Here is a 71,624-nt window from a genome sequence, read left to right as displayed (position 1 = left end):
CACAATGACATTGCATGATGTCACATTGACGTCGCATGATGTCACATTGACGTCGCAATGGTATCTCATTGATGTCACATGTCACAATTACATCGCATGTCACATTGATTTTACAATGGCATCACAATGTCATAATATCACATTGATGTCACAATGAATGCATGATATCACAATGACATCGCATATCACAATGACATCAAACTGATGTCACAATGACATCACACTTATGTCACAATGACATCACATGCGATCGCAATTACGTCACATGATGTCACAATTACATTGCGTGATATCACAATGATGTCACAATATCACATTGATGTCACAATGTCCCATAATGTCACACAGATGTCAAAATATCACAATGATGTCACAATGTCATGATATCAGAGTGATGGCACAATGATGTCTCATGACATCCCACAACGTCACATCGGTGTCACAATGATATCACAATGATGTCACATTCATGTCACATTCATGTCACATTCATGTCACAATGTCATGATATCACATTGATGTCCCATGACATCCCATAATGTCACATTGATGTCACAATATCACAATGATGTCACATTCATGTCACAATGTCATGATTTCACATTCATGTTACAATGACGTCCCATGACATGCCATAATGTCACATGATGTCACAATGTCAGGATATCACATTGATGTCACAATGATGTCCCATGACATCCCACAATGTCACATTGATGTCACAATGATGTCCCATGACATCCCATAAAGTCACATTGATGTCACAATGACATCACAATGATGTCCCATTCATGTCACAATGTCATGATATCACAATGATGTCACAATGATGTCACATGACATTCCATAATGTCACATGATGTCACAATGTCATATCACATTGATGTCACAATGATGTCCCATGACATCCCATAATGTCACAATGATGTCACAATGTCATGATATCACATTGATGTCACAATGATGTCACATGACATTCCATAATGTCACATGATGTCACAATGTCATATCACATTGATGTCACAATGATGTCCCATGACATCCCATAATGTCACATTGATGTCACAATGATATCACATTGGTTTCACATTCATGTCACAATGTCATGATATCACATTGATGTCACAATGATGTCCCATGACATCCCATAATGTCACAATGATATCACAATTATGCCACATTCATGTCACAATGTCATGATGTCACAATGATGTCCCATGACATCCCATAATGTCACAATGATATCACAATTATGCCGCATTCATGTCACAATGTCATGATATCACAATGATGTCCCATGACATCCCATAATGTCATATTGATGTCACAATGATATCACAATTATGTCACATTCTTGTCACAATGTCATGATATCACAATGATGTCCCATAACATCCCATAATGTCACATTCATGTCACAATCATATCACAATGATTTCACATTCATGTCACAATGTCATGATATCACATTGATGTCACAATGATGTCCCATGACATCCCATAATGTCACAATTATGCCACATTAATGTCATGATATCACAATGATGTCCATGGCATCCCATATTGTCACATTGATGTCACAATGATATCCCAATGATGTCACATTCATGTCACAATGTCATGATATCGCAATGATGTCCCAAGACATCCCATAATGTCACAATGATATCCCAATGATGTCACATTCATGTCACAATGTCATGATATCGCAATGATGTCCCAAGACATCCCATAATGTCACAATGATATCACAATGATGTCACATTCATGTCACAATGTCATGATATCACATTGATGTCACAATGACGTCCCATGATGTCAGATGACGTCACATGATATCGCAGCAACACTTCCTGTTCTGAGATGGTTCTCCTTCCCTCACACAGACTCCAGAACAGCTACACGGCGTCTCAGCGGGCCAATCAGGACTTGGAGGAGAAGCTTCACGCTCTGGTAAATGTCTGACTCCTACTCTTCTGGGGCGTGCAGGTGGACAAGAGTCCTTGCCAGCCAATCAGCTTGTCTCGTTCCAACCCCCCACCCACCTCCCCCCCTAAAACTCTTTGCTCGATGTAATTCATTTTTTTCCCCTCTCCTTCACTTGGATGAAACTCGTAACTATGGCAACCTCAGACTGTCTCCATAACAACAGCTGCCACTGTAGCATTTGTCGCCGGCTCCTGATTGGTGGACAGCCGCAGAAAGTGTGTGTGTGTGTGTGTGTGTGTGTGTGTGTGTGTGTGTGTGTGTGTGTGTGTGTGTGTGTGTGTGTGTGTGTGTGTGTGTGCTGATTGATCAGTCGGCCAATAAGCAATCAATGACTGATCGCAGACAAGCAGTTAATGACTTCCTTCATGACCTAATGGCGGAAAAGGAAGCGGACGGTTGCCAGGGGCAACAGTGTGCAGGCAGGGCTAAGGGGCTTGCGGGGTTGCCACGGTTACGAAAGCATTCTGATCAATACACTGCTGTTGTCCCGCACAACTTTTGACATGTAGCCTCGACTGTCAATCAATCAATCGATGGATTTGATCACGTTTTGTTTTTCCACTCTCATCTTCATCCTCTTTCACGCTGCTCCGTGGCGGACTCCTCATCGTCATCTTCGCCCCTCATCAGGCTGCTGTCAGCCAGACCTGGGTCCATGCAGTTGGGTTTACCTTTATCTTCCTCCTCCTCATTTCACACTCATCCTCCTCACCAGCTCGTTTTAGCGCCGTCTGGCTAGTTAGCTTAGCAAGCTAATGTGTTTGCCTTGTATTTGTTCAGTCTAGTCGTGTGGATACAAACACTAGGGCTGCACGATTTGGAGAAAAAAACCTCATTGCCATTTTTCTCTCCAAAATTGCGATTCGATTTGCGATTTTTATATTTAATACATAAAAATGCACAAACATGCATAAAACCGCACATTACAATGATATGCAATAATTTACTTACAACAAAAGTTGACTCAGAGGTTTTGTCTACATCAGGGGTGTACAAAGAGCGACCCGGGGGCCATTTGCGGCGCCTTAGCAGCTCATTTTTTGACGGCCTGTGACACATCCTAAAAGCATTACCAAAAAAACATTAAAAAGTGGCATGAAAGAGCAGGTGAAATGTTGCAATATTGACACTAATAACACAAAGCTTTTACTTTAAAATTGTCAATGCTCAAAAAATAATACATCAATATCCTTTATTTAACCAGGTGAAATCTCATTGAGAGGAGAACAAAAAACAAAAAAAGAGCGGTAAATTAAAATAATTATTATTGATGTATATTTACATAAAAACATGTGATGGGTCAAAACAATATATAAAATGTTTCAGTAAAAACAACTTAAAAACAAGTGCAATTTCCATTAAAAAGACTTGAAATTAATTATAAATAATATAATATATAAATTATAATAAATTAATAATAAAAAAACTTATAATCGATGGATAGATTTGAAGTATATCTAGACATTTAAAAATAAAATATGTGGATATGTGACTTATTTTTAACACTTTTATGAGTGGGGGCCTTTTGGATCCCCGAGACATTTAGTCTGATTTTTTTTTAACTGTCAAAAAATGATAATGAACCAAAATCTATATTGTTATGAGTAATTCTCCCATTTAAGGATCTGATTATTTCACATCAAATATACCATTTTACCAATTTTGGGGGGAAATAAATTGCATATTTTTGTGTTTTTCCTATTTAAAAAAGGCATAAAAACATAAAAAAGACAATTAAAACTTATAGATGGACGGATCTGAAGCTGAGCTATAGATATTTAAGTGTTTAAAGTAAAAATAATAATAATAATATATATATATATATATATATATATATATATATATATATATATATATATATGACTTATTTTTTAAACCTAATGACTAAGTCCCTTTTGGGTGCCCAAAATCGAGGGAAGTGCTAAAGGTTTTAATTTATTATGTATTGGTTTTGAAAGTGACAAATATCACATTGCTATCATTTTTCAGTGTGCAGCCCTCAGGGGAAAAAGTTTGGACATCCCTAGTCTACATCAATTGAAGAACTAACCGATAAAAACTACATAGTGATTGTAATGTAATCATAATATATAATAATAATAATGCAAGTAACCATTTCAAAGGATATAAACTCTTATTTCTCATTGCTGTAGAATTGTTTACCATTGTACTGTAATTGGAAGGTTTATTATCCTAAATAAATAAACAAAAAATAAAATGGACTAACTTCTGTAAGCAGAACTTTAACTTAAATAAGTATTGAACATCTTAAAGTGATTTTTGCCCCAGTTGGACAAACTTTTTTTTTTTGTCATCAAGGCATTCTTGCTTAGACGTCTGTGTTGATGGGCTCATATTGCCCATGTGATTTGAAGCAGAAATATTCCCACAACGGGACATTTTGGCTTTGTCATCATATTTTTTTCCCTCCTAATTTTTCTTACTTTGCGGAACTTCTCACTCACGAGACAAAGGTTGCGAATGACCGGAAAAAAGAGGGCTCCCTGCGTTCAGTTAATCCTGCTGTTAAATAAACGCACTCGGGTGCTGAGAGCGATACACAGAGAGAGACCTCTTTCTCCCTGTTTGGAGCGAGAGACGAAGACACGCGAGGCTCAACAATTCTTCTTGGCGAACGTGTCTGTCACTCAAATGGCGGGGAAAAAAAACTTGACGTCGATGAATCGTGCAGCCCTGATAAAAAACTACAACTATGGTAATCCGTTTGAAAGTCCCTCTGAAACCTGACGCCGTTGCTTCTCCCACAGCTGCGCAAGGTGGAGCGGGACAAGAAGACGATGGACCAGGAGATCGTGGAGCTCACCAACAAGTTGCTGGAGGCCAAGAACACCATCGACCGCCTGGAGGAGCTAAACGTGAGGACACGCCCCCTTTTTGCCTTGCGAACGAGATACAAACTCACAGAGTTTTGGGCCGTTTTGAGAGTCGATGCTAACTTTGTTAGCATTAGCGCTGGAGGGGAAACCTAACATGAAAACAAGAGACATTGACGTATATCCCCATTAGGAAAGTACATACCCCAATTTAAACGCAACTACGATATTTAATAGTGTGCATTGAAAATATACATCTCTTAGAACAGAGCGATCGTTTTGTACTCTGAGGAATACGAGACAGAGGTGTTTTTGCGGTGCGTTCAAGGACAGCTGAACAGAGTACGACTCGCGCCAGCTCGCTAGCTTAAATGCTAACATGAAAACAAGAGAAATTGACGTACTGTATGTCCCCATTAGGAAAGTACATACCCCAATTTAAACGCAACTACGCTATTTAAAGGGGAACATTATCACCAGACCTATGTAAGCGTCAATATATACCTTGATGTTGCAGAAAAAAGACCATATATTTTTTAAACCGATTTCCGAACTCTAAATGGGTGAATTTTGGCGAATTAAACACCTTTCTAATATTCGCTCTCGGAGCGATGACGTCACAACGTGGCGTCACATCGGGAAGCAATCCGCCATTTTCTCAAACACCGAGTCAAATCAGCTCTGTTATTTTCCGTTTTTTCGACTGTTTTCCGTACCTTGGAGACATCATGCCTCGTCGGTGTGTTGTCGGAGGGTGTAACAACACGAACAGGGACGGATTCGAGTTGCACCAGTGGCCCAAAGATGCGAAAGTGGCAAGAAATTGGACGTTTGTTCCGCACACTTTACCGACGAAAGCTATGCTACGACAGAGATGGCAAGAATGTGTGGATATCCTGCGACACTCAAAGCAGATGCATTTCCAACGATAAAGTCAAAGAAATCTGCCGCCAGACCCCCATTGAATCTGCCGGAGTGTGTGAGCAATTCAGGGACAAAGGACCTCGGTAGCACGGCAAGCAATGGCGGCAGTTTGTTCCCGCAGTCGAGCGAGCTAAACCCCCTATCGACCCTAGCTTCCCTGGCCTGCTGACATCAACTCCAAAACTGGACAGATCAGCTTTCAGGAAAAGAGCGCGGATGAGGGTATGTCTACAGAATATATTAATTGATGAAAATTGGGCTGTCTGCACTCTCAAAGTGCATGTTGTTGCCAAATGTATTTCATATGCTGTAAACCTAGTTCATAGTTGTTAGTTTCCTTTAATGCCAAACAAACACATACCAATCGTTGGTTAGAATGCGATCGCCGAATTCGTCCTCGCTTTCTCCCGTGTCGCTGGCTGTCGTGTCGTTTTTGTCGGTTTCGCTTGCATACGGTTCAAACCGATATGGCTCAATAGCTTCAGTTTCTTCTTCAATTTCGTTTTCGCTACCTGCCTCCACACTACAACCATCCGTTTCAATACATTCGTAATATGTTGAATCGCTTAAGCCGCTGAAATCCGAGTCTGAATCCGAGCTAATGTCGCTATAGCTTGCTGTTCTTTCGGCCATGTTTTTTTGTGTTGGCTTCACTATGTGACGTCACAGGAAAATGGAGGGGTGTTTATAACGATGGTTAAAATCAGGCACTTTGAAGCTTTCTTTAGGGATATTGCGTGATGGGTAAAATTTTGAAAAAAACTTCGAAAAATATAATAAGCCACTGGGAACTGATTTTTAATGGTTTTAACCCTTCTGAAATTGTGATAATGTTCCCCTTCAATAGTGTACATTAAAAATATAAATCTCTTAGAACAGAGCGATCGTTTTGTACTCTGAAGAATACGAGACAGGTGTTTTTACGGGGTAGCCGGGCATCACAACAAATCTAGGCATAATAATGTGTTAATTCCACGACTGTATATATCGGTATCGGTTGATATCGGAATCGGTAATTAAGAATTGGACAATATCGGAATATCGGATATCGGCAAAAAAGCCATCATCGGACATCTCTACCTGAAACAGAAAAAATTGTGCTCTGGTTCAGACTTAGCGGAGTGGAATTGCCGTGAACACACCAACGTGTACCAGGTGATGGCGTTAAAAGTCATGTTTGTTGTTTTGTACGGCTGATGTATTCCAAACTTTCACTAACCGACTTCCTTAGCTTTCAATCGCGCTGGAGATGAGGCAAATCTCACCAAATCTTTCCCCCGTTTTCACTGAAATTTTGTGGCACTTATTGATGACGCACATTCGCGACATATTTGGAATTTTTAAAGAAAATTCTACAACTTTAGGACACTGCATGCAACCCAATGCAAAGATGCGATTCCGATGCAGTAAGACCCATGATGCATTGCGTTTCCATGTCACAATTTCGAACAAATAATAACACTACATTTCATTTGTCGCGCACTTTTTATTGAAATAAATTAGAGATGTCCGATAATGGCTTTTTTGCCGATATCCGTTATTCCGATATTGTCCAACTTTTAATTACCGATTCCGATGTCAACCGATACCGATATATACAGTCGTAGAATTAACACATTGTTATGCCAAATTTTGTTGTGATGCCCCGCTGGATGCATTAAACAATGTAACAAGGTTTTCCAAAATAAATCAACTCAAGTTATGGAAAAAAATGCCAAACATGGCACTGCCATATTTATTATTGAAGTCACAAAGTGCATTATTTTCTTTAACATGCCTCAAAACAGCAGCTTGGAATTTTGGACATGCTCTCCCTGAGAGAGAATGAGGAGGTTGGGGTGGGCGGGGTTGAGGTGTGTGTGTGTGGGGGGGAGTAGGGGCTAGCGGGGGGTGTATTTTGTAGCGTCCCGGAAGAGTTAGTGCTGCAAGGGGTTCTGGGTATTTGTTCTGTTGTGTTTATGTTGTGTTACGGTGCGGATGTTCTCCCGGAATGTGTTTGTCATTCTTGTTTGGTGTGAGTTCACAGTGTGGCGCATATTTGTAACAGTGTTAAAGTCGTTTATACGGCCACCCTCAGTGTGACCTGTATGGCTGTTGACCAAGTATGATTTGCATTCACTTGTGTGTGTCAAAAGCCGTAGGTATTATGTGATTGGGCCGGCACGCAAAGGCAGTGCCTTTAAGGTTCATTGGCGCTCTGTACTTCTCCCTACGTCCGTGCACCACTCCGTACAGCGGCGTTTCAAAAAGTCATACATTTTACTTTTTGAAACCGATACCGATAATTTACGAACCGATACCGATAATTTCCGATATTACATTTCAAAGCAGCCCGTTATTATCGGACATCTCTAAAATAAATCTTACAGTGCTGCAGTACAAAGCAATATTTAAAACAATAAGAGCTTATCCATTAAAACAGATGAAATACTCAAACTGCGTTGAGGACCCGGTAATTCACCGGGCAGTGATGAAATGTGTCATCAACGTGAAATATCACGACATGACAGTATTAAAAGCTCTATCGCCTGCAACATTTATATCATTTATATCGCGCAACCCTAGTGTGCAGTGATGTACACTTCCCACCCTCAATGGCCGCCATCTTAGCTACTGACAGAAGTATTCCATTTGAGACACAGCCGCTACGCCAAAATGCTGGCGTGCGGCGTGACATGTAGCGCCGCTGTTAGCTTAGCATTAGCCGCTACTGGCCTCCTGCAGCCTCTGGCTAAGCGTTGTCTTGTCCAATCAGGAACGCTACCGACAGGACTGCAACCTCGCCGTGCAGCTGCTCAAGTGCAACAAGTCCCATTTTAGGAATCACAAGTTTGCTGACGTAAGTATCCTGTGTGTGTGTGTGTAAGTGTTTTCATGTGTGTGTCTGTGTGGCCAATACCTGTGTGAAGTTGGCCCCCTCACCTTCATAACTAGACCCCTAGCTATGTCAAAATCTCCTCAAACTTGTCCCAACAGATTGTTCTGCAATAATCTTTGGTGTAATTATTATACTTTTTAAGTTATTAACGTTTTATGTTGTTAACATGTAATTAACGTGTTATGAATCATAACTGGACCAGGCCCCCATCTATGACAAAATCTCCACAAACTGCAAAATATTTGGTCTATTATAGTTTTTCAATTATTAACTTGTCCCATTCGTTTGCGCTGCACATTTTTTTGTGTATCATAGTTTTTAAGTTATTAACATTTTAAGGTTTTATGTCATACTTGCCAACCTTGAGACCTCCGATTTCGGGAGGTGGGGGGTGGGGGGCGTGGTCGGGGGTGGGGCGTGGGGCGTGGTTAAGAGATATATATATATATATATATATATATATATATATATATATATATATATATATATATAAATAAAAGAAATACTTGAATTTCAGTGTTCATTTATTTACACATATACACACATAACACTCCTCTACTCATTGTTGAGTTAAGGGTTGAATTGTCCATCCTTGTTCTATTCTCTGTCACTATTTCAGAACACACACATTATACAAATATACATTATAAAATCAATAAGAAAACGGGAGCTCTAATTTGGGAGTCTGAATTAGGATCAGAAGTTCCTATATAAACATTGCGTACTCACTTCGCCATTTTGTATTGATTACTGCAGCTGTACACTGGATACTACAAATACAAACTACCTACAACTCACAAACACTTTAGAGTTAGGCTCCACCATCAGAATGTGTACTTAAACTTATAAAGATCACATGGATATTATTCAGTGAGTTGATTCACCAAAACTAACCTGTTATACAGGAGGAAAAAGCACACAGGACGTTTCAATTGTTCACAGACTGGTCGCTCTCATCAGAATGACAAGACACTTCCGGTCTGCAGGTGATAGCATTCAATTGGGAAGAAACGCCCTACTGCCCCCTACTTACCAATGTGAATACTGATAAATGTGTAATGACAGCTCCAAAAACGAATTCAAACCACAAAATAAACTAAATAAATCAACACAAAAATGTGACACATTATGGGTGGGTCACATGTGCATGTACAACAGGCTGTCAACACGTCACTCAGGTCCTCATGGAGCTGGAGGGGGCGTGGCCTCCAGCTCCGCCTGAATTTCGGGAGATTTTCGGGACAAAATTTGTCCCGGGAGGTTTTCGGGAGAGGCGCTGAATTTCGGGAGTTTCCCGGAAAATCCGGGAGGGTTGGCAAGTATGTTTTATGTTAACTTGTAATAAAACTTGTAATAAACAAATCGATTCATAACTAGACCCCCAACAATGTCAAACCCCCTTCAAACCAGTCCCAATTGTTTGTGCTGCAAAAATCTTTGGTCTAACTATTAACTTTTTATATTATACATGTAAGCAATGTGTTATAAAGTCACCAACTATGTCAAAATCTCCAGAAACTTGTCCCATCCGTTTGTGTTGAAAACATTTTTAGTTTAACTATTATAGTTTTTATGTTATCGTTTTACGGTTTTATGTTAACATGTAATGAACGTGTTATTAATCATAACAAGACCCCAACTGTGTCAAAATCTCCCCAAACGTTTTCCCAATCATTTTTGTCCAACTATTACAGTTTTTATTTGAGTTTTTAAGTTAACGTTTCAATATACATAACCAGTCCTTCAACCATGACAAACCCTCCCCACACTTGTCCCATTCGCTTGTGCTGCAATTTTTTTTGTCTATTATAGTTTTTAACCTTTTATGGTTATTAACATGTAATTAACGTGTTATTATTCAAAACTAGACCCCCCCCCCCACCCCTCATGTCAAAATTTCCCTCAATTTGTCCCAATCGTTTGCGCTGCAAAAATATTTGGTTCAACTATTATAGTTTTTGTTAACGTTTTATGTTATTAACATGTGTTATTATTCATAACTAAACTCCCCCAAACCTTTCCTAATCGTTTTTGCTACGTATGTGCTGCAAACATATTTGATCCAACTATTGTAGTTAAGTTATTAAAATTGTATTTTGTTAGCATGTAATTCATGTGTCATTAAGTCACCAACTTGTCCCATCCGTTTGTGCTGTAAACATTTTTGGTTGAACTATTATAGTTTTAATGTTATTAACGTTTTATGGTTTTATGTTATAAAAATGTTATTATTCAAATCTCTCGAAACTGTTTCCCAATCGTTTGTACTGCAAATATTTTTGTCTAACTATTATAGTTTTTAAGTTATTAATTTTTATGGTTTTACATTAACCCGTTAACGTGTTATCAATCATAACTAGTCCCCAACTATGTCAAAATCTCCACAAACGTGTCCCCTTTGTTTGTACTGCAAAATATTTGGTCTATTTTTCAGTTATTAACTTTTCATGGTTTTATGTTATTAGCATGTAATTAAAGATTTATGATTCATAACCAGTTGCCCCCAACTATGTCAAAATCCCCCAAAACTTGTCCCAAACGTTTGTGCTATGTGTGTGTTGTTATATTATAGTTTTTTAATTGTTAACGTTTTATGTTAACAAGTAATTAACAATATTTTATAAACGTATTATTCAAAACTAGACCCTAACTATGTCAAAATCTCCCCAAATTTGTCCCATTTGTCTGTGCTGCAAAAATGTTTTAGGTTAACTATTATAGTTTTTGTTAAGTTTTTGTTATTAACATGTAATTAACATATTATTCATAACTAGACCCTAACTATGTCAAAATCTCCCCAAACATGTCCCATTTGTTTGTGCTGCAAAAATGTTTTAGGTTAACTATTATCGTTTTTGCTACGTCTTTGTTGCAAAAATATTTGATATAACTATTGTAGTTTTTAAGTTAACATTTTATGTTAACGTACAATTAACGCGTTATTAATCATGACTAGTCCCCAACTATGACAACATCTTCACAAACTTGTCCCAAACACTTGTGCTACCTTTGTGTTGTTATATTTGGCCTAACTATTATAGTTTTTAATTACGTTTTGTGTTATTAACATGAAATTAACATATTATTTTTCATAACCAGTTTTCCCCCACCTTGTCAAAATGTTCCCAAACGTGTCCCGATCGTTTGTGCTACAAACATATTTGGTATAACTATCATATTTTTTATGTTATTAAAACTTGTCCCAATGGTTTGTGCTGCAAAAGTTTTTGGTCTAACTATTACCGTTTTTAAGTTAAAGTTGTATGTTGTTAACGCATACTTGCCAACCCTCCCGGATTTTCCGGGAGACTCCCGAAATTCAGCGCCTCTCCCGAATACCTCCCGGGACAAATGTTCTCCCGAAAATCTCCCGAAATTCAGGCGGAGCTGGAAGCCACGCCCCCTCCAGCTCCATGCGGACCTGAGTGACGTGTCAACAGCCTGTATTCACGTCCGCTTTCCCACAACACACGTTATGACTGTAGAATGATGGAGGGCGAGTTCTTGGTTTCTTATGTGGGTTTATTGTTAGGCAGTTTCATTAACGTCCTCCCAGCGCGGTAACAACACACAACAACAGCAGTCATGTTTTATTCCACAGTAAAGCAGTTCGTCTGCCGTAAACAGCAATGTTGTTGTAATATATTGAGTTGGAGGCAATAACCAGGCGAGGTGATGAAGTACGTCTCTTTACTGTAGACTTCAGAACAGACTCACACACTTGACGTCAGGTGCGCAACACCACGTAAATCGTTGGCCAACCAAAAAGTAACCCCAGTACGCTATAGCCAACATTCACCAGGAGATGGCAACAGACAAACATAGATCACTCTATAACATTCCTCCCCTTTTAGAAATGGGGAAGTTCCTCAAAATAAATAAACAACCCAACCAAAAAAATGCAGCAGCTCAATTAAAAAACTGTACTTAAGCCACATTCTTTATTTTTTTTTTTTAGTACTGAACTCTTAACCCTCATTTGTAAACAATAACATGCTTATTACACAAACAGTATTTGTACATCTTTAACCCAGATTTTTATACTGTCTTCAGAGATTCAGTTTTTTTGGTGGTACTCGAAACCTTTCTGGGTACCTGCGAAAGGGTGTTCAGCATGGTTAGAAAAATAGTGACAGAGAATAGAACAAGGATGGACAATTCAACCCTTAACTCAACAATGAGTAGATGAGTGTTATGTGTGTGTATCTGTGTAAATAAATGAACACTGAAATTCAAGTATTTATTTTTATTTATGTATATATATATATATATATATATATATATATATATATATATATATATAATAAAATAATTATATATATATGTATGTATATATATATATATATATATATATATATATATATATATATATATATATATATATATATATATATATATATATATATATATATGAAATACTTGACTTGGTGAATTCTAGCTGTAAATATACTCCTCCCCTCTTAGCCACGCCCCAACCACGCCCCCGCCCCACCCCCCACCTCCCGAAATCAGAGGTCTCAAGGTTGGCAAGTATGTGTTAACGTGTAATTAGCATGTTATTGACCATAACTAGACCACCACCCCCCCCAACTATGTCAACATTTCCCCAAACTTGTCCCAAACGTTGGTGCTGCAAAATCTTTGGTCTAACTATTATGTTTTTTAAGTTATAAACGTATTATGTTGTTAATGTGTAATTAGCCTGTTATTGATCATAACTAGACCAGAAGTGTCAAAAGATGGAGCTAACTGTTTTAATGACATTCCCACTTTACTTCAATCTCCTCACCTGTGGCTCAATAATGCAACATCAACGCCGGAAATGTGTACCGTGAAAAAAACGCCCGACCGGAACCCTCTAATAACTAAAGTTCTGTGGGTGAATAATGTAAACCCACTACAATTTTTAGCGCTTTGATAGCTAGTCTACTGACAGATATAAGTAAGAACTTTACACTACTTTATGTTAAAAATGACAACAACGGAAGATGAATGTCCCATAACAAGAAGGTAGAGAAAAAGAAGAAGCTTATCAACTACGGTGTCAGCACGGACTACAATGGCGGACCCACGCAAATTGTCAGTACTTATGCAGATCCCAAATACACATCAGCAGGTACCAGAAGGTAAGAAAAGTTGGATTTGCATAAATAGTTTGAAACAAAACGCCAGATAATATATGCTAATAAATGCCATTTTGCGGTCCTTATACACACACTATAGTAATACTCGTATGTTTAATGCGCCGACAATCCATCAAGTGGTGCGGCTTCATAGCTTACCGAAGTCGTACTAAAAACATTTTGACAGATTTTTGAGCGCCGTGTGTAATGTTCTATATTCTCAATGGAACATTTAAAGTTTTGTTGGTGTTTACTGGCATCATCTTGCAGTTTACATCTATCTGTTATGTTTGACTGCCATCTGCTGGTCACACTTATCGTTACACCATGTACCAAATAAAATAGCTTCGAGATCAGTACATTAGACCAGTGTTTTTCAACCTTTTTTGAGCCAAGGCACATTTTTAGTGTTCAAAAAATCCGGAGGCACACCACCAGCAGAAATCATTAAAAAACAGTTGACAGTAAAAAGTTGTTGGATATGACTTTAAACCATAACCAACCATGCACCAATATAACTCTTGTCTCAAAGTAGGTGTACTGTCACCACCTGTCACATCACACCCTGACTTATTTTGACTTTTTTTGCTGTTTTCCTGTGTGTAGTGTTTTAGTTCTTATCTTGCGCTCCTATTTTGGTGGCGTTTTCTCTTTTTTTGGTATTTTCCTGTAGCAGTTTCATGTCTTCTTTTGAGTGATATTTCCCGCATCTACTTTGTTTTAGCAATCAAGATAATTTCTGTTGTTTTTAATCCTTCTTTGTGGGTACATTGTTGATTGTCATGTCATGTTGGGATGTACATTGTCTTTGCTCCACAGTAAGTCTTTGCTGTCATCCAGCATTCTGTTTTTGTTTACTTTGTAGCCAGTTCAGTCTTAGTTTCGTTCTGCATAGCCTTCCCTAAGCTTCAATGCCTTTTCTTAGGGGCACTCACCTTTTGTTTATTTTTGGTTTAAGCATTAGACACCTTTTTTACCTGCACCCTGCCTCCCGCTGTTTCCGACATCTACAAAGCACCTACTGATATGGAAGAGTATTACACGGTTACTCTGCCGAGCTCTAGACAGCACCGACACTCAACAACAACACATCATTTGCAGACTATAATTACTGGTTTGCAAAAAATATTTTTAACCCAAATAGGTGTAATTAGATAATCTCCCACGGCACACCAGACTGTATCTCACGGCACACTAGTGTGCCGCGGCACAGTGGTTGAAAAACACTGCATTAGACCAGTGTTTTTCAACCACTGTGCCGTGGCACACTAGTGTGCTGTGAGATATTGTCTGGTGTGCCGTGGGAAATTTTGCAACTTCACCTAATTGGTCCAAAAAATATTTTTTGCAATTTAATAATTATAGTCTGCAAATAATGTGCCGTTGTCGAGTGTCTGTATAGAGCTCGGCAGGTTAACCATGTAATATTCCTTATCAGTAGTTCATTGCTTTGTAGAAGTCGGAATGCGTCGAGGATGGTTTGTCGTGATCCCAATATGCAGAGCACAGCGGGAGACGGCGTGCAGGTAAAATGGTATGCAATGATTAAACCAAAAATGAACAAAAAGGAAAGGAAAAGGCACTGAAGCTTAGGGATGGCTATGCAAAACGAAGGCAAAACTGAACTTGCTACAAGGTAAACAAAAACAGAATGCTGGACGACAGCAAAGACTTACAGCGTGTGGAGCAGAGATGGCGTCCACAAAGTACATCCGTACATGACACGACAATCAACAATGTCCCCACAAAGAAGGATAGCGTACGCACAACTTAAATAGTCTCGATTGCTAACACAAAGCAGGTCAGGCAATTGCACTCAAAGGAAGGCGTGAAGCTGCTACAGGAAAACACCAACAAAACAGGAAGGAAGGGTCCTCCAAAATAACAGCGCAAGACAGGAACTAAAGCACTACACACAGGAAAACAACAACAAACTCAAAATAAGGCACGACAACCTAGTGGAGTTTAATTTTTTGACCTTTTCTGCTGGTGGTGTGCCTCCGTATTTTCTTTATTAAAAAAATGTGCCTTAGCTCAAAAAAGGGTTGAAAAACAGTGCATTAGACGCACCGGGTTATAAGGTCGATTTTTGAGAAAATGAAAGGATTTTAAGTGCGCCTTATAGTCCGAAAAATACGGTACATACAAACTATAATAGTTAGACCAAAACAGTTTGCAGCACTAACGAATGTGACAAGGTGGGGGCGGGGCCAACTTGACACAGGTGCGATAACCGCAGGTGAGCAAGTGTCCTTACTGAGCGTTGTTGTGGTCCTCCAGCTGCCGTCGGAGCTGCAGGACATGTTGAGCAAGCACATGAAGAGCAGCTTGCCAGAGCGAAGCCCCGCCCCCTCCGGCCAGGACCCCGACACGCTGAGCTTGACGCCGTCCGACGTGGTCCCAACCTCCGTCATCGCTCGCGTCCTGGAAAAACCCGAGCCCCTGCTCCTGAACTCGGCCCAGTCCAGCAGCTGCGGCTGGCCCGTGGCCGAGGACGTCTTCGTGCACGTGGACATGACGGGGGGCTCGCAGGCGACGCCCGCCGAAGAGCGAGGACGCGACGAGGACGGCGCCGAGGACGTGGCCACGCTCAACGGCTCGTGCCGGAGCCAGAGCAGCCTGGACGCCGGCGAGGAGACGGGGGGCCGCGCGCCGTCTTTCGACAAGCTCAATCCGTACCCTCCCCCGCCGCCGCCCAACCCGCTGTACCCGGGGCGCAAGGTCATCGAATTCTCCTCCGACGACAAAGTGAAGATCCCCAAGAACAGCCCGCTGCCCAACTGCACGTACGCCACCCGCCAGGCCATCTCGCTCAGCCTGGTGCAGAACGACGAGCCGCCTCCCGGCAGCCCCGCCCTCTTACGCGGCGGTGCGGGGATCCACCCCCTGCGGCAGGACGCCGGCGTGGAGTTGACGTCCAATCAGTCCAGCCCTTTCAGCAGCCCCCCGCAGGTGAGTAAAGCCAACTATCGTATTTTCCGGACTACAGAGAGCACCGCTATATAAGCCCCACCCACAAAATTTTAGAAGATAAAATATTTTTCCATATATTAGCAGCTGAACTGGACTATAAGCCGTAGCTATATACGTTGTTAAATAAATATTTTGTAAATATTTATTTACATACCTTAATTGCTTCTAAACAGTGTCTGTAACACGGCAGTAAAACGGCTGATCAAACAAAACAGAAGTCATCGTCATGCACCCACTAGCTGCGCAAGCGAGCTCTCAAATCAGCTAAACAGACTCAATAACTCCACGGTGACGTTTTGCTGAATTTACTGAGGAATTTGTGAAACTGAAACAATACAAAAAGAATGCCATTGTAAGTTATTAATGCTAACACAGACACTCGTAAGCGTGTCAACATATAAGCTAATGCTAACGATGCCAGCTAGATTTCATTACAATAGCACGTGCAAATATGCATGAAAACACTCCTACAGACATCACACATGGGACACTTTAGTATGAATTGTTTTAGTTATATTGTAAAACTTACAACCGTTGCTTGGAGTGATAAATGTAGAATCCATATGAGTAGAAACCCAATGAATGATTAGAAGGCCGAACGGTAGTGAAGTGCGGATCGATACTAAAATATTGATACCACCGATACCAGATCTTTATGCGCTTATATGGATTCTCAAATCAAAGTATCGATACTTTTGATACTTTAGTCCAGGAGTCTAAACTTTTTCCCCCAGTATTGCTATTTTTTTATTTTTTTAAAATGCTAAAAACAGATATTTTAAATATATTTAGAGACAGAACTTTTATCCCCTTTGTTTTATAGTTTTTTGCTCTTTTTTTCTTACATTTTTACAGTTTTTTTACCTAAGAGTAGAATGAAAATAATAATAATAATAATAATAATAATAATGCGATTGTATAACTGCATAACCTAGTGTGTCAAAAAAATTCTGCTTTTACAAAAATATTAATGTTCAGTTACACATGTAAGTGTTTATTATTGTTGGTTTCACTTTTAAAATGAATAAGAGTGAAATATTTTTTTTTAATAAGCTTTGTTTATATTTAAGTATATTTTATTCTTATTTTGAGAGCTTCTATTATTTTAGATCAGAGGTGTTTTCCACCCAAGTCAAGTATGGGAGGCCATTTTTGATTTTTTTTTTTAATCTTTAAAAAATGCTAAAAACAGATATTTTAAATATATTTAAAGACAGAACTTTGTGTCCCCTTTGTTTTATAGTTTTTTTGCTCTTTTTTTCTTACATTAAAAAAAAAAAATTCCCCAAGAGTACAATGAAAATAATAATAATAATAATTATTATAATAATAATAATAATAATAATAATAATGCGATTGTATAACTGCATTACCTAGTGTGTCAAAAATGTTTTGGCCTGTACGAAAATATTAATGTTCAGTTATACATGTAAGTGTTTGTTATTGTTGGTTTCACTTTTCAAATTAATTAATAAGATAGTAATATTTAATTTTTTAATAAACTTTGTTTATATTTAAGTATATTTAATTTTAAATTTTTAGAGCTTCTTATATTTTAGATCAGAGATGTTTTCCACCCAAGTCAAGGGTTTTATCTTTAAAAAAAAAAGAGCTAAAAACAGATATATATATTTAAAGACAAAACGTTGTGTTATAAGTGACTAAGTATATTAATAATTATTATTTGTTTAAAAATGTCAGATTTTTGTCATTACATTCCGATGTTTTGCTTTTTTGCTTACATTTTTACTGTTGTTTTTTTAGATAGCTATGTTACTATTTGAATTTTATCAGACACACTAGCGATATTTGTTATCGGATCGGCATCGCCGATACCACCCTGCATTTTACTCGGGATCAGAAAGAAAGTCAGTGGTATCACAAATCACTACTGAACGGCACTTCTACTTCCGGTTGAAAGCGCTAAATGGAAGGAAAGTGCAGCACCTGCACTGAGTGAGCTTGTCCAAAAGATGGCGCCATAGCACAAACAATGACACACCTTTTTAGTGTGTTTGCTTGGGTTTTTTTGAAAACTATGTGCATAATGGTCGTCGGCGAAGAAGAACCTGTAAATTAGCAACACTGTTTTATAAGCCGCAGGGTTCAAAGTGTAGGAAAAAAGTAACGGGTTATGGTCCAGAATTTAAGGTAGTGTTATAGCTGATGATTTTTATCAGCGAGTGTCTTAAACTCCGCCCACAGGCGCCAAGCGTGCTCACCAGCTCCGGCAGCTCCGAGGAGGACCTTCTGGCCAACTGGCAGCGCATGTTCGTGGACAAGATGGCCGCTCCGCCGCAGCAGCAGGCAGCGGGCGGAGGGTCCTCGTCGGAGCGCCACCGAGCGGCGTACTCCGACGGCGAGGAGGGCTCGTCGGCACACAGCTGGACTCCGAGCCGCGGCTCCAGTCTGGACACGGACACCGACACGGAGCCACGCCCCTACGGCGCGGGCCAATACGGAGGCAGCGGCGACTCGGTGGGCGCCGGTGAGCGACTGCTGATGAAGCTGGACGAAGACGGCGGCAGCGGGGACACGGCGCTCACCATGACAACGTGCCACGCCGACGCTCCCGGGGAGGAGGAGGATGAGGAGGAGCAGGAAGTCCCGCCCTGCCTCCTTGACTTTGACCCCACCTTCGCTGCGGCGGCGCTGCCGCGACCTCACAGGAGCCCCAAGAGGATGGGCGTACACCACCTGCACCGCAAAGATGGCCTGAGCCACCCCCACCAGCACCTGATGGACTGAAACCCCGCCCACCCAGGTCTGACACCACACCCACCCAGGATACAGCCATACACGCGCTTTCCGTGCCTAACATCTGCGCTATGACGTCAGGTCAAAGGTCAGACAGAATCATCATCCACACTGGGGGCGGGGCTATCGTTTTTTATTCAATTGCTTTTTTTGGGGGAGGAAAAGCAACTTTGGAATGTGGATGCATCGTTTTTAGTTTTACTCCTGTCAGGTGAAAATGTGCATTAGCAGGTTAGCACGCTAGCAGCTGCGGGGGTGGATCTTTGGGGCAACTAACGATTCTATCCGATTCTTAGGTAGACGATTCCGTTCAGAATCGATTCAAACAATGTGTTTTTCTGGGGTGTCCAAACTACGGCCCGCCTTTGTGTTCATTTTGGCCCGTGATACGTCTCACCTTTATTTAAGAATCTGGCCCGTGGGCTGCCTCCAACTTCATTTCAAATATCTGACAATATAATTGCTGCAACTTTGCCGCCATCTTGTAGACTATGTGAGTAGCTCATGTTAATGGCCATGAATTGCACTCTGAAGTGTAGACAGCACAGCATTTTTATATATGACCCAATCCAAACGACCATTCCCACTAACGATGCAACAAGTCAACAAACATGGTCGCACACAACACAACCTGCTCACTGAACTTTGTGGATATTATAAAAAATGTCCACGTACACCACATAATTCAAAATTATACCAATTTTAATCCACTGCAATGCATGATGGGAAAATGCAAAACACACTCCACACTTATCCATGTTTGGCGCATTTTAGCTGCTTGATATTTTTGATTGATTATAAAACTTTAAGAAGGTCGTCACGGAAGTAAACAAGGTAGCAGTCAAACTTTCACATACTCTTAATATCCAATTATATTATTAATTATATATCCATCATATTAATATAATGTGTTTATATATATATATATATATATATAGTTGCATGAATATATGTATGTATATGTACGTATGTATGTATATATGTATGCATCACGTATATATTTACGTATATATGTGTATGTGTGTATATATATATATATATATATATATATTTCTATGTATATATGCGCCTATATATGTATGTATGTGTACGTATATATTTACGTGTATATATGTATGTTTGTGTGTATATACTGTATATGTGTATATATGTACTGTATGCATGTATATATGTATGTATGTATGTATATGTTTGTATGTATATATATATATGTATGTGTGTATATATTATATATTTATATAGTACATATATATATGTATGTGTATATATATTATATATGTATATAGTACATATATATATTTAAATAGTATATATATATATGTATATAGTGTATATATATGTATATAGTACATATATAAATATGTATACACACATATATATATATATATAAATACATATACAAATATATATACATATATATACATATATATTATATATGTATACTATATACATATATATACACACTATATGCATATATATATACAGTATATGTGTGTATATATATATATATATATGTATATGTGTGTATATATATGTATATATGTGTGTGTATATATATATATATATATATGTATATATATGTATGTATATGTGTGTGTGTGTATATATATATATATATATATATATATATATATATATGTATATATATGTATGTATGTATATGTATGTATGTATGTATGTATGTATGTATGTATGTATGTATGTATGTATGTATGTATGTATGTGTGTGTGTGTGTGTGTGTGTGTGTGTGTGTGTGTGTGTGTGTGTGTGTGTGTGTGTATATATATATATATATATATATATATATATATATATATATCTTGCTCCTGATGGGTGCTGGTTAGCGCCTTGCATGGCAGCTCCCTCCATCAGTGTGTGAATGTGTGTGTGAATGGGTAAATGTGGAAGTAGTGTCAAAGCGCTTTGAGTACCTTGAAGGTAGAAAAGCGCTATACAAGTACAACCCATATATATATATATGTTGCATCTGACCAGTCTTCCTCTCAGGGAATTAAGGTCACTGGTCAATCCCAAATTCTTTCAGATGACATATATGTTGAGTAAGAAGGACCATCAAGACAGAATAGGAATATCATCAAGATTTACTAAAGCTTTAAGAGACCACCCTTACAATGCGGTAATACCAGCATCCAGAAGCGGTCTGAAAATCAAACGGGAAGAGACAACTTATTAAGTACGAAAACAGCCCCCACCATGCCCAGAAAGGAATACAGCCTCATTGTTCTAATACAGATAAGATAAGAAGGGAGTACTCCAACTCCCACATTCCAACCCCTTCGAGGTAAAGCACAGAGTTTACTTGCGGACATAAGATACAAGCAAAAAGAGTACACATGGGAAAATATTAGCTGATTTAAACATGACTATGGATAAAGAAAGAACTCTTAAAAATATATGCATTCTCCACAATATATATATATATATATATATATATTGGCCAATTTTTATTTTTATTTTTTTTAGCCCAATGCGGCCCCCAAATCAAAACGTTTGGACACCCCTGTATTATTTGGTGTAATAATTATAATGAAACATTTTTAAAACAGGTTCCATTTTATAAAAGCTCATTCTGCTTGCATGGTGATGTCCTAAAAACATACTTTTCAAAATTGATTCCAACATTTTTTTTTATGTTGCCTTTTGAAAACAAAGAATCGATTTAGAACTGGGATGAATAAGAATCGCGATTCGGATGCAAATCTTTTTTCTTTTTTTTTCCAGCACCCCTACTAGCAACGCGATGCTAGCACGTTAGCGCTAGTTTCTTCTTCCAGATGATTGTCTCTTATTGTTGTTGGCGAAAGTAACAATGAGAATGTGACCAGCGCTGAATGACGCTCACCGAGGACACCGATTGATTGACACCATGTCTGTCTTATTCGTCCAGTATTGATCACCTCTGATGTCCAGTATTGATCACTTTCGATGTCTAGTATTGATCACCTCTGATTATTCAGTCAAATCAGAATCAGGTCAAATTCAGCTGATAGGGACGATCACATGAATGCGTTTATGGAAAAAAAAAATTCTTGTTAGATGATGGGGCCCCTGACTGAGCGGCTGTTGCATTGTGGGACGACGTGCACTTTGGTTGCGTCAGCCGTGTTCATTGCAAAGATTTTCAAGTTGGAAAAAGGGCTGCTAACAAAATAAAAGCCTCCCTGGCTGCTTGCTGCAAGAGCGCCCAAAGGCAGCGCAGTCTTCCTCGCCTTCATCATTTCAATATTTCAGATGAAGCAGTCGGAGTAAAAATAGATTTTACCTTCTGCATCTTTAATGAGTCATCACCTCTCATCCTCTTTTATCTTTTCTCTCAGGGCGCTTCTTGTCTTCGTCGCTACTTTTTCTTAAATGCCCTAAAAGCATTTTTAAAAATCCATTGACTAATCAATATTTTTCATTAAGAACTTTCATTTTGAAGTTGCCTGCCATGTCCCACAATGCATCAGGACAGCTGCACACAGGAAGCGCTTGTCACCGTTTTGTTTACACAAGAAGGTAATCATTAAAAGTCAGTGTTTTACTTTTTGCTCGCGTATCTTCACCTCGTTTTCAGAATCCAAGCTAGCTGCTAATTAGCGTCTGTTGTGTTTACTTAGCAAACTTGTGCTAGCATGTGTTAGCCGGCGTGACAACACGACACACGATGGCTGCCAGGGGAGCGCAGTTAAGTGACTGAAAGGAACTTTAATGCAACGCCGCCTCCTCGTCAACCGGTGCTTGCATGGATGCTGACCTTTGACCCCAGCCAAGCACTGCAAGCTCTCTCGACTGAACTCTTCCCGTAGTTTGATTTCCTTGTCTTTGTTTGACGAAAGTGCTTAAAATGATTTTATTTTCTCAATTTGTAAACTGATGTATATTTTAAAATTAAAAACGTAAACACCTGTAGTGTCTTGCTCGACTGTCAGTGGTCACATGACGGCGTTAGACCATTCACTTCCTGTGCGAGACAGAAAACGGATTTGGCTCCATCATTTTTAAATCTGAAGTTAATTTTAAAATTTAAAAAGTTTTTCTTTATTCAATTATTTTAAATTTTTTTATTCACATAGAACTTTATTTACAAACTGATTTGACTCCATCAGTTTTAAACATTTTTATTAAGTTTTGTATTCATTTTGTATTTTTTTACTTGTTTAAAACATGCTAATATATATTTTTTTAATTTTTTTTTTTTTTTTACCTGCAAATTGTTTTTATTTGAAGGAAACATTTTTTGGGGGGGAGGAGTGAATTTTTTTTTATTTTTTTTAACAAAACTATGTACAAACTGCTTTGAGTACATCAATTTTGAATTTCAGTTATTTTTGGAAGTTTTTTATTTGTTAAAATTTTGATTTATTTACAAACTGCTTTGACTCCTTAGAATTTCAAAATTAATTCATTTGGAAGTTGTTTTTTTTAAACAAGGAACTTTATTTACAAACCGCTTTGACGCAATTGATTTTAAAGGTTTTTTTAATTTATATTTTCCACTTTTTTTTTAAACAAATAACTTTATAAACAGACATGGCATGACAATTTTCTAAAGAAAAATAACAAGCAAGAAAGATTTTCAACTTAAGTTTATTGCGATAGTGGCCAGGAAGTCAGTTACTCGAACAGTAGGAGTGACCTTCAAAATAAAAGACTTAAGCAGGAGGTAGAATTCAGAGTTGTTAGACTGGCTTTGTTTCAAAAAACTGGTCTAGAATCTGGTCCAGGTGCTCCTCATCGTAGTCTCGCACCATCATCAGCTCGCCATTGTCCGCCCCTCGGATCATGGCTGACAACGCTGTAACAGGAAGTCACATGTCATGTGAGGAAAACACCAAATTGGTTAGTTGGCTGTGAAGGCATATTGTTGATACACATCTGCGCTCAAACGAGTGCTCACTGCGTCCTGATGAAGGTCGGAAGAGACACAAGATCCTCTTCCTCGTGATGTATGCGTGGCCAAGCTCGTAGCCCACGCCCAGCGACGGCTGCGTCACCTCGGCGACGACCACTGTGGACAAACAGTAGCAATTAGCATTCAGATGGAGTGAAATTAAACTAAACTACACAAACACACACATTAAGTAAATAAATAGTTTCAAGTCAGAAAAACTATTTTCTTCAGATTAAACGATTTGCAGGTGGAACTATTTTCTTGAAGTTAAAACTATTGGCAGTATTATTCCACCTGTGTGACACCTGAACTTGGAGCACCTGTAATTCACAAAGTGCAACAACAGGTGGTGCTGCTGAGTCAATTTAAGGCCGTCAGAGCTACTTTTATTTGCGCATTGTGCCGTCCGCCAAAAATAAGAAAAAAACAGGGTGGGGAGTAATGTAATATGGCGGACAGAAGAGTGGAAACAAGCTCAACCTGTAAGTTTCCCCTCTCTTCTTTCCGCCATTTTATTCCCCACCCTGCTTCCTCTTCTTTCTTTTTTTAAGCGGAACATTACTGCCAAAAGTTCAACGTGAAGAAAATTGTTTTTATACTTGCGTATCGTTTTTCTTCATTGTAGAAATTTGTTTATTTTATTTGGAAATCGTTTTTTTTTTATTTAAGAAATGATTTTCATACTTACGAATCATTTTTGTATTTGCATAAAATTGTTTTTATACTGGGGAATTGTTTATTGAAGACATTTTTTAAATTTTTTTTACTTACAAACTGTTTTTAACTTGCGAATCATTTTAAGAAATAAGAAAATATTTTTTTTCTCATACTGGCGAAATAATTTTAATTGCAAAACTGTTTTTTTTACTTGGAAATAATTTTTATAATTGACTAAAACAGTTTTTGTTTTGTTTTTTTTACTTGCGAATGTTTTTTTTAATTGCAGAAAACGTTTTTTTAATTGGCAAATTGTTTTGTTTTACTTACAAATCGTTTTTGCAATTTAATAAAATGTGTGGTTTTTTTTTTACATGCGAATCGTTTTTTTAATTGCAGAAATTTTTTAATTTATTTTTACTTGCAAATCGTTTTCATAATTGAAGAAATTAGTTTTTTGTTGCTTGCAAATCGTTTTTCTTAATTGAGGAAAAACATTTTTTTACTTGGCGTATACTTTTTGAAATTGAAACATTTTTCTTTTATTACTTGCGGATGTTTTTTTTAACTGCAGAAAACGTTTTATTTTATTGGCAAATTGTTTTGTTTTACTTGCAAATCGTTTTTACAATTTAATAAAATGTATTATTTTTTTTTTACATGCCTATCGTTTTTTTAATTGCAGAAAATTGTTAGTTTTTTTTACTTGCAAATCGTTTTCATAATTGAAGAAATGTGTTTTTTGCTACTTGCAAATCGTTTTTTTTAATTGAGGAAAATGTTTATTTTACTTGGGCATACTTTTTGAAATTGAAACATTTTTCTTTTATTACTTGCGAATGATTGGGGCGAGTTAAAAACATGTGTTTGTGGAGTTTCGGCAGTAATTTCACTCCATAAATTGAGTGTTTAAACTTAAATTGGAGCTAATCTGCAGGATGCTTGAGAAGAAAGTCACCATCAGCTTGTGTGAGCCAGTCCAAGTCCCGATCATGAATCTCTCGGTCACCTAAACGACCCTCTCCTGTCAATCACAGAGCAGTGACGTCACACACAACTATTCTTTGACTCGATCAAGCTACCACCATTGACCTCTGACCTTTGTCCGTGAGCGTGCTGCAGCTGACGTGTTCGGTTAGGACGGTTCCGAAAGTTTGAAGTTTCTGGACTATTTTCTGGTAGAGATGCACGTCGTCCCTGCCGCCACGGATACTTCCGCAGAAATAAATCTTCATGTTTTCTTCCTTACTGAAAGGTTTCCCACTGGTCACGAGTGCTCAAGCTCCCGCGTTTTAAATTGGCGACGTCACATCCGGTGAGTTTTGCCGCTCCTCTCAGGAACGTGACGCGTCCGGGCGGAAGCACCAACGAGCCAATCACAGAGCAAACCCCGCCTATTGTGCTGACACTAGTTTCCGGATGGCGCTCCATTTAAAGCAATACAAAGTGTTTCTGGATAAAAGTGTTATCGTCTTTAAAGTGTGCTTTGGGAACACTAACAAGCGATACAATTTTATTGAGTGAGGTTATTTTGTTCCATTTCCAAATCCCGGAAATACGAAAAATTACAAATAAGCAGTCTGGATAACGCTATGACGTCATCGGCGAAAGATTCAACTATATTTGTCTGCTTCAAGGTAAGCAATGTAAGCATAATTTGTCTGTAAAATAAGACTTTTCTTTTGTTAAACCTGCGTAGTTAACCGGAGTCAAGCTAGCTAATAAATATCGGCGTAGACATGAATGCCGTTAAGTCGTTATGCATTATGCTAACATAACGTTAGCATTATGGCTAATGCTAGCTAACTTATTAAATGTAGTCATTTTTGCTTGGAATGATTAAATTAAGTCGCACATGAACAACATTGCACCTAAACAACATCGATGCACATTCACAGCAAATTAAGAGTATTTAATGTCTTTATTTACGATACAACAACAAAAAAATGACCGACACTACTTTCCATGCCTCTTTGACTCAGTAGGGACACCTAGTGGCTTGGAGGCCAGTAGGATTTCATTTATGCTGGACAAATATCCTATTTACATATCCTATTTACACTTTTTGAACATCGTGACAACGGGGTTGATGCAAATGTGTGCTAAATAATGTAACCTGTGCATAGGCCTGGGCGATATGGCCTAAAAAATAGAATCTCCGGGTATTTTTTAACAAGAAAAATAATTCAATTCTGCCCCCTACTTTTTAAGATCAGATTTTAATTAACCAAATAGTAGTAGACGCAGCATCTCACTCTGAGCAACACATTTTTATATAGTGATTTTTATTTTTTTTTATAAATAAATTGAACTTTGTAGAAAATAGTATTTGTCAAAAAACTAAAAATGAAATGTAGCTATTTTAGCTATTTCTGGCATATTTACTGTGACACTTTTGCTTATATGCTGATCAATATGCATTGTTTTAGTCAAATAAAGTTATTTAATATAGAGTTTCCTATGGGAGGCAAAACGTCTGTATTGAATAAAATACTATGATTAATGCAGCATGCAAATAAACATTTGAGGTCGATAAAAGTACAAACGTAAATATTCTGTTTTGAGTAAAATATGTGTGCAAATAAAAATGTAGCATTGAGGTCTACGTAGTTTTAATGCAAGGTTATACGGAGTGCGGCCCGGGCGCCATTTGCGGCCCGTGGCTAATTTGCACGATCATTAACATTCTAATATTAGCTTTTTTTTTCGAATTTTGAAGGCATAAACATAAGCGTCAAAAATTTTGTTGCTAGACAAATGCTACTGTTTAGCATTATTTTGGTAGTTAATGCATGCTAAGCATTTATTTTACACATTTTTCAAATGTGCACCTGAGAGTAATATATTTTGATACATGACACACACATTTTTTAGCCAATTTAACAGGTAAACACCTCAGTGTTATATATTTTAGTATTTCACTAATGCTAAATGTAAGGATACTATTGTTATCATTTTAGCATTGTTTTGTTAGCATGCTAGCTCTTCTAGTTCATTTTGCTAGTATACACAAGTCTTATCTTTTGTTAATTGACCCTATCTTGCCAGTATGCTATCTTGGAATTTCAGTTCGGCCTTGGCTCATCAGTGTTCACACAAAGTTTCTACCGAAATTGCATTTATTTATTTTTTTTTTAAGTGGTTTTAAAGGTGAAAAAACCAAAATGGCCCCTGCATCCTTCGATTTGTCAGTCCGTGGAACATTTTTGGGCACCCCTGGTTTTAATGGATGGATGAAAACAGGCTTTTCCTCGTTTGAGCAACTTTTTCCCCCAACATGCATGGCCCCTTGTATAAATGATTCCACCACAGTAAGCCGCCGTTTAGCAGGAGTTAAAGGGGAACATTATCACCAGACCTATGTAAGCGTCAATATATACCTTGATGTTGCAGAAAAAAGACCATACATTGTTTTAACCGATTTCCGAACTCTAAATGGGTGAATTTTGGCGAATTAAACGTCTTTCTATTACCGGTATTCGCTCTCGGAGCGATGACGTCATCGGGAAGCAATACGCCATTTTCTCAAACACCGAGTCAAATCAGCTCTGTTATTTTCCGTTTTTTCGACTGTTTTCCGTACCTTGGAGACATCATGCCTCGTCGGTGTGTTGTCGGAGGGTGTAACAACACGAACAGGGACGGATTCAAGTTGCACCAGTGGCCCAAAGATGCGAAAGTGGCAAGAAATTGGACGTTTGTTCCGCACACTTTACCGACGAAAGCTATGCTACGACAGAGATGGCAAGAATGTGTGGATATCCTGCGACACTCAAAGCAGATGCATTTCCAACGATAAAGTCAAAGAAATCTGCCGCCAGACCCTCATTGAATTTGCCGGAGTGTGTGAGCAATTCAGGGACAAAAGACCTCGGTAGCACGGCAAGCAACGGCGGCAGTTTGTTCCCGCAGACGAGCGAGCTAAACCCCCTGGATGTCTTGGTTCACACCGTCCCTTATGCCACCGAAGATGATCAAGAGAAGAATATCGACCCTAGCTTCCCTGGCCTGCTGACATCAACTCCAAAACTGGACAGATCAGCTTTCAGGAAAAGAGCGCGGATGAGGGTATGTCTACAGAATATATTAATTGATGAAAATTGGGCTGTCTGCACTCTCAAAGTGCATGTTGTTGCCAAATGTATTTCATATGCTGTAAACCTAGTTCATAGTTGTTAGTTTCCTTTAATGCCAAACAAACACATACCAATCGTTGGTTAGAAGGCGATCGCCGAATTCGTCCTCGCTTTCTCCCGTGTCGCTGGCTGTCGTGTCGTTTTCGTCGGTTTCGCTTGCATACGGTTCAAACCGATATGGCTCAATAGCTTCAGTTTCTTCTTCAATTTCGTTTTCGCTACCTGCCTCCACACTACAACCATCCGTTTCAATACATTCGTAATCTGTTGAATCGCTTAAGCCGCTGAAATCCGAGTCTGAATCCGAGCTAATGTCGCTATAGCTTGCTGTTCTATGCGCCATGTTTGTTTGTGTTGGCATCACTATGTGACGTCACAGGAAAATGGACGGGTGTTTATAACGATGGTTAAAATCAGGCACTTTGAAGCTTTTTTTAGGGATATTGCGTGATGGGTAAAATTTTGAAAAAAACTTTGAAAAATAAAATAAGCCACTGGGAACTGATTTTTAATGGTTTTAACCCTTCTGAAATTGTGATAATGTTCCCCTTAAAGTTTCTGGTTATGTTCTTGTTCGCCTCGTAAAGAGTTGTATTTCCCGCACTTCGGTTTCAGACGTTGGAATAAGTTTGTTGTGATGCTGCCTTGTTTTAATCACACTTTGCAGCTTGCGGTCATGTGTTCCACGCATGTTGCCGCAAATCCAAACCACTGACAAGACTTTCGCTCTCGTTTGTGTTAGCAGGAGCCATGTTTTTCTCTGCTTAGGAAATACGGGGAAGGGTGGAATCTTCATGAGGGGAAAAATACGCCCTAAAAGAAAGTAGATTTTTTAATTTTTTCCATCGTCTGCAACAAAAAAAACTTGAATTTATCGATAAAATTGATGTATCGCCCAGGCCTGCCTGTGCATAAGAGTTTGAACTCCATAAAGATCCGCTTTGCATTGCATCATCAACGTTTTAGTACACATGAACAGACAATAAAAGGAAAACCAGCAACAGATGTTGCAACTTTTGGCGTCACCACAACAAAAGTTTGAAACAGAAATAGGAAGATGGTATCGTGGGGCTTAAATTTTAAGCGCTCCCGCCACCACGTCGATCACGGTGGCGTTGAGCCTCGCTTGGGGCACGTCCCTGGCCACCCTTGCCATGGCGGGCATGAGGGGTCCTTCCAGGGAGTCCAGAATCACTGGAAGGAGAAAAGGAGGTCTCACTTTGACAGAACGTGAACGGTCGACGGGAAGTGGTGAAAAAACGGGACTGGGGAGCACCTTCGACAACTTTGTGGTAGGCGAAGTGAAGGTAGAGCAGGAAGAGCATGTGGAGGAGCGACACCGTCCCGCACAAGAGGAGGCGAGGGCTTCGACCGACCGTACGAGACAGTAGGGCCGCCACCTGGAAAGAAAACGCACCAAGTTTAAAACCTGTGTGAAGTTGGCCCACCATTTTGTCAAAAACTCCCCTAACTTGCCCCATTTGGTATAGATTCTTAATTATTAAGATTTAAATATTCATAACCTGGCGCCCCATCTTGTCCAAATCTCCACAAACTTGGCCCAATGTGCTACAAAAATGTTTGGTCTAACCATTATAGTTTTTAACTAATTATGACTCATAACCAGGTCCATAAAACATTAATAACAAAAATGTTTGGTCTAATTATAATAGTTTTTAACAAATTATGACTCGTAGCCAGCTTCATAAAACGTTAACATAAAAACTATAATAGTTAGACCAAACATTTTTGCAGCACAAACTATTGGGACAAGATTTTGACATAGTTATGAACACATTAATTACATGTTAACATAAAACCATAAAACTTTAATAGAAAAACTATAATAGTTGGACAAAAACATTTGGGACAAGTTTGGGGAGATTTTGACAAGGTAGGGGGTCTGGTAATGAATAAAAAAATGTTAATAGCATAAAAACTACAATAGTTGATCAAATAACTATAATTGTTAACATAAAAACTAATTGTTAATAACATAACTATAAATTTTAATATAAAAACTATAATACTTAGACAAAAAATGCAGCACAAATGTTTGGGACATGTTTGGGAACATTTTAACAGTTTGGGTCCAGTTATGATTAATAACATGTTACTTAGACATTAATAACATAAAACCATTCAACGTTAACTTAAACTATAATAGACTAAATAATGTTAAGCACAAACGATTGGGACAAGTTTGGGGAGATTTTGACAAGATGGGGGGGCTGGTTATGAATCATAACTCGTTAATAACTTAAACTATAATAGTTCAACCAAATAGGTTCGCAGTGCAAACGTAGCACAAACAAATACGACAAGTTTGGGTAGATTTGGACAAAGGTAGGGTCTAGTTATGATTAATAATACATTATTTACATGATAACATAAAACCATTAAACGCTAACAACATAAAAACTATAATAGTTAGACATTTTCACAGCATAAAGGAATGGAACAAGTTTGGGGTGATTTGGACAAGGTGGGGAGCTGGTAATGAATAACAAAATGTTAATAGCATACAAACTATAATAGTTAGACAAAAAATAGCAGCACAAACGTTTGGGACATGTTTGGGGAGATTTTGAGTGATGGTTAATAACAAAACCATTCAACGTTAACTTAAAAACTATAATAGTTAGACCAATTAATGTTGTAGCACAAACGATTGGGACAAGGTGAGGAGGAGAATGGTCTGGTTGTTAATATTAACATTTTGACATAAATAATAGTTAATAACAAAAACTATTAATCGTTAGACAAATGTTTACGGCACACACGTTAGGAACAAGTTTGGGCAAATTTTCGGTTGGGGGGCTGGTTATTAATCATAACTCGTTAATAACTTAAACTATAATAGTTAGACCAAATATGTTTGCAGCAAAAACATATAAAACAAGTCTGGGGAGATTTGGACATAGTTGGGGTCTGGTTATGATTAGTAACACATTATTTAAATGACACCATAAAACATTAATAACATCCAAACAAGAATAGACACACATTTTTTTACAGCATAAAGGGAATGGAACAAGTTTGGGGTGATTTGGACAATGTTAATAGCATAAAAACTATAATAGTTGATAACATAAAAAACTATAATAGACAAAAAAATGCAGCACAAAGAATATTTTGACAGTTTGGGTCCAGTTATGATTAACAACATGTTATTTACACGTTAATAACATAAAACCATTCAACGTTAACTTAAAAACTACAATAGACAAAATAATGTTGTAGCACAAACAATTGGGACACGTTTGGGGAGATTTTGACAAGGTGTGTTAATAACATCCAAACAATAATAGACACACTTTTTTTTTACAGCATAAAGGGAATGGAACAAGTTTGGGGTGATTTGGACAAGGTAGGGGGGCTGGTTATGAATAATGTTAATAACAAAACTATAAAAGTTAATAAACTATTAGTTAATAACATACAAATTATATAATAGTTAATAAACTATATAAGTTAATAGCATAAAACCTATAATAATAACAAACTATAATAATTAATAGCATAAAACCTATAATAATAAACTATAATAACTAATAACATAATATTAAAAACTAATGGTTAATAACATAAAAACTATAATAGTTAGACAAAAAAATGCAGCACAAACGTTTGCGGTCCAGTTGTGGTTAATAACATGTTACTCCAAAACTATAATAGTTAGACAAAATAATTTTGAAGCACAAAGGACTGCAACAAGTTGGGGGAGGTTTGACATGGTGAGGGTGCCAACTTGACACATGTTTAGTTTCAAGATGGCGAGTGACAGGTGGCAGATGGGAAAGGTCGCAGGTCACCATGCGCAAGGTGGACAGTCCTCCCAGCAGCAGCCAGAGGGCGTAGAAGAGGAAGTGGAAGTGCACGTTGTAGCTCACCAGGAGGACCACGCAGTGGCCAAACAAGCCGTAGCCCTGAGCACACGTGGGAATTGATGACAAGGTTACTGCGTTTTGCTTGTTGCACTGCAGGGGGCGCCGTGCTCACTAACCAGCAGAGACAGCGTCTGCAACATGGTGATCTGCGCGTTGACCACGTACGCCAGGAAGTAGACGAAGGACGAAACCCCGACCCAGTAGCCAAAACAGGTTCCGATGGCCGTCCCCATCAGGGTGCCCTCTCTCTGGAACCACATGGAACACCTTTTTCTTTAACGTGTGTGTGTGTGTGTGTGTGCGTGTGTGTGTGCGTGTGTTTCCTCACAATGACGGTCCCAGACGTCTTCATCCCTTGCAACAAGATGGCAACCAGTGTGAAGACCAGCATGAGCGGTCCGTACAGCTCGCCTGCAATCTTCTGCACACACAAACAGAAGGTGGCGCTAGAGGGATGTCAGAGTGAGGCGTTTAGACGGCAAGTGGGCGCACCTGAGGGAAGTCCACCATCCGGATGGGGATCAGTGACTCGATTAACCTGCGGGAACACAACAATCGGCGTGTAGCTGACAGGAAACCGCTGCGAGTACACAGGAAGTGGCTGCGTCACCTACCTGCTGCGCACCTGGACGGGCTCCACGTCAAAGTACGGTCTGAGGATGTCGATGTTGGCGTACAGGTTAAAAGCTCGGGACGCCTGGCGCTTCCCTGCCTGCCACACCTGTGGACAACATACATTTAAAGGGGCGGGGCCTTTCAGCAGAAGAAAAGGCGCGACTCACCTCGTCCGCCACCTGTCGGCCCAGCTGGCCTTTCAAACCCTTCATGCCCAAGAACTCTGCGTTTTCGTCGTCTGCGTCTGCCGCCTCCTCCGTCACTTCCTCCTCTTCCTTCATCCTCTGATGCATCTCGCCCATGTCCTCAAAGCTGGAGCCCGACGTGTCGTCCATGTTCTCCATGTCGATGACCGCCGAGCCTGCGCCCTGAGCACGAAAACAAACTGAGCCGACGCTGGCACGACTTACTACAAGTCCCACAATGCACTGCAATAGCTGTTCTGCACTCACCTGGCTGTGTTCAGCTCTGAAAACCTCCAACAAGGTTTTATATACACGCTAGAGATGCGCGGATAGGCAATTATTTCATCCGCAACCGCATCACAAAAGTCGTCAACCATCCGCCATCCACCCGAACTAACATTTAATCAAAACCGCACCCGCCCGCCATCCGCCCGTTGTTATATATCTAATATAGACGATGCAAGGCATTAGTGAGGTTCTAAAGCTTTTGCCTGTTAAAGAAAGGAGACTGATTCAATGCAGCAGAGACATTCAATGCGTGCCACGCTGTCACGGCCCAGACGCACACCAGTGCGCAATCATCTGGGAGCCGCGCTGAGCGCACCTCCAAGCGCGCTCGCGCCACTCAAACTGCTGCAGGCAGCTGCGTTCTATCTTGTTTTAACATCCTGTGGCACTCTTCTGGGATCACGGCGGACGAAACTGCTCATGCTCGGGGTGTTTGTGGAGATTCGGGGTTTTGCACAAATGTGATGCACCATGTTAGATGTCCCGGTTTTGTGACTGTCGTAGACATAAACAGCGTCGCAGCTCTTGCAAATCACGTAGCCAGCATTACTATCATCCTGATTTACAACCTCATAAAAACGAGTCAACGCTGAACTTTTCTGGCCTTTTTTCCCTGGTCTTTAGTATTCCCTTTTTTAGTTTGTCGCGTACCATGTTGGCTGCCGGCGTTCCCATCGCTTTTTTTTTTTCTTCTTCTGTTGTGGCATGCTGCAGGTGCCTGCTCGTTTTTCGTATGTGGGTAACAACATTTAACTATGTATATATATTTCCGAATTGGTTTAACTGCGACCCGCCTGAATCTATTTAAAATCTAATTTTTTTAAATTTCAACCGCCCGACCCGACCCGCGGATAAAATCTTTTTTTTATTTTTTATTTCAACCGCCCGACCCACGGATAATCCGCGGACTCCGCGGTTGTGTCCGCAAACCGCGTATCTCTAATACACGCTGTAAATATTTATGTAATGTAGTAACATTTATAATAACATGTAATATTTACATATTTTGATCATTTTAAGCATACGGCGGCGTACTAACGCATCACAACGTTCACTTTTTCCTTCAACAACACTAATCATGACAGACTTCATGAGAGACTACTTTGGGACAAATGATGATCCAGAAAATTCTATTTTTGATCCTGAATAGAAAGTCTAAAAGTTTTAAAAGCTGTGTGCTAAATAGACCCGGCTTTAGTGAAACACTCACTGCGTTTCCATGTACTGAATTAATCTGATTTCTCAAATAGTTTGTATTTGAGAAATTTCCACAACTAGTGTGGAAATTTCCACAACTAGTGTGAAGTCACAGTGTCCATGCACACTCTCTAGTGCAGTGTTTTTCAACCACTGTGCCATGAGATACAGTCTGGTGTGCCGTGGGACATTATCTAGTTTCACCTATTTGGGTTAAAAATATTTTTTGCAAACCTGTAATTATAGTCTGCAAATGATGTGTCAGTGCTGTCTAGAGCTCGGCAGAATAACTGTGTAATACTCTTCCATATCAGTAGGTGGCAGCGGGTAGCTAATTGTTTTGTAGATGTCGGGAACAGCAGGAGGCAGCATGCAGGTAAAAAGGTATCTAATGCTTAAACCAAAAATAAACAAAAGGTGAGTGCCCCTAAGAAAAGGCATTGAAGCTTAGGGATGGCTATGCAGAACAAAACTAAAACTGAACTGGCTACAAATTAAACAACAACAGAATGTCTGGTGGCCATGGATGAAGTGCTGGGTGTCCAGAGTCGGGACCCGGGGTGGACCGCTCGCCTGTGCATCGGTTGGGGACATCTCTGCGCTGCTGACCCGTCTCCGCTCGGGATGGTGTCCTGCTGGCCCCACTATGGACCGGACTCTCACTATTATGTTCGATCCACTATGGACTGGACTTTCACAATATTATGCTAGACCAGGGGTCGGCAACCCGCGGCTCTAGAGCCGCATGCGGCTCTTTAGCGCCGCCCTAGTAGCTCTCTGAAGCTTTTTCAAAAATGTATTAAAAAATGGAAAAAGATGAGGGTAAAAAAATGTTTTTGTTTGTTTTAATATGGTTTCCGTAGGAGGACAAACATGACGCAAACCTCCCTAATTGTTATAAAGCACACTGTTTATATTAAACATGCCTCACTGATTCGAGTATTTGGCGAGCGCCGTTTTGTCCTACTAATTTTGGCGGTCCTTGAACTCACCGTAGTTTGTTTACATGTATAACTTTCTGCGACCTTCTAGGACGTGTTTTATGCCACTTCTTTTTCTGTCTCATTTTGTCCACCAAACTTTTAACGATGTGCATTCATGCACAAAGGTGAGTTTTGTTGATGTTATTGACTTGTGTGGAGTGCTAATCAGACATATTTGGTCACTGCATGACTGCAAGCTAATCGATGCTAACATGCTATTTAGGCTAGCTATATGTACATATTGCATCATTATGCCTCGTTTTTAGGTATATTTGAGGTCATTTAATTTCCTTTAAGTCATCTTAATTCAATTTGTATCTCATGACACACTATCTGTATGTAATATGGCTTTTAATTTTTTGCGGCTCAAGACAGATTTGTTTTTGTATTTTTGGTCCAATATGGCTCTTTCAACATTTTGGGTTGCCGACCCCTGTGCTAGACCTACTCGACGTCCATTGCATCCGGTCTCCCCTAGAGGGTGGGGGGTCACCCACATCTGCGGTCCTCTCCAAGGTTTCGCATAGTCATTCACATTGACATCCCACTGGGTTGTGAGTTTTTCCTTGACCTTATGTGGGCTCTGAACCGAGGATGTCGTGGCTTGTGCAGCCCTTTCAGACACTTGTGATTTAGGGCTATATAAATAAACATTGATTGATTGATTGATTCTTTATAATAATGATGAACTTACCTTTATTATTTCCCATATATTATATATATGAGCAGTTTTTTCTTGGAAACTTCCACATGGAATGTGTTTGCTGTTGTGGCATTGTCGCGTCAATAAACCTTGCAAAATAGCACTGATGAACTAGATTATTTTATCGGACTGTCGGCTGCATATTCCATATCAGCGACATATTTGTAAAGAAGAAAGGAGGAGGACTAACTTCCATTTTGTTTAGTGAACTTTCAGCATTTCTATCATGCAGTTATGTTGGGGGTTTGTGTGTTGTTTTATTGCCATATTTATTATATATTCCATATTTGTCCCCCCTATGTTTTATGATGTGTGCTTTTATATAACGTTCTGTTTAAAATTGGCCCCTCCTTATCACTACAGGTATTAAAATAACACTGCAATTCATCTGTGCAGCAAAAAAAAAATGTCTATTGTAGTTTTTTATGTCATTAAAGTTGTATTATTCATAATCACAAACAAAACACAATTTCTCAAAGACGACTTAATTTGACCTCTATTTATAATCCCACTCGACAGACAGATGACACGCCGAAAAAGCGGCTAATGGAGTTAGCATGTTAGCTTACCTGGACGAGGTTGTCGTCGAAGCTTCCCCATGGTTCCGTGTTCGTGTGCCCCGAGCCCGCCGACATTTTGATGTCGTCTCAGACTTTTCGACCACTTTACCCCGTCCTGGTGGCGTTGTTGTGACAAACGTTTCCGCTGAGGTTTTACGTGCACACAATAGTTTAAATCCGAAGGTTTGTATCTGTAAAAACAAATGACATTTTGCACAAACCGGAAACAACGGATTTACTCCGCCCACACGGGGGCGCTGTCAAGAGACGTTGGAGGCTGACGGTACGTCATGACGTCACACCTTCAAAGAAAACGTATATTTATATATAATTGATTCTATAGATTATATATAATAATTATATATAGTATGTTATGTATAATGCACTATATAAAATTAATTATATTTTTCTTAATTTTTTTGGCCCATTTTTTTGTCAATTATGTCAAACTATGGTTTTATTTGTGTCATACCTTCCGGACGTTGGAGCTGCGCCCAAACTAAGAATTTCAGAAGCCAAAATTAAAATCCACATATATTAAAAAATATATATTTGTGCAATGTCAGTGTCATTATTTTTATTATATATATATATATATATATATATATATATATATATATATATATATTTTTTTTTTTTTATTTTTTTTTTTTATTTTTTTTTTTGCTGATGGTGTAGTGCACAAGTGTCAAACTCAATGTGGCCCACGTCAATAAAGTAAATTTTTTTGTCTTACTAAATGTATTCCTTCTTTGTGTTTTGACAGGAAAATATTAATCTACTGCATGCAATTGTATATATTTTAAACTTAAATATCATCTAACAATGTAACAAATATTATACTATATTAAATAATTTATTAGATGTGTATGAATTTAGGTTGGAAAGTACTTATGTATGATTCTGTAATAATAATGTTGTCTATGTTAATATCAATCAAAGTTTTTTATACAGCCCTTAATCACACGTGTCTCAAAGGGCTGCACGAATGTAATGTTAGTTAAATGTGTAATAAAAAGTTATAATCTTTTATATCAATGAACTATTAGTTTTGTCCATCCATCCATCCATCCATCTTCTTCCGCTTATCCGAGGTCGGGTCGCGGGGGCAGCAGCTTAAGCAGGGATGCCCAGACTTCCCTCTCCCCAGCCACTTCATCCAGCTCCTCCCGGGGGATCCCGAGGCGTTCCCAGGCCAGCCGGGAGAGATAGTCTTCCCCGTGGCCTCCTACTGGTCGGACGTGCCCGAAACACCTTCCTAGGGAGGCGTTCGGGTGGCATCCTGACCAGATGCCCGAACCACCTCATCTGGCTCCTCTCGATGTGGAGGAGCAGCGGCTTTACTTTGAGCTCCCCCCGAATGACAGAGCTTCTCACCCTATCTCTAAGGGAGAGCCCCGCCACTCGGCGGAGGAAACTCATTTCGGCCGCTTGTACCCGTGATCTTGTCCTTTCGGTCATGACCCAAAGCTCATGACCATAGGTGAGGATGGGAACGTAGATCGACCGGTAAATCGAGAGCTTTGCCTTCCGGCTCAGCTCCTTCTTCACCACAACGGATCGATACAGCGTCCGCATTACTGAAGACGCCGCACCGATCCGCCTGTCGATCTCACGATCCACTCTTCCCCCACTCGTGAACAAGACTCCGAGGTACTTGAACTCCTCCACTTGGGGCAAGATCTCCTCCCCAACCCGGAGATGGCACTCCACCCTTTTCCGGGAGAGAACCATGGACTCGGACTTGGAGGTGCTGATTCCCATCCCAGTCGCTTCACACTCGGCTGCGAACCGATCCAGTGAGAGCTGAAGATCTTGGCCGGAGGAAGCCATCAGGACCACATCATCTGCAAATAGCAGAGACCTAATCCTGCAGCCACCAAACCAGATACCCTCAACGCCCTGACTGCGCCTAGAAATTCTGTCCATAAAGGTTATGAACAGATCGGTGACAAAGGGCAGCCTTGGCGGAGTCCAACCCTCACTGGAAACGTGTCCGACTTACTGCCGGCAATGCGGACCAAGCTCTGACACTGATTATACAGGGAGCGAACTGCCACAATAAGACAGTCCGTTACCCCATACTCTCTGAGCACTCCCCACAGGACTTCCCGGGGTACACGGTCGAATGCCTTCTCCAAGTCCACAAAGCACATGTAGACTGGTTGGGCAAACTCCCATGCACCCTCAAGGACCCTGCCGAGAGTATAGAGCTGGTCCACAGTTCCACGACCAGGACGAAAACCACACTGTTCCTCCTGAATCCGAGGTTCGACTATCCGGCGTAGCCTCCTCTCCAGTACACCTGAATAGACCTTACCGGGAAGGCTGAGGAGTGTGATCCCACGATAGTTGGAACACATCCTCCGGTTCCCCTTCTTAAAGAGAGGAACCACCACCCCGGTCTGCCAATCCAGAGGTACTGCCCCCGATGTCCACGCGATGTTGCAGAGTCTTGTCAACCAAGACAGCCCCACAACATCCAGAGCCTTAAGGAACTCCGGGCGGATCTCATCCACCCCCGGGGCCTTGCCACCGAGGAGCTTTTTAACTACCTCGGCAACCTCAGCCCCAGAAATAGGAGAGCCCACCACAGATTCCACAGGCCCTGCTTCCTCATAGGAAGACATGCTGGTAGGATTGAGGAGGTCTTCGAAGTATTCTCTCCACCGATCCACAACATCCGCAGTCGAGGTCAGCAGAGCACCATCCCCACCATACACGGTGTTGACACTGCACTGCTTCCCCTTCCTGAGGCGGCGGATGGTAGTCCAGAATTGCTTCGAAGCCGTCCGGAAGTCTTTTTCCATGGCCTCCCCGAACTCCTCCCATGTCCGAGTTTTTGCCTCCGCGACCGCTGAAGCCGCACACCGCTTGGCCTGTCGGTACCTGTCTGCTGCCTCAGGAGTCCCATGAGCCAAAATAACCCGATAGGACTCCTTCTTCAGCCTGACGGCATCCCTCACCGCCGGCGTCCACCAACGGGTTCTAGGATTACCGCCACGACAGGCACCAACCACCTTGCGGCCACAGCTCCAATCGGCCGCCTCGACAACAGAGGCACGGAACATCGTCCACTCGGACTCAATGTCCAGCGCCTCCCTCGTGACATTTTCAAAGTTCTTCCGGAGGTGGGAATTGAAACTCTCTCTGACAGGAGACTCTACCAGGCGTTCCCAGCAAACCCTCACAATGCGTTTGGGCCTGCCAGGTCTGTCCGGCATCCTCCCCCACCATCGCAGCCAACTCACCACCAGGTGGTGATCGGTTGAAAGCTCCGCCCCTCTCTTCACCCGAGTGTCCAAAACATGAGACCGCAAATCCGATGACACAACTACAAAGTCGATCATGGAACTGCGGCCTAGGGTGTCCTGGTGCCAAGTGCACATATGGACACCCTTATGTTTGAACATGGTGTTTGTTATCGACAATCTGTGACGAGCACAAAAGTCCAATAACAGAACACCACTCGGGTTCAGATCCGGGCGGCCATTCTTCCCAATCACACCTCTCCAGGTTTCACTGTCGCTGCCAACATGAGCGTTGAAGTCCCCCAGTAGAACGAGGGAATCACCCGGGGGAGCACTCTCCAGTACTCCCTCGAGTGAATCCAAAAAGGGTGGGTACTCTGAGCTGCTGTTTGGCGCGTAAACGCAAACAACAGTCAGGACCCGTCCCCCCACCCGAAGGCGGAGGGAAGCTACCCTCTCGTCCACCGGGTTGAACTCCAACGTGCAGGCTTTGAGCCGAGGGGCAACAAGAATTGCCACCCCAGCCCGTCGCCTCTCACTGCCGGCAACGCCAGAGTGGAAGAGAGTCCAGCCCCTCTCAAGAGAAGTGGTTCCAGAGCCCTTGCTGTGCGTCGAAGTGAGTCCGACTATATCTAGCCGGAACTTCTCCACCTCACGCACTAGCTCAGGCTCCTTCCCCCCCAGCGAGGTGACGTTCCACGTCCCAAGAGCCAGCTTATGTAGCCGAGGATCGGACCGCCAAGTGCCCTGCCCTCGGCTGCCGCCCAGCTCACACTGCACCCGACCTCTATGGCCCCTGCTATGGGTGGTGAGCCCATTGGAGGGGGGACCCACGTTGCCTCTTCGGGCTGTGCCCGGCCGGGCCCCATGGGGACAGGCCCGACCACCAGGCGCTCGCCATCGTGCCCCACCTACGGGCCTGGCTCCAGAGGGGGGCCCCGGTGACCCGCGTCCGGGCGAGGGAAATCTGGGTCCTTTGTTAGTGTTCTTCATAGAGGTCTTCGAGCTGCTCTTTGTCTGATCCCTCACCTAGGACCAGTTTGCCTTGGGAGACCCTACCAGGGGGCATAGAAACCCCCGGACAACATAGCTCCTAGGATCATTGGGACACGCAAACTCCTCTACCACGGTAAGGTGGCAGCTCAGAGAGGAGTATTTAGTATTAGTTTTGTGTTTCCTAATAATGCAACACATTTATTAACATACATCACAATAAAACATTTTGTTAAAATAAAAATAATAGAGATGTCCGATAATGGCTTTTTTGCCGATATCCAATATTCCGATATTGTCCAACTCTTAATTACCGATTTCGATATCAACCGATACCGATATATACAGTCGTGGAATTAACACATTATTATGCCTAATTTTGTTGTGATGCCCCGCTGGATGCATTAAACAATGTAACAAGGTTTTCCATAATAAATCAACTCAAGTTATGGAAAAAAATGCCAACATGGCACTGCCATATTTATTATTGAAGTCACAAAGTGCATTATTTTTTTTAACATGCCTCAAAACAGCAGCTTGGAATTTGGGACATGCTCTCCCTGAGAGAGCATGAGGAGGTTGAGGTGGGCGGGGTTGAGGGTAGCGGGGGGTGTATATTGTAGCGTCCCGGAAGCGTTAGTGCTGAAAGGGGTTCTCGGTATTTGTTCTGTTGTGTTTATGTTGTGTTACGGTGCGGACGTTCTACCGAATTGTGTTTGTCATTCTTGTTTGGTGTGGGTTTACAGTGTGGCGCATATTTGTGACAGTGTTAAAGTTGTTTATACGGCCAGTCTCAGTGTGACCTGTATAGCTGTTGACCAAGTATACTTGTATTCACTTGTGTGTGTGAAAAGCCGTAGATATTATGTGATTGGGCTGGCACGCAAAGGCAGTGCCTTTAAGGTTTATTAGCGCTCTGTACTTCTCCCTATGTCCGTGTACCACTCCGCACAGCGGCGTTTTAAAAAGTCAGAAATTTTACTTTTTGAAACCGATACCGATAATTTCCGATATCACATTTTTAAGCATTTAGCGGCCGATAATATCAGCAGTCCGATATTATCAGACATCTCTAAAAAATAAGTATCTCATTGACTCATGATTTCAAAGTGAATCATCTAATTGTACAATGTGAAAATGACAATATATTTTACAGTAAAAAAACAGTGGTACTGTTTTCCATATACAGTAATACACCATAAAACAACAACTATACACTAAGAATTCTAGCCACAGAGCAGCCTGATTTTTATCGTAAAAAAACAGTTGTACCCTGTTTTCATTTACAGTAACACGCCGTAAAAACAACTATATATTTTAATTTGAAAAAAATAATTAGCTGCTCAATCACTAGAATTTTAACGCTAAAACAGTGGTACCATTTTTTCAAAATTACTAAAAAACATCAATTTTGGTCTGTTTTTCCGTTCCTGTTCACTGAGCATTTTGATTTTTTGTTATATGAAATATAAAATGAAAGTCAAACCGTTTTTTAGATGCAGTTATTACTGAATATTACACCAAAAAAATAACCGTTTTTTTAATTAGTTTTTTTGTTTTTTAGAGTGAAATTCAAATAATCCAGTCGTTTTTTATTTCCATTGTTGTAAAGAAAATTCAATGATCAAAGAAAATAATGCACTGTCCCTCGACACGCTTTTCTTTGCAGTGGTCCCCAACCACCGGGCCTTGGATCGCACAAGAAAAAAAAAAAAAAGAATAAATAAATAAACATTTATTTATTTTTAATTTTTTTTATTAAATCAACATAAAAAACACAAGATACACTTACAATTAGTGCACCAACCCCAAAAAAAAACCTCCCTTCCCCATTTACACTCATTCGCACAAAAGGGTTGTTTCTTTCTGTTTTTAATATTTCTGGTTCCTACATTATATATCAATATAGATCAATACAGTCTGCAGGGATACAATCCGTAAGCACACATGATTGTATTTTTTTATGACAAAAAAATAAAAAATAAATTTACTTTTTTTTTAATTAAATCAACATAAAAAACACAAGATACACTTACAATTAGTGCACCAACCCCCCAAAAAACTCCCTCCCCCATTTACACTCATTCACACAAAAGGGTTGTTTCTTTCTGTTTTTAATATTTCTGGTTCCTACATTATATATCAATATAGATCAATACAGTCTGCAGGGATACAATCCGTAAGCACACATGATTGTATTTTTTTATGACAAAAAAATAAAAAATAAATTTACTTTTTTTTTTAATTAAATCAACATAAAAAACACAAGATACACTTACAATTAGTGCACCAACCCCCCAAAAAACTCCCTCCCCCATTTACACTCATTCACACAAAAGGGTTGTTTCTTTCTGTTTTTAATATTTCTGGTTCCTACATTATATATCAATTTAGATCAATACAGTCTGCAGGGACAGTCCGTAAGAACACATGATTGTATTTTTTTATGACAAAAAAATAAATAAATAACATACCCGTCCCCGGTCGGTGGGACAAATTTTCAAGCGTTGACCGGTCCGCAGTTACAAAAAGGTTGGGAACCACTGGTCTACGGCAGGGGTCGGCAACCCGCGGCTCTTTAGCGCCGCCCTAGTGGCTCTCTGGAGCTTTTTCAAAAAATGCATGAAAAATGGAAAAAGATGAGGGGAAAAAAAATCTATTTTTGTTTTAATATGGTTTCTGTAGGAGGACAAACATGACACAAACCTCCCTAATTGTTACAAAGCACACTGTTTATATTAAACATGCTTCACTGATTCGAGTATTTGGCAAGCGCCGTTTTGTCCTACTAATTTTGGCGGTCCTTGAACTCACCTTAGTTTGTTTACATGTATAACTTTCTCCGACTTTCTAGGACGTGTTTTATGCCATTTCTTTTTCTGTCTCATTTTGTCCACCAAACTTTTAAGGTTGTGCATGAAAGGTGAGTTTTGTTGATGTTATTGACTTGTGTGGAGTGCTAATCAGACATATTTGGTCACTGCATGACTGCAAGCTAATCGATGCTAACAGGCTATTAGGCTAGCTATATGTACATATTGCATCATTATGCCTCATTTGTAGCTATATTTGAGGTCATTTAGTTTCCTTTAAGTCCTCTTAATTCCATGACACACTAACTGTATGTAATATGACTTTTATTTTTTTGCGGCTCCAGACAGATTTGTTTTTGTATTTCTGGTCCAATATGGCTCTTTCAACATTTTGGGTTGCCGACCCCTGGTCTACGGTAGATACAGGTAAAAGCCAGTAAATTAGAATATTTTGAAAAACTTGATTTATTTCAGTAATTGCATTCAAAAGGTGTAACTTGTACATTATATTTATTCATTGCACACAGACTGATGCATTCAAATGTTTATTTCATTTAATTTTGATGATTTGAAGTGGCAACAAATGAAAATCCAAAATTCCGTGTGTCACAAAATTTGAATATTGTGTAAGGGTTCAATTTTGAAGACACCTGGTGCCACAAACTAATCAGCTGATTAACTCAAAACACCTGCAAAGGGCTTTAAATGGTCTCTCAGTCCAGTTCTGAAGCCTACACAAACATGGGGAAGACTTCAGATTTGACAGCTGTCCAAAAGGCAACCATCGACACATTGCACAAGGAGGGAAAGACACAAAAGGTTATTGCTGAAGAGGCTGGCTGTTCTCAGAGCTCTGTGTCCAAACACATTAATGGAGAGGCAAAGGGAAGGAAAAACTGTGGTCAGAAAAAGTGTACAAGCGATAGGGATCACCGCGCCCTGGTCAAGATTGTGAAAAAAAACCCATTCAAAAATGTGGGGGAGATTCAGAAGGAGTGGACAGCTGCTGGAGTCAGTACTTCAAGATCCACCACCAAGAGACGCTTGAAAGACATGGGTTTCAACTGCCGCATACCTCGTGTCAAGCCACTGTTGACCAAGAAACAGCGCAAAAAGCGTCTCACCTGGGCTAAGGAAAAAAAGAGCTGGACTGCTGCTGAGTGGTCCAAAGTCATGTTTTCTGACGAAAGCAAATGTTGCATTTCCTTTGGAAATCGAGATCCCAGAGTCTGGAGGAAGACAGGAGAGGCACAGGATCCACGTTGCCTGAAGTCTAGTGTAAAGTTTCCACCATCAGTGATGGTTTGGGGTGCCATGTCATCTGCTGGTGTCGGTCCACTCTGTTTCCTGAGATCCAGGGTCAACGCAGCCGTCTACCAGCAAGTTTTAGAGCACTTCATGCTTCCTGCTGCTGACCTGCTCTATGGAGATGGAGATTTCAAGTTCCAACAGGACTTGGCGCCTGCACACAGCGCAAAATCTACCCGTGCCTGGTTTACGGACCATGGTATTTCTGTTCTAAATTGGCCCGCCAACTCCCCTGACCTTAGCCCCATAGAAAATCTGTGGGGTATTGTGAAAAGGAAGATGCAGAATGCCAGACCCAAAAACGCAGAAGAGTTGAAGGCCACTATCAGAGCAACCTGGGCTCTCATAACACCTGAGCAGTGCCAGAAACTCATCGACTCCATGCCACGCCGCATTAACGCAGTAATTGAGGCAAAAGGAGCTCTAACCAAGTATTGAGTATTGTACATGCTCATATTTTTCATTTTCATACTTTTCAGTTGGCCAACATTTCTAAAAATCCCTTTTTTGTATTAGCCTTAAGTAATATTCTAATTTTGTGACACACGGAATTTTGGATTTTCATTTGTTGCCACTTCAAATCATCAAAATTAAATGAAATAAATATTTGAATGCATCATTCTGTGTGCAATGAATAAATATAATGTACAAGTTACACCTTTTGAATGCAATTACTGAAATAAATCAAGTTTTTCAAAATATTCTAATTTACTGGCTTTTACCTGTAAATGTTGAGACAGCCCTGTAGTACAGCGTCCCCGCCACACAGTGGCCATTGCGCCTACTTGTGTTGTCAGCTGACCAATTGCTGCACGAAGAAGAAGCAGAAAGCCCGCCCCTCCTCCAACGCTGCTCTAAAAGCGGTCGTGAAAAATATTGCAGGAAAAAAAAACACTCGTCGAAGGCCTATCTCTTTCAAGAAACGTCACACCAATCTGGGACTATTTGTGACTTTGAAGTTGAGCGTCCGCAACAGAATAATAATCGGGTGAGTTTAAATGTCTGTCTTTAGTTTCGAAGTGACAACACGGGCGAGCATCGACGAGCTAGGCAGCGCTAATGCTAACTCCAAAATGGTGGCTTCATGGTGCCCCCTAGACTACTGTCAGTCGGCTTTGACCAACTCTATTGTACACTTACACTTTTGTGTAGAGCCCTGAGTGGACCATTTTGGGGTTTACAACGAAAAAGAACGCGTTTGTTTGTCGGTGCTGATAATCGAGGGTTGCTGTGACGTCACCGTGCGGACGTGCCGGCTGACAGTCGATAATGGCGGACACGCCATTATCGACCAGTCTATACTCTCGCGTTTCCTGAAACAATCGGATATTATCAGTAATTCGTAGGTTTCTTATCTTGAATTATTGATGGTAACTAGTTCAACTGAAGTCGGCGCTATAAAAGTGATGCTTTTGTGCGGTCAACAGTGTAACACATTATCACACAATACATGTGCATTCAATTCAATACAACTGAAACTGTTTTCTGCTGATGCCATGTAGTGTAGACTTAAGTCAAAGGTCATGCGTGTTTTGTGCGAGAGTGAATGTTGTTATCAGTTGGGAATGTTTACAGCTGATAAGACCACGCCCTTTGCCCGACCGGACACGCCCACCCGAGCTGCTGACGACTAACATTGCACTTGCAAACAAATATAGATGTCAGCGAGACGGACACTCAACGTGAGGGCGACCACTTTCTGAACCAGTTCAGGGCAGTCAACTTGATTTGTGCTGCAAGTAATTTTGCCTAACTTTAAGCCGCTTATAAGGGGGGGGAAAGCTTTGTTCCATCCATAAGGTCAGCATCGACCTGTACAAATGACATAAATGTAGATCAAGTCCCTGATGCTGCAGTTCGGCGAACACCGTACAATTTTCTTCCGGTCACACGTGTCATGTTTTGTTTTCCTCCTCACCTGTCCAGGATGCCGACAGCAGGTAGCAAGCTGAAGCAGTGCCTGCTGGCCCAGGATCAGCTGGAGAACGCCATCAACGCCGTCATCAAGACAGAGCAGCAGCTCAGAGAGAACGCCAGGGAGGTGAGTGCCCTTCAACGAGTTTTGTGTTGAACTCCGCATTTTTGTGTCGCTGACGAAACACGAGGTCTCAGCACAGTCAATCAATGTTTATTTATACCGTATTTTTCGGACTATAAGTCGCAGTTTTTTTCATACTTTGGCCGGGGGTGCGACTTATACTCAGAAGCGACTTATGTGTGAAATTATTAACACATTACCGTAAAATATCAAAATCGTATAAGATTTCATGGGATTTAGCGATTAGGAGTGACAGATTGCTTGGTAAACGTATAGCATGTTCTATATGTTATAGTTATTTGAATGACTCTTACCATAATATGTTACGTTAACATACCAGGCACCTTCTCATTTGGTTATTTATGCCTCATATAACGTACACTTATTCAGCCTGTTGTTCACTATTCTTTATTTTTTTTAAATTGCCTTTCAAATGTCTATTCTTGGTGTTGGCTTTTATCAAATAAATTTCCCCCCAAAAAATGCGACTTATACTCCAGTGCGACTTATGTTTTTTTCCTTCTTTGTTATGCATTTTCGGCCGGTGTGACTTATACTCCAAAAAATACGGTATAGCCCTAAATCACAAGTGTCTCAAAGGGCTGCACAAGCCACAACGACATCCTCGGTTCAGATCCCACATCACGGCAAGGAAAAACTCAACCCAGTGGGATGACAATGAGAAACCTTGGAGAGGACCGCAGATGTGGGTGACCGGTGCAATGGACGTCGAGTGGATCTAGCATAATATTGTGAAAGTCCAGTCCATAGTGGATCTAACATAATAGCACAGGACTGTTATTTCCTTTCATTCTGACAAATGCCTGCCCAAAGTGTAATGCATCAACTTGACTCTATTTGAATACATGTGCAAAGAATGTCTCATTGTAAAAGTCCAAACAGATCTTTCTAGAGCAGCAACCTTTTTGATCCCTGGTCTCAGCCAAGAATTATGTTTTTTTTTTTATGCTTCATCGGAAGAAACCAGAAGTAGCAACAATGTCGGTTTAATTAACAAAGGCACGCACTCGCTGGTAAGCAAGCAACGCAGGAAGTGATCACTGGTCAGGCACAGTGACACGCTAATGGATAACAGTATCAACTATCAAATTTGGTTTTCTGCCGGTTGATTCATTGCATGGAGTGTGAAGAGAAAGTAAAAAAAAAGAAGAACTTGTGGATAAGAGGAGAAGTGACTCGGACAGTATGGCACTTTTTTGGATTTAGTCAGACCAATGTGGTCTGTAAATGATGCAAGGCAAGACCGCTAATACCACACCAACTTAGATGCGCTCACCTTTTCGAGCACAGCTGTAACTTCCTGGCACTAAACCTGCAGAAAAAAGCTATTCTCAGGGTTTTCTATGTTTACATTCTCACACTTTGCACTATTTTCTTACACTTCATTAAGCATTTTTTACATATTCCTTATGTTTAAAGATTAAGTGTTCAATGTGATTTTAACATTTTGTTGACATTGAGTGTTTTCCATGCTTGTTGACATTTCCTTTCTGCCTCGATAGCTGAGGGATTTTAATTAGAGCAAAGTTACATTTCAAATAAAATATATTTTTGCCAAATAAAACACTGATATGATAGTTTTCAGTCACATCGGCGATGAAAGTGTTATTGTAGCTGGAACTAGTTGATGCATTACAACAGTAAACTCTTATGACTCACATCGTAGTCAGATTGAGGATTTTTTTTGGGGGGGCCCAGGGGGTACCGTATTTTTCGGACTATAAGTCGCACTGGAGTATAAATCGCATTTTTGGGGGAAATTTTTTTGATAAAACCCAACACCAAATGTATATGGTAAGAGTCATTCAAATAACTATAACATATAGAACATGCTATACGTTTACCAAACAATCTGTCACTCCAAATCGCTAAATCCCATGAAATCTTATACGTCTAGTCTCTTACGGGAATGAGCTAAATAATTTTATTTGATATTTTACGGTAATGTGTTAATAATTTCACACATAAGTCGCTCCTGAGTATAAGTCGCACCCCCGGCCAAACTATGAAAAAAACTGCGACTTAAAGTCCGAACAATACGGTATGTGCATGGTGAGCCAGTACAGTCTCCACACAGTATTATCCAGCTTTTATAGACTGAAGTTGAAGCAAAAATGTACAGTCAGTGAAGTGTAGTCCGAGGTCAAAACGTGTGCTTGTTGGCAGCTCTGCTGCTCACTGATGTGATCATGCAATTATATTTCCCAAAATGTTCTGTATTTGTCCTCGAGTTGGCAACTCCAGTTCTTAGAACCAAAACAAATGTCATGTGGCTTTTCATTCCTGCTCACATCGCCCGCAGGAATCTCCAAACAACCAAAGTCCACTGGTTAATCTCCGTAAAGTTTTGGTCATGTGACTAAATCACCTTGCGTTGCTCAAAAGCTTTCGTCGTCTGACGTAACGCACACTAACTCACCGCGTGCGTTTATGGGCTCTCTGACCAGGCAACAAAACGTGTCGTCTTTTTTGTCTCAGGTGCGCTGGCAGCTGCAGAGCTGCGTAAGTCGCCAGCAGGAGGCGCTGCGGTGCCGGGAAGTGTGGCTTTTGAGTCAGCTGGAACTGCTGGAACACGTCAAGGCGGAAACACTGCAGCAGCAGTTGCACCGGCTCCATCGGGTGACCACCTCTTTCTCACTCTCGTCTACAATCCAACTCTCTTTACATTCTGTAACAACTCTTAATTATGTTTCTAACTCCATTCTTTTCTGTCTTTACCTTTTGTCATTAATCTTAACTGAGACTTTTTTTTAATTGAGTCTGTTCTGTTGCGGTGTTGCAGCTGTACGGTCAGCTAGACGTGATCTCACAGCAGCTGCAGAACGCCAACAGCAGCACCGACCTGAGCAATCAGCTGACTAGCTGCATGGACAAGTAAGAATGTGTTTAATTGATATTGACCCATTATCGGCGCTGATATCCGGCGTTTTGTCTGGTTTTCTTTTACAATGAAACTACATCAGCAGGTACGATATATATTCACGTATTACACTAGTATTAAAAAAAAACCTGTATTTTCCGGATTATAGATATCCGGATATAAGCCGCGTCCACTAAATGTAAGAAAATAAATTTTTCCACGTATTAGCTGCACAGGACTATAAGCCGCAGATATATACGTTGTGAAATTATTTATTTACACAGAAAGATTCTGTCAATGTTTATTTACATTCCTTAATTGTTTCCAAACAGTGTTTGTGACATAGGCGGTAATAGGGCTGATCAAACCGAACAGAGGTCATGGTCAAGGACCCGCTAGCTGCACGAGCGAGCTCTCCAATCAGCTAAACAGACTCAATAACTCCACGGTGACGTTTTGGTGAATTTATGAAACCAAAACAATACAAAAAGAATGCCGTTGTAAGTTAATATTACGAACACAGACACCTGTAAAAGTTTCAGCTTCTTAGCCAATGCTTTACAGTTTTACAATATAACTACCGTATTTTCCGCACCATAAGGCGCCCTGGGTTAAAAGCCGCGCCTTCAATGAACGGCATATTTCAAAACTTTGTCCACCTATAAGCCGCCCGGTGTTGTAAGCCGCATCTAACTGCGCTAAAGGAATGTCAAAAAAACAGTCAGATAGGTCAGTCAAACTTTAATAATATATTAAAAACCAGCGTTCTAACAACTCTGTTCACTCCCAAAATGTACGCAAATGTGCAATCACAAACATAGTAAAATTCAAAATAGTGCAGAGCAATAGCAACATAATGTTGCTCGAACGTTAATGTCACAACACACAAAATAAACATAGCGCTCACTTTCTGAAGTTATTCTTCATTCATAAATCCCTCGAATTATTCTCCTTCGTTGTCCGAATTGAAAAGTTGGGCAAATGTGGGATCCAAAATGTCGTCTGGCGCTGTCTCCGTCTCCCTGTCTTGGTGAACGTCACGTGTGTTCGCCTTCTGTCATCCATTGTTCCCACGCAGTTAGCAGTCTAGCTTCGAATGCCCTGTTGACACCAATATCCAGCGGCTGGAGGTCTTTTGTCAATCCACCCGGAATGACGGCGAGTATTGAATTAAGCGCGTAAGCGTGTCTCTTAATGTGATGTTATGAGCTAGCAAATATAACAACTACACTACCCAGCATGCAACGATATTGACGAGCATGCGCGGTAGCCCTGAGAAGCGTTGTTGTATGCTGGGAGTTAGAATGTGGTTATGAGCACGCAGTGAGTAAACGTTGAGAACTCAGTTAACACGCCTCGTCTGCATTATTTATAATTAGACAGACAACACACTTAATAGGAGCCATTTTGGGGTCTTTACATAAACACACAAATAGAAATGAAACGTCACATATCCCAGCATGCACCGCGCGCTTCTTCGTCATCCACTGTTCCCACGCAGTTAGCAGTCTAGCTTCGAATGCCCTGTTGACACCAATATGTAGCGGCTGGAGGTCTTTTGTCAATCCACCCGGAATGACGGCGAGTATTGAATTAAGCGCGTAAGCGTGTCTCTTAATGTGATGTTATGAGCTAGCAAATATAACAACTACACTACCCAGCATGCAACGATAGTGACGAGCATGCGCGGTAGCCCTGAGAAGCGTTGTATGCTGGCAGTTAGAATGTGGTTATGAGCACGCTGTGAGTAAACGTTGAGAACTCAGTTAACACGCCTCGTCTGCATTATTTATAATTAGACAGACAACACACTTAATAGGAGCCATTTTGGGGTCTTTACATAAATACACAAATGGAAATGAAACGTCACATATCCCAGCATGCACCGCGCGCTTCTTCTACGGGGAAAAAAGATGGCGGCTGTTTACCGAAGTTGCGAGACCGATACTTTATGAAAATGAATCTTAATATTTATCCATATATAAAGCGCACCGGGTTATAAGGCGCACTGTCAGCTTTTGAGAAAATTTGTGGTTTTTAGGTGCGCCTTATAGTGCGGAAAATACGGTAAAACAATTCTTACCAAACGTTGTTTGCAGTGATGAATGAAGAATCCATATTAGTTTAAACGCCATAGATCAATACTTCCGGTTCAAGGCACGAAACGGGAAGTACATTTTCTATTTGCAGCGTCTGCAGTGAGCAAACACGTCCAAAAGATGGCGCCATAGCACAAACAGTAACACACCTTTGTAAGTGTGTCTAGCGCAGGGGTCGGCAACCTTTACCAGTCAAAGAGCCATTTTGACCAGTTTCACAAATTATAGAAAACGATGGGAGCCGCAAATTTTTTTGAAATTTCAAATGAAATAACACAATAACCCCCCCCCCCCCAGCAGGCTTGGGGTAGGGGCAGGGTTTGGTGGTAGCAGGGGTGTATAACGTAGCCCGGAAGAGACAGGGCTGCATGGGATTCTGGGTGTTTGTTCTGTTGGGTTAAGGTGCAGATGTTCTCCCGAAATGTGTTTGTCATTCTTGTTTGGTTTTGGTTCAAAGTGTGGCGCATTATTAGTAAGAGTGTTAAAGTTGTTTTATATGACCACCGTCAGTGTAACCTGTGTGGCTGTTGAACAAGTATGCCTTGCTGTCACGTACATGTGCAAGCAGAAGATGTATATTGTATAACAAGTGTTGGGCTGGAACGCATTAATACAGATTGTAGAAGGCGCCAAATGTTGTACCATCATTGCACGCCCTTATTATAGCCATAAGGATGAAAATCGGTGAATATTAATCCCGGGAGTTTTCTGCGAGAGGCACTGAAATCCGGAAGTCCCATGGGAAAATTGGGGGGTTCAGCAAGTACGCTGCTGAGCCGCATCAGAGTGATCAAAGAGCCGCATGCGGCTCCGGAGCCGAGGGTTGCCGACCCCTGGTCTAGCGGGATTGAAAACTTCCGTGTCAGTAGCACTTAAACAAATTCTGACCTTTTTGGGGACAAAATTGTAGATTAGCTTTCCAAAGATATTAATTCTCCAAACGGTTCAATGGCAGTTTCACATTTACTTACTATTACAATCCCAGAATTTGAAGGGGTTAAAAATCTATGTAAATAAAGTTTAGTACGCCGCACTTTTCGTAGGACAAGAAGATGATCGAAAATTTTCTCCCGAATCTTAACCTGGTTTTTGCATACTGTCTAGGTTATGGTATGCATCAAAGAGGACGCAGTGAGAAGGTCAGCAGAAGGTTCTTGGCCTCCATCGTTCATTCTTGTCACTGTGTTGTCATCAGGTTGTCCTCTCTGAGTCTGGTGCCAGAGGAAACGCCTGAGATGAGCTTCGATGCAGATTCGCGCTCCCTGAGGGACGCCATCACTTCATTTGGCAGCATCACTGCCCAGGTAGCCCACGCTTTCACTGCTCATCAAAGAACTGAACGTGTGAGGAAGTAAGGATGCAGTCGATGAAAAGTTGACATGTTCAAGGACTTGAGTCATTACTGTTGTATTGATATTGTTGCAAAATATTATTATTATGATGATTATTGTTATTGCAGTTATTTAACAGCCAAAAGATGATCAACATACTGTTTGTGCAGAAAGTGGAGGGTGGAGCTTGGGGCGACTGGCTGCTGGAAAGCCATCCTATTGGACGTCAGGTCAGCAAGGACTCTCAGGATTGGCTGTCACCAAAGGACAAAGCAGTGGAGGCGGAGTCAAATGCGTTGCAAAAAGTAATAACTGAGGTTTTGTAATCCAGTTCAAAGTAGGGCTGGGCTTAAAACTATCACGATGTAAATTTATATCGGTCCAGATCAGTGATTGATATTTTCAATGACCTAAGGAAAATGAAGAGCAGGAGAAAAAAAAAAAGAAATGTAAACATTTTATATATGAAATGTAAACATGTTTATCTAAAAAGAAACCTTCATTTTGATTCAAATCCCTCAGCTATCAAGGCAGAAGTGAAATGTCAACACAAGCATGGAAAACACTCACTGTAAACAAATTATTAAAATCACATTGAACACTTAAAAATAAGATCTTAAAATGAAGGTGCAAAAATAGGGAACTTGTAATAAATGCTTCATAAAGTGTAAGAAAATAGTGCAAAGTGTGAAAATGTAAACCAAGCAACCTGAGAACTATTTTCTGCAGGTATCATGCCAGGAAATTACGGCAGTGCTCTAAAGGGCGGCTAAAGTGGTGTGGTATTAGCGGTCTTGCTTTTCATCATTTACAGACCACATTGGTCTGATTATGGCCCCTCAAAAAAAATACAAAAAAATGTCCAGGTGATTTTCCTTTGATTCACAATTTCTTCATTTTGACTTTCTCCTCTCACTCCATGTAAAGAATCAAGCACCAGACAAGCAAACTTGATAGTTGATACGATTACCTGTCACTCCCACTGATCAGTGATCACTTCCTGCGTTGCTCGGTTACCATAGTGCGAGTGCCTTTGTTCATGCCACCAACCTCGCTTCCATACGTCCACTTTCTTCCCGCAAAGGAAAAAAATTACAGAATGTTTTATCGATATTGATTACGTGTCTATTGCGATTGTATGTATCGTTTTATTGCCCAGCCCTAGCTCACAGCACTCCCTGACCATGAATTGTGACGCTGACATGAAATATGCTGAGTCATCATTGTCCTTGTGCAGACCTCCTGTCCTGTCCTTGGGTCTGTGGACTTCCTCAAGGCCTGGGGTCAGCTGCGAGACCTGGAAACATGGCTGCTCCGGGACCAGAAGCCGGTCACCCGGCAGCGCAGCGCCAGCAGCTGCAGCTCCTCCTTCTCCATCGAGAAGATTGACGAGTCCGACCTGCGCGACTACCTCCAGGACGATGACCTCAGCGAGTGGCTGGTGACTGCGCCTGCCGACGCCGCCGAGTCTGACGCTGAGCGCTGGCGCAAGCTTCTGAAGCCTTTCTCCGAGCACTGGTCGTGCGACGACTGGCTGGCGGAATCGAGCCGGCAGACGTCCGACTGCACGTCCTGCTGCCAAACCACAAAAGCCCTGGAGATCGAGAACTTGGGCGAGCTCAAGTGCCTGAAGACCCCGCCCTCCCCTACAGACGCCATTCCAACGCTGCAGGCGTGGCTTCAACAGGCGGCGCCGGTCCAGCAGACGTGTCGTGCCAACGAGCGGTGCTCCAGCTACTCTGATTGCGTGTGCGACGAGAACTGCGGTAAAGAAGCTCTAAACGCGTGGCTGCTGCAGCACGCTGCGCTTGACAAGAACGGCGTCTCTGTTGCCGACGCCAACAACACGTCGACCGACACCTCCCATGCCTCGCCCACTAGCAAGAATGTGCCACCCGCACTGCACCATAGACAGCAGGAAGAGAAGGTAGGTAAAGTGCATGCGATGATGATGATGATGATGATGATAACAGGAAATGGAAGAACAAGGTGTGTTGTCTTCACAGGTTCAGGCCATCTTGGAGGCGTGGCTTCATCCTTCAAACCCCTCCCTGCACACCACCACTTTGTTCCAAAGCCCTCTGGATCCAGAACTCTGGGTGCTTCCGAACAACTCGTCGAGTCCTAAAGCGACTTCTGCGTCCGAGCAGGACGATAAATGGCTGCTAAAGAAGAAATCTCAGGTAGCGGAGTGAAAGATTGGTCGTGACGTGCAAACAAGACTTTTTCTCTGACAGCTCCGCTCTCCATTAGGAACATTTGGTTTTGGCCTCTGTCCGCGACCTCTTTTCCTGCATGAATGTGGGCGGGGACAAAGAAAAATGGCTCCACAAGGCTCCTCCTCAGGTGAGTGACAGCTGGTCTCAATAGGTCGTCTCTTGCACACATATCGTATTTTACAGTGTACGATTTCTGGCCTCATTGTAGTATGGATATTATTAAAAAATACCAGCAGGGTTTTTAATAAACGCCTATTAACAGTATGGAGGTGAATTTGGATCTTAAATACAAACGTTTTTTTTGGACAACAAATATATACGGAACTGAGTTTTTTGTGAATATTCTATAAGTTTGTGAGCAAAATTTGTGTTTTGAAAGTTCAGTGAAGAAATGAAAATCAGTGTTTAAAAAAAATGTATAAAAAAAATTCTAATTGTATAAAAAGAATCATTGTGTAAAATATTCAGTGCAGAAAAATTTGTTGCACAAAACTCAAGACTCACCTCAGTTAAATTTTTAAGACAAAAGCAGCTGATTAGGTAGTTTTGAGATCGGATCGATTGCTTCAGTTTTGAGCAATGAACATCTCTGCACTGATTTTCAAACACTGAATTTTTAAACACACACATTTTGCTTACACATTTGTATTCAATGAAATTGTCAGCGTAATTTGATTTTGTAAAAAAATGTGGTCAAATTTTTATTCACTGAAATTATCAGCGTATTTGATGGAAAAAGAAATATATATATATCGGTTCACAAAATTTAAATGCAAAAAATTCAGTGACATGAATTCGGCATTAAAAAAAAAGAAAAGTATTAGACACAAATGAACCTCCATAGATGAGAAGACTTGAGGGTTAGGGTTAGATATTTCCGTGCCAATCGTGCAGCCTTAATGTGCATAAGTTGGAGCTTTTCAATATTTCTTTGGAGCGTGTGACAAAATAACGGCACAATAATGGAGATTAGACAACACCAGTGACTGTAAAACTTGTTTGATTGGAAAATCGATCATAAAATTAGCACATTTTCAATGTTTCATTTTTTAATGTGTGTTTAGAGGCCAAAATTATGTATTTTGTGTTCCTGTTTAGAACAACACAGCCATACTAAATTGTTTAAAATATTTGTTCTATGTCTATGTCCATGCATAAATATAGACGTGCTTTTTACATTTCAAAAAAGATCACTCATGAAAATGAAGAGCAGAGGACCAAGGCAGATGCTTTGTGGAACTCCACAGTCTAATACCTTGCATAAAATAAACTCATACCTGTTACTGTTAGTCAACCAGCTCTCCATCCAACTAATTGCATTGACCATTCGCAGTCATGCTAAGCTCGCTCCCGCTTTCTTTTCTTCCAGATGTATTGACGAAGATGAAGATGAGGAGCTTTCTTCTGGCCTGCGTCACTTTATTGCTGCTTCGCACACACACAATCTATTCAAACCTGCAGCCTTCTTCCTGTGGCATCAGCGTTTGCTTCCTGCAAAGGTTCTTCAACTTCCCGCAAACCGGAAGTCAACTCTTTGCGCATCGATCACTTGGTCAAGAATCAATATTTGTGAATCTCGCGATTGGATAATTTCAGTCTTTTTCACCAATAACATCTTGAAAGGTGCTAGCAAAGTGTGTGTCAAAGTTCAACTTTCTATGAAACATTATTTTTGCATTAACATGTATTCTGCCTGGTTGAGGGTCTCATTGTTTCCTTTACTCTGCTGCAGAGTTTTAACTCAGTTATTTTATTCTAAAATCAATTTAAATTGTCCATCTCTTAGATTTCCTTTTCAGTGTCTTTCAAGCCCTGGATGAAAGACCACCAATGATTTGTTTTGTTGGGTTTTATAAATGCCGAGTGATGTCATCCAAGTCTTTGCTGTGAATCTCCACTCTTAATAAAACATGTTGACATCAACACTGGTCACGTGACGACTTTGTTTTTGAAGCAGCCACTGTCAAAAGTTAAATTGTAGTGTTTACATAAACACAAACAATGTTAGAAACTTAATCAAGCGTTTTGATACATTTTAAAATACCTTCCCTAATTCAACGAGAATTTTGTCCGTCTGCGGTTTCCGTCAAAAGGGACTATCTGCACAAAACCTCGCGATCTTTCGTGTCCGTCAACGGCCAATCACAAGCGATTTTGGAGCGAGCTGCGCAGGAGCTGCACCAATCAGAGGCGGCGTACCACTCCGCCACGTCTGTCCCGCCCCCGCGGTGCTGCTGCAGCGGTGACTGGATCCTCGGCTCCCGTTGATGTGGCCTCGGCGGTCCGGCGACTCGAGTCGTTCCCGACCAGCACCGACACAGGAGACGTTCTGGTATGAACCGTAAGCTTCAAAACGAATCCCGTAAAGACGAGCTTTCCAATGAAGTTGCTGGACTAACAAAACATTAGTCTTCATCCGCCTTCCTCCTCCATAGAGGGATGCAAGGAGCTCTCTGATTGGCTGCAGGGAAGCTTTATGATCTTCTTGTTGACACAGTATCATTTGTGTCAGGTTTGTGACGTGGACGTGTACAGGATTATTTCTTCTACTTGTCCGGGGCAAGGCGGTTTCTTTCCCCGTCTATTACCTTCACTTTGAGGCGGGACATCCCAAGCCAATCAGAGAGCATGTTCCATGGCAAGCCAATTTGCATATTTGTACCATATCTAAACTGTCACGAGTCAGCGAAAAGGAGCATGTTTAATAACCAGTAGAATGGACCTATGGACGGATGGGCCAATGTAACTAGATATTCGTCTTCCTTCATAATATATAATGCTATATTATAATCATTGGTGATCATTAGAGTAACTCTTATTTGTGTTCCTGTTTTTACTTTGAAGGAGCACTCGGGGCACTTCCGCTGCTCCTAACCATTTAATCCTTTCCCACAATGCTTTGTGTCCACGTCTTCTTCTTCCTGTTTATTGTGGCCGTCTCCGCCGGCAACATTTAACGTTCTCATTTGACGTTTTCCAGCTCGGTGAGTTCCCCAAAAACGCATTTAAGCGTTTATCAGCATATTCGCCGTCCGCGCTCGGCGACATTTGTGTCCGCTTTACGAGCGGAGAGGGGAAATAATGCTCCCGCTGCTTCCTCGTCACTGACGCCGAGCTCCACCGAGCCCCAGCCGAGCCCCGGAACTTCATTGAGAAAAACGTTGTTTTAACGCCCTTCGCTCCGGGAACGACTCCAGACACGTTCCCGATACACGCTAACGTGTGTCATGAATCGGGCCTCGGTGCAGCGATATTCGGCGTGGATGTAGACATTATTTAGGTGGTAAACGAGAGAGCTTTTGATAATGGATGCACTGCTCGGTTCTGTCGGTGTTAATCGTGACATCACCGCAGCGATGTCGGCCAAATGCCATGTTTCCGTTTCATACTCGATTCAAACTGGCGTTTTTATTTAGTCTGACTGACTATATTTCAAAAAGAGAGCTATAATTGTCACGTTGTGTGAGGTGCGGGCCCACACGGTAAGGAAGCGACCGCAGCGGCTGAGAGTGCCTAAAATGACCAATATTTGATCGGAGTCCGTTTCAACTGTCGCTGCAGTGCCACTCGGCAATGTTGTTTATGATGATTGGGCGATTATATGTATTCAGCTTGTTTCTTTGTGTCAGTATTGTTCACTATTTTGTTTATTGTTATGTGCGTTTATATATAGTATAATATTACATATGTTATTATGAAATAGCATATAATATAATATGCTGTTTAATTAGTTAATGTTTTTTTATGTATGCATACATGTTATTTTTATTATAATATAATTGATATTTTTAATTAACTATATTTAATATAAATACTTTTATTTTATTTGTATTAAGTATGTTTGTGTGGATATATATATATTTTATGCTACTATAATATATAATAGATTATAATATAATTAATTAATACAATTACTTAATGTAGTTTATTTTATTATTGTGTGTGTGTGTGCGTGTGTGTGTGTGTGTGTGTATATTCATATTTTTATGTCATTATATTATAATATAATTTTGGTTAAATAGAATTTTTTAATTAGTTAGTTTTTTTATGTATGCATATATGTTATATTTTTATTATAATATAATTGATATTTTTAATTAACTATATTTAATATAGATACTTTTATTTTATTTGTATTAAATATGTTTGTGTGGATATATATATATATATATATATATATATATATATATATATATATTATGCTACTATAATATATAATAGATTATAATATAATATAATTAATACAATTACTTAATGTAGTTTATTTTTATTATTATATTGTGTGTGTGTGTGTGTGTGTGTGTGTGTGAGTGTGTGTGTATATATATTCATATTTTTATGTCATATTATAGTATAATTTTGGTTAAATAGAATTATTTGATATAATCAATTAATTTTAATCAATTTTTATTATGTGTGTATGTATGTGTATATATTTTTATGATACTATAATTTATAATGTAATTATTCATTAATTTTTTTATTACAATATGTGTATATATATATATATATATTTACAATATTTGTTTTAATATAATATAATTATTTGATATAATTACATAATTTTGTTAGATATAATTATTTAATATCATTCATTTATTTTATTATCACATATGTGTATGTGTGTAGTAGGGCTGCAACTAACGATTAATTTCATAATCGATTAATCTGTCGATTATTACTTCGATTAATAATCGGATGAAAGAGACAAACTACATTTCTATCCTTTCCAGTATTTTATTGGGAAAAAAACCAGCATACTGGCACCATATTTATTTTGATTATTGTTTCTCAGCTGTTTGTACATGTTGCAGTTTATAAATAAAGTTTTATAAAAAAAAAAAAAATTGCCTTTGCGCATGCGCCAACGAATCGATGACTAACTTAATCGGCAACTATTTTTATAATCGATTTAATCAATTAGTTGTTGCAGCCCTAGTGTGTATATATATATATATATATATATATATTATATGTTACTATATTATATATAGTGTAATATAATTAATTATATAATTTTGTTTAAATATAATTATTATGTATTATATTTTTTAAATGCAATGCTGCATCTGCTAAGAAAGTCAATCATGTCAAAATAGTTTCACCCAAATGCAAATATGAGAGCGTTAATAATCGCAACACTGATCGGGTTCCTTCACTTCCTGTTCTCTCCCACGCAGAAACTTACTCACCTCGTAGCTTTAGGATGGAGGACCCCGAGGCGGAGCTCACCGTGTCGGAGGCGGACGCCCTGGGAGCCGACTTCATCACGGTGGAGTTGGACACGCAGCCCATCGAGTACGTGGTCAAGTGGGCGGACGTGGGCTCCAAGTTCACCATCTCGTGCGTCAAGAAGGACTCGGACGACCCGGAGCTGAGCGGCGAGCAGCTGAAGATCGAAACGGACGAGGCCTTCTTCGCGCCGTACGAGGAGGTGTACCCCTGCGAGGTGACGGAGCAGAGCGTGGAGATAAAGATGGACTCTGACGAGGAGGACCACGAGGTCCTGGTGGAGGCGGGGAGCAGTCACCTGGACGGCGAGGTCGACTCGGATCAGGCCCCGTACGAGCCGGACGACCGGCAGTACCGCTGCACTTACTGCGGCAAGTGCTACAGCCACGCCTCCAGCCTCTACCGCCACCAGCAGACGCACGTCGCCAAGACGGCGAGCCTGGTGGCGTCCGCCAAGCACGCCCTCGAACCCGCGCACCAGGATGCCCGTTACACCTGCCAACACTGCGGCATGAGCTTTAAGGGCAGCAGGTGGGTCGCACCGATACGCTTCTTTCAGGGCCGATACAGATACCAATCACTTGTCGTCAAGGAGGCTACTAAAAGAACCCTGGAATATCGCTACGGTTGAAATAAAAACAATTCCGGGCTCCTTGACGTAGAGCAAGGACGTCAAACTGGTTTTATTGAGGGCCACGTCGCAGTGATGGCTGCCCTCAGAGGGCCACATGCAACCTGAATATCGACAAATAGCCATTTTGAACCGCGGTGGCAATTGTTTATTTCTTACCGACACATTTTTTTTAAACAATTGTAAGTCAGGGTGACAAGCAGATATTTAAATCTTTATTGCTTAGAATATCTTGTTGCTTGCACAGATAAAGTTTAGAAGATACGCTTAAGGGGTGCTCCAAAAAATCGATGTGCATTTAAATTGCGATTTTTGTTATTCCGATTCTTAATTAATTCTTCATTTTGAAAATCGATAAAATAGTTAAAAATTTTGGCCAAATATTTAACTTTTTTAAAGAATAAATTTTTGGATCAATTATTGATATTATTATGACTATTGATACTGTACCGAAAATTAACCGAACCGTGACCTCTAAACCGAGGTACGTACCGAACCAAAATTTGTGTACCAATACACCCCTAAAATATATATATATTTTAGGGGTGTATAACTATATATAGTTATTTTAGGGGTGTATAACTATATATAGTTATTTTAGGGGTGTATAACTATACATAGCTACATATATATATATATATATATATATATATATATATATATTTTTTTTTTTTTTTTTTTTTTTTTTAGGGATATATATATATATTTTAGGGATATATATAATATATATATATATATATATATATATATATATATATATATATATCCCTAAAAAAAATATATATATATATTTATTTTAGGGGTGTATTGGTACACAAATTTTGGTTCGGTACGTACCTCGGTTTAGAGGTCAGGGTTCGGTTAATTTTCGGTACAGTAAGAAAACAACAAAATATACATTTTTGGGTTATTTATTTACCAAATTTGCAATATTATGTTTTGAACAATGACAGTTTGAAAGAAGAAAAAAAAGCTTTGTTTTATTAGTCAACATTGCAACTTTTTCTAAATCACATTTAACCTTTAAGCTTTTTTATTTCACTTTTGTTATGTTATTGTTTATTTTAATAGTATTTTTAGAATGTGCCGTGGGCCTTTAAAACATTAGCTGTGGGCCGCAAATGGCCTCCGGGGCACACTTTTGACACCCCTGCTATAGATAATAAAAAATTAAACCTGATAAATTTATGGATAAAAAGCAGAGCCTGGCGATACATGCGCGTTTATCATAACTCTCTCTCTCTCTCTCTGTCTCTGCCCCTCCCTCACAAATGCTGCTGCGGCGCACAATTAGTTTTGTTTTTAACCCCTTCTTAACCCTGAACGTACATTGAAAATACACGCAACCCTAACTCAAAATGCCGGACATTTGAGGCATTTAAGAAACTCCGCCCTGACAGCTCCGCAAAAGAGGACATGTCCGGTGAAAAGAGGACGTATGGTCAGTCTATCGTAGCCTGCTAGCATGCCGTGTGTTGTGCCTCGGTGTGCATTGTTTACACAACTTAATATGTCCGTGTGGAAACTCCTTCAGTACACCTCCGAACCGAATCGGAACCCCCGTACCAAAACGGTTCAATACAAATACACGTACCGTTACACCCCTTGTATATATTTTTCTAAATGTAAAACACTACCTTGTGGTCTACATAACATGTAATGGTGGTTCTTTGGTCAAAATGTTGCATAGATGATGTTTTACGGACCATTTTCAAGTAGCTTTCTGAAAGTCTCTTCAGGATGCGCCGTTTTGTGGGCGGTCTTATTTACGTAGCTCACCTTCGGCAGCGTCTTCTCCCCGCCATCTTTGTTGTAGCGGTGTAGCGTGCAAGGACGGAAGTGGAAGAAGTGTCAAAAAATGGAGCTAACTGTTTTAATTACATTCAGACTTGACTTCAATCAATAACGGAGCAGCATATTCGCATCCGTGGCTCAATAATACAACAACAACGCCGGAAATGTGTATCGTGAAAAAACGTCCGACCGGAACCCTCTAATAACTAAAGTTCTGTGGGTGAATAATGTAGACCCAATACAGTTTTTAGCGCTTTGATAGCTAGTCTACTGACAGATATAAGTAAGAACTTTACACTACTTTATATTAGAAAGGGCAACAGCGGAAGATGAATGCACCACAACAACAAGAAGAAGATGAAGGCCACATAACAAGAAGATAGAGAAAAGAAGAAACTTATCGACTGCGGTGTCGGCATGGACTACAATGGTGGACGCGCGCACATTTTCAGTACTTATGCAGATCCCAAATACAGATCAGCAGGTACCATAAGGTAAAAGTTTTGCAAAATATCGCGAAACAAAATGCCAGGTAATATGTCCGCTAATAGATGCCATTTTGTGGTCCTTATACACACACCATAATAATACTCGCATGTTTAATCCGCCGACAATACATCAAGAGGTGCGGCTTCATAGCTTACCGAAGTCGTACTAAAAACATTTTGACAGATTTTTGAGCGCCGTGTGTAATGTTCTATATTCTCAATGGTACATTTAAAGTTTTGGTGTTGTTTACAGGCGTCATCTTGCAGTTTACACTTATCTCTTATGTGTGACTGACATCTACTGGTCACACATCATTACACCATGTACCAAATAAAATAGCTTCGAGGTCGGTAAGCACAACCAGAATTATGCCGTACATTAGACGCCCCGCGTTATAAGGCGCACTGATTTTTGCGAAAATTAAAGGATTTCAAGTGCGCCTTATAGTCCGAAAAGTGTGTGTGTGGGTGGGTGTGGGGTTGCGGGGGGTGCTGGAGCCTATCTCAGCTGCATTCGGGCGGAAGGCGGGGCATACCCTGGACAAGTCACCACCTCATCACAGGGCCAACAGATAGACCGACAATATTCACACACGAGGGCCAATTTAGTGTTGCCAATCAACCTATCCCTATATATATATGTATATATATATATGGGATAGCAATTGGGAAAACATGCAACTACTTATTAATAAATATAATACTGAAAAAAAATATATATATATAATATATACATATATATATATATATATATATAATATGTGTATGTATGTATGTGTATATATATATATATATATATATATATATATATATATATATATATATATATACATACGTGTTTGTGTATATATATATATATTTGGTACATGGTGTAATAAGTGTGACCAGTAGATGGCAGTCACACATAAGAGATACGTGCGGGCTGCAGAATGACGCCTGTACAATACTTTTTTTTTTGATTGATTGAAACTTTTATCAGTAGATTGCACAGTACAGTACATATTCCGTACAATTGACCACTAAATGGTAACACCCTAATAAGTTTTTCATCTTGTTTAAGTCGGGGTCCAGGTTAATCAACTCATGGTAAATGACGCTAGCAAGCATTCGTGAGCAAGCAACACCAAAACTTTGATGTTTCATTGAGAACATAGAACTTTACACTCAAGAAAGGAGTAGTATGACTTTGGGAGGCTATGAAGTCGCACTGCTTGATGGAGGCTTCAACATACGGGTGTTATTATGGGTGTGTACAAGGCACCTTTTCGGAGGCATGTTATCTGCCGTTTGTGTCACAATATTATGCAAAACCAACTTTTCTCATCTTCTAGCACCTGCTGATGTGTATTTGGGATCTGCATAAGTCCCGAAAATTTGCGCGCGTCCGCCTTTGTAGCCAATAAGCTCCTTCCTTTTCCCTCTTATCTTCTTGTTGGGGTGCATTCATCCTCCGCTGTTGCCATTTCTAATAGAAAGTAGTGTAAAGTTCTTACTTATGTCTGTCAGTAGACTCGCTTTGGAAGCCCTAAAAACTACCGGTACAACAAAGATGGCGGGGAGACGACGCTGTCAAAGTGGAGGCACGTAAATAAGAGCGCCCACAAAATGGTGCGTCCTGAAGAGACGGTCAGAAAGATGGTCTGTAAAACATCATCAATGCAACATTTTGACCAAAGAACCACCATTACATTATGTAGACCACAAGGAAGTGTTTAAATGTAGAAAGATAATCATAATACGACCCCTTTAATGCGCCTCTTTCTGTGTGGAGTTTGCATGTCCTCCCCGTGACTGCGTGGGTTCCCTCCGGGTACTCCGGCTTCCTCCCACTTCCAAAGACATGCACCTGGGGATAAGTTGAGGTGGCGACTTGTCCAGGGTGTACCCCGCCTTCCGCCCGATTGTAGCTGAGATAGGCTCCAGCGCCCCCCGCGACCCCAAAGGGAATAAGCGGTAGAAAATGGATGGGATGGATGGATGTTTGAAAACTCATCGACAGTGCGCCTTTTAATCCGCACAACCAGTCTTCTGTATTGCTGGTCTGCGTATCAGCTGATATTTTACACAGGCCCCCATATAAATATAATATTTTTATGTATTATAATTATTAATTGGTAATTATATAATTATTAATTAGTTATAGAAGTTTGGTTAAAAATAATTTAATATTATTTTTATTGTTTTCATTACAAAATGTGTGTGTATGTACGTGTATATACATATATTTATGTTACTATAATATATAATATAATTATTATTAATATAATTAATATATTTATTTGTATTATTATACTGTGTGTCTGTGTATATATGTATTATATTTTATGTCATAGTATATTATAATTATTAATATAATTATATATATATATCATTTTGGTTAAATATAATTATTTAATATAATTAATAATTTATTTTATTTTGTTTGAATTATTATAATATGTGTGTTTTGATTAAATATAAAAAATTAATATGATCCATCCATCCATCCATCTTCTTCCGCTTATCCGAGGTCGGGTCGCGGGGGCAGCAGCCTAAGCAGGGAAGCCCAGACTTCCCTCTCCCCAGCCACTTCGTCCAGCTCTTCCTGTGGGACCCCGAGGCGTTCCCAGGCCAGCCGGGAGACATAGTCTTCCCAACGTGTCCTGGGTCTTCCCCGCGGCCTCCTACCGGTTGGACGTGCCCTAAACACCTCCCTAGGGAGGCGTTCGGGTGGCATCCTGACCAGATGCCCGAACCACCTCATCTGGCTCCTCTCGATGTGGAGGAGCAGCGGCTTTACTTTGAGCTCCCCCCGGATGACAGAGCTTCTCACCCTATCTCTAAGGGAGAGCCCCGCCACCCGGCGGAGGAAACTCATTTCGGCCGCTTGTACCCGTGATCTTGTCCTTTCGGTCATAACCCAAAGCTCATGACCATAGGTGAGGATGGGAACGTAGATCGACCGGTAAATTGAGAGCTTTGCCTTCCGGCTCAGCTCCTTCTTCACCACAACAGATCGATACAGCGTCCGCATTACTGAATACGCCGCACCGATCCGGCTGTCGATCTCACGATCCACTCTTCTCTCACTCGTGAACAAGACTCCGAGGTACTTGAACTCCTCCACTTGGGGCAAGATCTCCTCCCCAACCCGGAGATGGCACTCCACCCTTTTCCGGGCGAGAACCATGGACTCGAAATTAATATGATAATTTATAATAATGCTTGTGCAATATTCTTTAATTTTGGACCCCCAGAATCAGCATGTCCTCCATTTGTGTCAACAACATGAAATCAAGTCTAAAAACCTTCTGACAAGTTGACTTCACGTCCGCCGCCGCCTTTTTTGGACCTTTCAAAGTGCAAAACAACGATCAGAGTATTTTACTTTGAAAGTACACCGGATGCTTTATGTTGTGTTTGTGCATAACTTCCTGTCCAACACCAGCAGATTTTTAGCTACATTGAAACTGATTTGTTGCAATGTTCGGATGGTCCGATAAAGACAGTTTTTATTGCGCCGATGTAGATATGAAAAAAAAAGTCAAATATCGGTAGAAGTCGAGCATGTATCGGCTCTCTGCGGACAGGAAGTAAAGGCGTGTGTGTGCGTGTGTGACAGGATGCTGGGGAGTCACCTGCGGCTGCACGGGAAGAGGCGGATCCACCCGTGCAACATTTGCGGCAAGGAGTTCAACCACAGCTCCAGCCTCTCTCGCCACCGTCTCATCCACAAGAAGGGCAACGCCCACCCCAAGGACGCCGGCCTCCTCGCTCACGACATGCCCGCCGCCGTGCACCGCTCGCTCAAGGCGGGCTCCAAGAACAAGAAGGCCAAGCGGCAGAGGCAGCCGTCGGCCATCATGCAGGTGGCCGGAGGCGGCGGCGGCGGTGACAAGTTCTACGCCTGCCCGCAGTGCGAGATGAGCTTCCGCACGTCCACGCAGCTGTCCAAGCATCAGGTGACGCACGTGAAGGAGCTGCTGGACAACTACACGCCCGGCAAGGAGAACCTGGCCGAGACCTCGTCCGACCTCAAGATCCGCCTCAAGCTGTGCTCGCGCGACAAGCCCAACTTCTACACGCTCTGTAAGAAGAACCGCCGCCGCCGGGCGGGCCGGGGCGGCAAGCGAGGCCCCGCCCCCTCGGAGGAGGAGGAGGCGAGCGGGGCAGAGGGCCACGCCTGCAACCAGTGCGGCAAGCGCTTCTCGCACGCCTCCGGCCTGGCGAGGCACGCGCAGAGTCACCGGGCGGCGGACGGCATGGAGCGGGGGAAGGCCCGCCTCCCCGGCGCCAAGACCAAGACCTTCACCTGCACCACCTGCGACAAGACCTTCATGCACTCGTCCAGCTTCTCCCGCCACAAGAAGGCGCACCTGGACGCCGCCATCGCCGCCGCCATCGCCAAGAGGGGCGTCTTGGACGAGACGGCGCCGCTCGAGACCGACTCCGAGTGATCGGCGTGTGACCGTGTGGGGCGGGGCCTGCCGGGACAAGGTGCGACGCGGTCTGGTGTAAATAGCAGCAGGATGTCCAAATATGGACGGATGTGACAGTGCCCCGCCCCCTCAGCCACCATCAAAGACCACAGAGCAGGAAACGGTTTGAGCGCCGACAGGAAGTGGAACATTTCTCATGAGTTGTGAGTTTCTCCATAAAGTTTGTAAAGAAATCTAATTGGCCGATAAAATTGCGCTTAAAACACTTTTTTTCTTCAAATGTTTGATGTCTCCGCCCACTTCCTCCCCGAGTGATTTGATTGGTTGTTTCCGTTTGCATGAGGACCCCCCCCACCTGCGGCGGCCATCTTTGTCGTTTCTCGGGAACAAGGTCGCGTTCAAATACGCGATGTTCGAACGTCGCCGGCGAGGAGGAGGCCCCTGTTGCCGTAGCGACGCGTTGATTACGAGTTCATCAAGGATTCCACTTCAGAGTCGGTTAAAGCATCTTTTTATTGGTTACGTTAAAACTGCCCGGGGATCGGTCCATTTCTGGACCAAGCGGCGCGTCGACGATCCAAACAAAGGCGTCCTGTATTTAAAGTTTGTAAAAAAAAAAATTAAAAAAAAAAAGCTTGTGTCGTTCACCTTTAGCCTCCATGTTGTAATGCATCAGTGTCGTGTTTGCTAATTAGCACAAACCAGTTGACGTGTTCTTTTTCTAATAAATCATGAAAACAAGGCGTTTTGTTGTTTTTTGGGGATTAAATAAGTGTCTATTTATTATTTCTTTTTTAATATTAAACTTGGAATCATAACAAAAAAATTATGTTTGACAAGTGAGAAACCAGAAAAAAATACATTTGTTTATTCAAGAATATGAGTGCTGCCCTCTAGTGGCCATCACTTGTCTGAAAAGGGGCGGGGCCTCTCCCTGCAGACTTAACTATGGCCCCACACCAAATCGGATTTTTTTTGCCCTCAAGTGACACAGATCTGATTGTTTTGGCTAGTCTAAACGTTCCAAAGCAGGGTTATCAAACACGCAGCCCGGAGTCCGTATCAGGCCCGCGAACAGGTTCAATGTCGCCCGCAAATCAGTGACGTGCAGTCACTAGAGGCAGGTGAGGCCCCGCCTCACCTGCCATCATGGAAAGAAAAAAAATGTAAAAAGAAAAAAAAAATTTTTTAATTGTTATATGTATCCAGTGATTACACTATAAAGTTATTTTCCATTTAACTTCACCAGTTTTAGATTATTTTTATTCAAAATCGTTGAATTTTCACATTTGCCGTTCAAATACTGAGAAGAGACGGTGCGGTGATCAGCAGCCAGTTGAGGCACGTCACTCAGTGCCGCAACATGGATTGCGCAATGACTCGGCTAACTGCTGGCCTGCTGTGCAGTGAGACTGTATTGCTATATGAACTATATTATACATTTCCATAGTTTAGTTAGCTGAGGTATATAATGTACAGTGTATTTTGTCAACAACTGTATGTGTGTAACGTATTTCTTGTGCTGAGCGATCATAAAACGGCTGCAAAAGACTTACTGGCTGAGGCTCGCCTCCTGCACCCCCGCCGTAGAATTGTTATATCAACTAAAGCCCACACTTAAACTTTCCACGTGCAAGATTTAATCTATTTTAAAAAAATATTTCATAAGAAGCCAAAAAGTGCAAAAACAATAATGTTGGTGTTGGAGGAGTTGTGAATGACTGCAGGGACACAACATTAGGTACACCTGCAGACTGCAGGTGTACCTAATTCACAACTCCTCCAACACGAACATTATTGTTTTTGCACTTTTTGGCTTCTTATTAAATAACTTTTGTAACCTATTTTCATCAGCTTTCCTCTTTGTGATGTTAAGTTCCTGTTATGCGCTGTTATACAGTATATGCCTTGAGCTCTTATTTTGAAGGCGCTAAGAGCGGAAGTGATGTCACGTTGCGGAGGTTTTTGAAAGAAGGTAAATAAAGTGGTCCTCGTGTAAACTGGAGCCTCCGTGTTTGTTATTTTGTAGTTTCATACAGTATAGGCGACATTTATAAACCCTCGGTTACACTTTTTTAAATAGATTCAATCTTGCACGAGGAAAGTTGAAGTGAGGGCTATAGTTGCGGCGCATGGACTTAATTTCTAAGTAAAGGTAAGACCATAATAACGTTTTTTTTTATTAAATGTGCTTTTTTGTGTGCTACAGTTTGTATGTGTAAAGTTAAAGTTAAGTTAAAGTACCAATGATTGTCCCACACACACTAGGTGTAATGAAATTTGTCCTCTGTATTTGACCCATCCCCTGGTTCACCCCCTGGGAGGTGAGGGGAGCAGTGGGCAGCAGCGGCGCCGCGCCTGGGAATCATTTTTGGTGATTTAACCCCCAATTCCAACCCTTGATGCTGAGTGCCAAGCAGGGAAGAATGCTGGTATGAGCTTTTAAACATAACCCGTTAACTGCTGCCAATCAAATGGTGAATAAGATACTCTTTAGGGTTCATATGTTTGTAAATCTGACTGTGATGAAGTCAGTGCCTC

At 40.8% G+C, this 71,624-nt stretch overlaps 5 protein-coding genes across 10 annotated transcripts in view; 3 read left to right on the top strand and 2 right to left on the bottom strand.

The window, feature by feature from the left end:
- Window positions 1-20,383, top strand: part of tjap1 (tight junction associated protein 1 (peripheral)) — a 40,089-nt gene extending 19,706 nt beyond the window's left edge. For 2 of the 3 annotated variants that reach the window (XM_061966982.1, XM_061966964.1), the window contains 6 exons: window positions 1,887-1,953; window positions 2,620-2,649; window positions 4,758-4,865; window positions 8,503-8,586; window positions 16,029-16,700; window positions 18,927-20,383. In XM_061966982.1, coding sequence (XP_061822966.1) covers window positions 1,887-1,953; window positions 2,620-2,649; window positions 4,758-4,865; window positions 8,503-8,586; window positions 16,029-16,700; window positions 18,927-19,469 — 1,504 coding nt within the window. In that variant the 3' untranslated portion in view covers window positions 19,470-20,383. The remainder of the gene's footprint in view (window positions 1-1,886; window positions 1,954-2,619; window positions 2,650-4,757; window positions 4,866-8,502; window positions 8,587-16,028; window positions 16,701-18,926) is intronic. The other variant, XM_061966972.1, reaches the window with a different exon arrangement.
- A 3,667-nt stretch (window positions 20,384-24,050) lies between these two features.
- dnph1 (2'-deoxynucleoside 5'-phosphate N-hydrolase 1) lies at window positions 24,051-26,371 on the bottom strand. Its single transcript, XM_061974083.1, has 4 exons — window positions 26,130-26,371; window positions 25,989-26,054; window positions 24,380-24,490; window positions 24,051-24,277 (listed from the first exon to the last, which is right to left on the bottom strand). Exons 1-4 carry the CDS (start codon window positions 26,263-26,265, stop codon window positions 24,162-24,164), a joined length of 429 nt encoding a protein of 142 aa, XP_061830067.1. The 5' UTR covers window positions 26,266-26,371; the 3' UTR covers window positions 24,051-24,161.
- Window positions 26,372-29,985: 3,614 nt separating this feature from the next.
- On the bottom strand, window positions 29,986-37,873 carry yipf3 (Yip1 domain family, member 3). The gene is made up of 9 exons (XM_061966954.2): window positions 37,597-37,873; window positions 33,839-34,039; window positions 33,671-33,777; window positions 33,549-33,594; window positions 33,385-33,477; window positions 33,173-33,304; window positions 32,982-33,095; window positions 30,443-30,566; window positions 29,986-30,360 (listed from the first exon to the last, which is right to left on the bottom strand). Exons 1-9 carry the CDS (start codon window positions 37,660-37,662, stop codon window positions 30,239-30,241), a joined length of 1,005 nt encoding a protein of 334 aa, XP_061822938.1. The 5' UTR covers window positions 37,663-37,873; the 3' UTR covers window positions 29,986-30,238.
- An 8,858-nt stretch (window positions 37,874-46,731) lies between these two features.
- Window positions 46,732-58,443, top strand: ncoa4 (nuclear receptor coactivator 4). Of its 2 annotated transcripts, none has more exons than XM_061966933.1 (10): window positions 46,732-46,940; window positions 47,879-47,993; window positions 50,490-50,630; window positions 50,794-50,885; window positions 54,166-54,274; window positions 54,472-54,606; window positions 55,539-56,228; window positions 56,308-56,484; window positions 56,555-56,647; window positions 57,890-58,443. In XM_061966933.1, the coding sequence occupies exons 2-10, from the start codon at window positions 47,880-47,882 to the stop codon at window positions 57,896-57,898; spliced, it is 1,560 nt and encodes a 519-aa protein (XP_061822917.1). In that variant the 5' UTR covers window positions 46,732-46,940; window position 47,879; the 3' UTR covers window positions 57,899-58,443. The 2 variants fall into 2 exon arrangements, with proteins under 2 accessions (XP_061822917.1, XP_061822924.1); XM_061966940.1 differs by lacking the exon at window positions 46,732-46,940 and adding an exon at window positions 47,597-47,752.
- Window positions 58,444-58,765: 322 nt separating this feature from the next.
- LOC133610541 (uncharacterized) lies at window positions 58,766-69,824 on the top strand. 3 transcript variants are annotated; one of them, XM_061966901.1, is made up of 4 exons: window positions 59,226-59,262; window positions 59,365-59,504; window positions 61,701-62,283; window positions 68,267-69,824. In XM_061966901.1, the coding sequence occupies exons 1-4, from the start codon at window positions 59,237-59,239 to the stop codon at window positions 69,099-69,101; spliced, it is 1,584 nt and encodes a 527-aa protein (XP_061822885.1). In that variant the 5' UTR covers window positions 59,226-59,236; the 3' UTR covers window positions 69,102-69,824. The 3 variants fall into 3 exon arrangements, with proteins under 3 accessions (XP_061822903.1, XP_061822895.1, XP_061822885.1); XM_061966919.1 differs by lacking the exons at window positions 59,226-59,262; window positions 59,365-59,504 and adding an exon at window positions 58,766-58,852; XM_061966911.1 differs by lacking the exons at window positions 59,226-59,262; window positions 59,365-59,504 and adding an exon at window positions 59,025-59,158.
- Window positions 69,825-71,624: the final 1,800 nt, after the last annotated feature.

This window comes from Nerophis lumbriciformis, linkage group LG02, assembly GCF_033978685.3.
Source record: "Nerophis lumbriciformis linkage group LG02, RoL_Nlum_v2.1, whole genome shotgun sequence".
Classification (NCBI taxonomy): Eukaryota; Metazoa; Chordata; class Actinopteri; order Syngnathiformes; family Syngnathidae; genus Nerophis; species Nerophis lumbriciformis.
This window is presented reverse-complemented; position numbering and strand designations above follow the sequence as displayed.

Coding starts and splice junctions, on each gene's coding strand:
- dnph1 (XM_061974083.1), bottom strand. CDS start 26,265: ATGAAGATTTATTTCTGCGGAAGTATCCGTGGCGGCAGGGACGACGTG. Junction 26,055..26,129: donor CAGCACGCTCACGGACAAAG/GTCAGAGGTCAA, acceptor TGTGATTGACAG/GAGAGGGTCGTTTAGGTGAC. Junction 24,491..25,988: donor CTGGCTCACACAAGCTGATG/GTGACTTTCTTC, acceptor GTTTGTCCACAG/TGGTCGTCGCCGAGGTGACG.
- yipf3 (XM_061966954.2), bottom strand. CDS start 37,662: ATGTCGGCGGGCTCGGGGCACACGAACACGGAACCATGGGGAAGCTTC. Junction 33,778..33,838: donor GCCGACAGGTGGCGGACGAG/GTGAGTCGCGCC, acceptor TGTTGTCCACAG/GTGTGGCAGGCAGGGAAGCG. Junction 33,305..33,384: donor AGACGTCTGGGACCGTCATT/GTGAGGAAACAC, acceptor ATGTGGTTCCAG/AGAGAGGGCACCCTGATGGG.
- ncoa4 (XM_061966933.1), top strand. CDS start 47,880: ATGCCGACAGCAGGTAGCAAGCTGAAGCAGTGCCTGCTGGCCCAGGAT. Junction 50,631..50,793: donor AGTTGCACCGGCTCCATCGG/GTGACCACCTCT, acceptor GCGGTGTTGCAG/CTGTACGGTCAGCTAGACGT. Junction 54,275..54,471: donor TTGGCAGCATCACTGCCCAG/GTAGCCCACGCT, acceptor CTGTTTGTGCAG/AAAGTGGAGGGTGGAGCTTG.
- LOC133610541 (XM_061966901.1), top strand. CDS start 59,237: ATGGACCTATGGACGGATGGGCCAAT. Junction 59,263..59,364: donor CTATGGACGGATGGGCCAAT/GTAACTAGATAT, acceptor TTTACTTTGAAG/GAGCACTCGGGGCACTTCCG. Junction 62,284..68,266: donor ATGAGCTTTAAGGGCAGCAG/GTGGGTCGCACC, acceptor CGTGTGTGACAG/GATGCTGGGGAGTCACCTGC.